The 72089-nt window shown below is 32.6% G+C and overlaps 3 protein-coding genes across 3 annotated transcripts; all 3 read right to left on the reverse strand.

Annotated features, from left to right (window-relative positions):
- Positions 1-1610: 1610 nt before the first annotated feature.
- On the reverse strand, positions 1611-5672 carry LOC106756454 (probable serine/threonine-protein kinase PBL5). Its single transcript, XM_014638892.2, has 5 exons — positions 5383-5672; positions 4513-4766; positions 4044-4233; positions 3553-3944; positions 1611-2196 (listed from the first exon to the last, which is right to left on the reverse strand). The coding sequence occupies exons 1-5, from the start codon at positions 5480-5482 to the stop codon at positions 1882-1884; spliced, it is 1251 nt and encodes a 416-aa protein (XP_014494378.1). The 5' UTR covers positions 5483-5672; the 3' UTR covers positions 1611-1881.
- Positions 5673-14139: 8467 nt separating this feature from the next.
- LOC106755706 (two-component response regulator-like APRR3) lies at positions 14140-50969 on the reverse strand. Its single transcript, XM_022778454.1, is given in 13 exon segments — positions 14140-14532; positions 14623-14696; positions 15108-15878; positions 21176-21203; positions 21292-21742; positions 21826-22006; positions 34384-34545; positions 47595-47728; positions 47836-47997; positions 49178-49474; positions 49477-49546; positions 50618-50672; positions 50839-50969. Coding segments are annotated over 11 exon segments (2373 nt in total). The 5' UTR covers positions 49514-49546; positions 50618-50672; positions 50839-50969; the 3' UTR covers positions 14140-14456.
- Positions 50970-62322: 11353 nt separating this feature from the next.
- Positions 62323-66452, reverse strand: LOC106756467 (mitogen-activated protein kinase homolog NTF6). The gene is made up of 6 exons (XM_014638907.2): positions 66002-66452; positions 65778-65907; positions 65537-65674; positions 63939-64271; positions 63612-63795; positions 62323-63244 (listed from the first exon to the last, which is right to left on the reverse strand). Exons 1-6 carry the CDS (start codon positions 66160-66162, stop codon positions 63069-63071), a joined length of 1122 nt encoding a protein of 373 aa, XP_014494393.1. The 5' UTR covers positions 66163-66452; the 3' UTR covers positions 62323-63068.
- Positions 66453-72089: the final 5637 nt, after the last annotated feature.

The raw sequence follows: 72089 nt of genomic DNA on the forward strand, positions 1-72089 counted from the left end.
ACTGTTTAGGCAAGGTGCAAGGTGTGTTGTTTGTCCTGTGATTCTTATTATATATACTTCTCGTCTTCTCAACACATACATACCATTAATTCTCTTTTCAACGTGTGGTGAAATATGTATGATAAAGAAAACATTCCTTCAACACCTGGCACTTCTGCTGCCACCTCAAGCACTCCTGTTGCATTTTGTTACCAATAAGGAGCATTGGTAAATCCTGAAGAATTGTTTTGATGATGCTGCAAGAAGTGGTATTTGAAGAGAAAGTAAGTTCTTTTTTAGAAATTTGTTGATTTTTTTCAATATATATATAAAAGTATTTTTGAATTAAAAAAACTCTACTAAAAAAATTACTCTAAGACACTGCGTGGACAAACTATTTTTTACTTATGTCATTTAAAGTAATTATAAAAGTCATCATTAAAAGTTAATGGTGAAGAAAAATGTATTAATATTAAGTAAAAAAAATATGGCAAGATAATTTTTCGCTAACCTCGATTAAATGGCATTATTTAATTATTAAATACTATTTAACATTAAAATAAGCATTTTTATACTGAAGTAATTGTAATAAATTATCTAGACAGTAAACATAAATTACCTTACTTAAATAAAATATATTTTTTTAAAAACAATTCAAATTTAAATTCTAGAACATTTTAATCCCCTCAAAGTTACGAAAATTTCCCTGGTTAAAGAAACCAGGAAGCTTACCCTCAACTCTCTCAGTGTAAATGCTATTAATTTTCATATCATAAAAAGCTATTAAATAAATGGTAAAGTAAGTTACATATTCTAAAGTCATGTTTATTTTTAGAAAGACCATGAAAATAACGTTTTGATTAAAATTGGACATTAAATTTTAATATTCTAGATCAAAGTTCGAATAATTAAAAATTATAACTATCTTAATTGCATGGTTTTAGATTTATAAAACTTCCCCTATTCATATGTATCTTATTATTTTTTAAATATAATAAACTTTCTTAATTATTTTATAAAATAGTTGAACAGTCCCTTTTACTCATTTCTCTCCCCCTCTATCCCAACAAATACATGTATAAACCATTTAAAAATTATTGCCAAAAATTATAATATAACAGGAAAATATTATAAATGTATCAAGAAACAATTTATTCTCTCTGTTGTAAAACTTTAAACAAAAATTAGTATTTCCGTATATCATTTTTTAATTTCAAAATACATTTTTTTCCAATTATAACCTTTTAATATAAAAAGAAAAAAAAGTGATGAAATAACAAAGAAAAAATAACATAGAAATAAGAAAACGAAAAGAAGTGTAACAAATTAAGCCTAGCTTTCAAACAAAATCAAAATCCAAGAGTAAACAAAACAATGGTTGTTTGTTTTTTCATGTTGTTTTACGTTAGAAGTCAAAATTAGTCGAGTAAAAATCAAGATATTTTCATCTTCATTTTCTGTTATATCCAACTTCACCTTAACTTTCAAATCAAAGTTCCATAACCCTTTCAATCATTGCAAGCCCCATAACATCACCAAGCACAAAACAAAAAAGGAACTGATGTGGTTCACTCGTGAAAAACATTCTGTGCAAACATTAAGGATGAACTCCCAAATGTTGGACAAAGAACTTGACATCATAGATCAAGTCATTTTGTTATATAATCGGAGGCTAAGTTCTATTCAAATGGGCAAGAAGAAAAACAATGAAATATTCTTTTCCTACAGAAAGGCATCATAAGTACATTAGAAGCAGCTGCTGGCATGTACAGTGAGAAAATTCCTTTGTGAGAGAGACATACATTTGATGAGGCATCTGCTATCTCCCCATGAAACAAAATTTGGCAACTATGAAGGACAATGCATATGAACAGACAAAAAAAAAGAATCTACTTTCCTAGTTTATGATCTGTCTGTCACATGCTCGGTGCTTAAAATAAGTCTACGTTGATCATCATCATCCCTTTGCATTACCTGAGAAGGTGGACTTCTTCTAGAGCTTTGTGCTGGATGATGTTGAGGATCATACTTCTGAGAAGCTAAGTAATTTAGAGCTGTAACAACATCAACTATGACAGGTCGCATATTAGGCTGCTCCTGAACACACATTGCAGCAATGGCAAGAGCTTGGTATAACCCTCTCACCGGATATCGACCTTCAAGTAAAGGATCAACCATCTGGGGAAACTTTTTCCTATCTCTGAACAAGGGTCTTGCCTGAAAAGAACATGCCATGTTATTAATATTATGAATTTTGCCAATTCAGGTCATTTATCAAGTAAACAAGACACTTATTCTCAATTTTAATATACTCAACAAAAATGTGATCTGTTCACCTTAAAGGAAAGATTCAGAGCTTTATGATTATGTTTCAGAGATTGACGAGATTAACTGAGATTTTTTTGTACAAGGCAATAACTATTCTGAATAAGGACATTAATGAAGAACAAAAATGGAAAATGTAATGGTAACTATGCACTACCAAAAGTGAGCTTTCTGGTTACTAATAGTTCCAGTCAAGTAAGAGCACAGAAATAAGCGACAACAATTCATTGTTTACAAAATTTGGCAGTACATTATCGTTGTAAAGACTGAAAATCAATAAATACAGTGGTTTAAAATAAGAAAACCATAACTGCTAGGATATGGAAACCACCAAATATGTTGAAAGTGAAACAAATTCCCTGTATCACAGATATGACTAACATGTCATTACAGTTAGTATGATAAAATCATTTGATTAAGCATCTCACACATTGAAACTTCCGATTCCTTAAATGAAAATTTAACTAGACTCGATAAAACCAAGAAGATAAAATAATGGAGGGATTGTTACCAAGATAAAACCAAAGTAAAGTTACACTCAAAAAAGAGCACGCCAGTACAGAGACAAAAGAATAAAGGTAGGGCTTTTGGGGCCTCACTCGTTGCTTGCTACCAGATTGACTTGCAGCTCATACTAGCTGCCCAGATATTGTTGAACAGAGAAAGGCAGAAAGAGATGATTGTAACAGAAGTTGAGGCCACAGAACACAGGACAAAACACAAAAGAAAAGGGATTCTTCAACACAGACAATGGCATCAAGAGAGAGACTGAATATAGTCAACAAAGAACACAATCACAAGTAGGGTGTCTGAAAACGGTTTTGTGAATTTAGGCTCTAATACTGCCCTATTGTGTTAAGTTCAGTTGTGCCTTGGAACAACCCAAACGATTATCGTTTGGGTCAGTTTTTTCAGCAACAAATAGAATCACCAACTCACCCATGCAATTGCGAGTCGAGACAATCTTGCTGGAGTATATACAAGCCCACCAAGAAATGAGTTGGAATGTGAGTTGAACATAGTGATGGCCACAAACTCATGAACTTGTCCACGTCTACAAGTGAACTCATGAATTTAACAACCATGAAAGTGCAACAGAAATATTAAAGTAATAAAAAACAAACTCATCAAGGCTTAAAAGTAGCACCACCTGTGCTATAACTAATTACACTGGTTTACAAAAGTAAATCAACAAACAATCATGGATTCCTCATTCAAGAATACAATAGGTAAAAAGTAGTGACATACCCATGCAACTAGATTTTGTTCTTTGGCAGGTTTCATATGATCAATAGCCTTTCGCCCTGTGATAAGCTCCAAGAGAACAACCCCAAAGCTATAAATATCTGACTTGAATGTCAACTGACCCGTCATTGCATAATCTGGGGCACAATACCCATATGTGCCCATAACCCTTGTTGAAACATGGGTCTTATCACCACTTGGACCTACTTTTGCCAGGCCAAAATCTGACAACTTAGGATGATATCCCTCTCCTAACAAAATGTTAGAGCATTTCAAGTCGCGATATATCACAGGAGGCTTCATTTTATCATGCAGATACTCCAAACCCCTAGCTGCCCCAGCTGCTATTTTCATTCTTGTGTTCCAATCTAGTGGTTTGCTACCAGGTCGAAGATCTACGATAATAAGGCGCAAAACAAATGAGAAGACCTAGCTGTAAGGAATGATGCTGAAAATATATGGAAAAATTGAGATGATAGAATGATAACACATACCAAGCAAGTGGTTCTCCAAAGACCCCAATGGCATGAATTCATAAACTAATAGCCTCTGCTCTCCCTCAGCACAAAATCCAATCAACTTCACAAGATTAGGGTGGTCTGCCAAACTCAATGTCAACACTTCAACCGCGAATTCTCGAATCCCTTGAAGTCCATTAGGGTCAAGTTGCTTTATAGCTACAACCTACACAACCACTATCAAATCTTATTTTCACCACAAATCAAAAGTAACAATTAACATTCAAACTAACTTGACGCCATACACTCATCAGTAGTGCATAAATGCACAATACATTGACCAGAGCGGGGTCAGGTTCAGCGTATCAGTAAGTTCAATTGTGGTTTTTAACAATCCTTACGAAACCCCATACAATCCATTAACACATAAATGCACAATACATCACAACCATTGCAGGATCACATCCAATGCATTGAAAGAGTTTTCTTCTTTTTTTCAACAAACCTGGTTTATTCTCTCCAAGTGTCCCTTGTAAACCTTGCCAAAGCCTCCTTCACCCAAAAAGCAATCTGCCGTAAAATTTCCCGTCGCAGCTTCGAGTTCATTAAAACTGAATGACTGCGCTCGATTGCCATTATCTCTTTCATCCTGAGAACCCTCTTCTTTCAAATTTAAACTCTTCACGTCCAGAGCAAGCTGATCACCTTTAGAACCATCTTCCTTTTTCCCATTCACTTTGAAATCAACTTTGACGCTTTCTACAGTGTACAAAAAATGCAGATAAGGTAAAGCGGAGCGATAACAAAGAAAATCACACCCAAGAAAAATATTTTAATCCGGGGAGATACTACATACAGAACCAAAACAGCTGTGCAAAATGACAAACACAATTTTGATGGTGGATCTAGTAATTCCCATCTCGCAGCCAAACAAAACAAAAAAAAATGATCACGGTTAATTTTAATTTTAAGCCATCCAAAATAAAGCTATTCAAAGACTTAGAGCATAAAAAATGGCCAGAAAAGACGTCACAAGCCAAATACCAAAATTAACTACAATATTGAAACCAAACAAACTAATCAAAATTCCTTTTTTGTTTCCTTTTGCATATGCCCGAACGATAATTCCTGAAAAGAAATGAAAAGAAAAACTCTTCCAAAACGTAAACAGAAGTACCCGATGACCCCACCCCCAAAAAAATACGAACTTTGATCAGCTTATGACACACCCACCACAGAATCTTCACATTAAAACGAAAACCACTGAAAAAACACAGCAATCGGCACGATCAGACAAAATGGGTCACAAAAAGAAGGAGTGTGCTCATATGAAATAGTGAAATGCATCATTAAAGTAAAAAGAATAAAAATTTACCTGCGGCAGTGAAGTTGGAGGGTTTCTGGTCGAAATTCTGGCCATACTCTTCAGTGTCCGAATTGGTGCATGATTTCCCTGCGCAACAAAAGCAACCCATGTTCTTTCTCTGCCCAAGCTCCACCAAGAAAACAGAGACCCCCCCTCAAGAAGAAGAAACACAATTTTTTTTTAAAAAAACTGAGAATAAAAGAGTGACACAAACTCTGTGTGTTTTAGAGAGAGAGAGAGAGAGAGAGAGAGAGAAGAGAGAGAAGAGAGAGAGTCCTTTCTGATGTTTTTGGGTATTGTGAGTGCTTTAATATATTCTTGGTCAATATGAGGTGGAAATTAATTGTGAACAAATGTTCCATAGTCACCAACAAGCCACAATGAGGACAAAGGAAGCCAGGGGTGTTTCAGTCATTTCACACGCACGGGGAAGAGAATGTTATCACCTGAGGCCAATTTGTCCCCGATCAGGGGCTCTTTCGGTATTTCCCCCTCTTCCATTTTTTTGGATTTGGAGTAAGATTTTGATGAGATTTATCTGAGAACATTGATTTGAAGCACTAAGAGTTGACTGAAAATATTATTTTAATTAACTAATAAAATAAGATAACATTTAATATTTTATCCATCACACAAAATATATTTATTTTCATACAACAAAAAAAGTAACTATAAACCTAAAAGGAACACCAACTCATTAATTTGTTTTAGAAAACACACCTGTGTGAAAAAACAATATATTTAAATTGTTAAAATTAATATAAATTATTAAACAAATAAAAACATTTAATGCAATTAAATATTTATACTTTTGCTTGTTTTACACATTGAATTCCGAATTTTAACCACGTTGTATTCTTTAACCAAAGAGTCACTACTTATCTTCAAAAGGGAAAAAAGAATATTGAAAGTTACTTAGAGACTTATTAATGTTAATTCTTACCTTTAAAGTTAATTTAGCATGTATTTGCTGAAAAAAGTATTATATATTTTTTGTTTTAATGTAAGAAATATCTCTTTTCATGTACCTAAGAGTTTAAAACTTATATTAAAACAATATGTTTGTTTATATATAACTCCGTTAACTGATTTCCATATTTTAATACATGTAAGAAACTTATTTTTTATACATATATGTAACTGCTATCTATTAAATTATGTAATTTTATAATATTATGTAGTCATTGTTTTAATTAAAAAAGACTTAAATTTTGTTTAGTTTATTGTAATTCATGATATAAAAAACATGCTTTTAACTTATTTAAAACGCTTTATTGTTAAGTACGTTTTCTGATGAAGTTTGAATATTAGGTGGCGATGGATTCAGTGTGTGGTGCGAGCTGGTTCGCAACATTAACAGCAATGTGTGTGTCGTTTGAATAGCCCTAAATCACATTCTTCTGTTTCAACGTTTGCAAAACGCTTTGACCAAAACCCTGTCCTGTTTCTCTCTAAAAATATTTATTTAATTGGAAAAATAAATTAATGAAAAAGTCAACCTCTCGAACATCGCAGTGGGCCACACGGTGACGTAATCAAGTGGGGCCCACTTGCCTACGCGTACCGCACTACTGATATCGTTTCGAACTTTCGTTCCAAAGTGTCGCAAAAATGAAATTGACGGTGATCACGCGTTCTGTATCCGCCGCCGTAACGGAACTGTAACTCGAGACCGTGACTGCGAGTCAACCAATCAGAGAAGGGTTGCACGTGGAAGTGGGTGCACTGGATGATTGCTTTTTTGGATGACTTTTACTGTTTTTTATTTAGTAAAAAAAAAAGGCAGTGAGGGAAATTGTTTATAGTATATATGTGATACGTGAAACAGGATAACGTTATTTAAACAATTTTTTTTTATAACATTTAAATATAATTTATAAGTTATTCTATTATTAATTTAAAATTATTCTATAATCAATAATAATTATAAACATTATCATACATCAATTACAAAATAACATATAGATAAAATTTAAATGTTATCTAAGTATCGTCATCCGGTGGAATATGACATGTTATATATTAGCATTTTTAATTTGACTTTGCTGGTTGGGTTAAATATGTTTTTAGTGCCTGTAATTTGGGGCGAATTTGGTTTTAGTCCCTCTTTCAAACTAAGGTACAATTTAGTTCTTCAATTTTAGACAACTCTGGTTTTAGTCCTTCTTACCAAATTTTTTTTAACTTTATTTGCTATTTCAAGCACATTTCATTATAACATTTGGATTGTTTATACTATTTGACACATTTTTGCTTCAATGTTAACTGAGAAACGTGTTTGAAGCAACAAATAAAGTTAAAAAAAATTGGTAAAAAGGATTAAAACCAGAGTTTTCTAAGGTTGAAGGACTAAATTGTACCTTAGTTTGAAATAGAGACTAAAACTAAAATCGTCCGAAAGTATAAGGATTAAAAATATATTTAACCCTTGCTAGTTTCTTCCATGTACTGTGATTTTGAAATTTTTTAATTTTTAATTTTTTTTATGTATAATATACAATTATAGGACGTGGATAACACATAAATCAAACCAAATACGGATAATATAGTGAAATTATAATATATATAATTAAATTGAATTTTTTTGTGTAAAGAAACGAAAGATAATAATAGAATAAAGAAAAATTGGTGTGTAAATTAAATAGTAAAATAAAGCAGGAGATAGAAAGAGAGAGTGAAACGACGTAGTACCTTGAGCCAATCAAAAGAAGAAACGAGCAATCACACTAACTTTCATCTTTGCCAAGTGTCAAAATTTGTAACATTAACGAGTACTTGGTCGGTGCACCAAAACAACACAATTTTAGTCATCTAGAAACTTCCACCATCCAAACATTAATAACTTTTCCTTAGGATAGGGATCAAAAATTAATAATTCTATTAAAAATAGTTTAATTGGTATAATATTTTAAATTAATCCAACTGAATTGTATAGGGTTTTTAGTAAATCAAATTCAACTCAATTACAGTTATTTAAAATATATTATACTAGTAGTAATACATTTTGAATTTTTGTAAGTCTTGTGAGTTATCATAACTTAAAATAATTTAAACTTTAGTATTTAAATTACTATAACGATTCAGTTCCAATTTATTTAATAAAACCGTATGATTTTTCTACTTCAAAATTGTTTATATAACTTGTGATAGTTTTACCTTTTGATGAACCCTTGTTTATTTTTAATTAATATTTTACTCACTTCTTCTCTTTTTCTCGAAAATAATAATAATAATAATACATTTGATAAAGAAAAGAGACGTTGTTTTAATAAAATTATTCAAGAAAACATATTAGTTATTACTTTTAATAAATATGAGAAAAAAATCTCAAAATTACAATTATAACGAAAAAAGAATAGCGTTGCGCAGTACCGAAACTAAATTATTTTGAAAAGTAACACCACAAATATAATTTCTTTTATCAACAATTATCTAATTAAATAGAATTTCATATTCGATCACAATGTTTAATAACAAAATACATACTATTCTTACCCACATCAATATTATCACATAGGTTAAAATTTAATGCTTAAAATAATTTAAATACTTTTCCATTTTTCCTTTTCTAATGTGTTTTTTAAGAATAAAACTTAAAAAAGTAAAATTTAAAATAAATAATATCTCAAATATAATTAAAATAATAACATATATAAATTTCAATATCATTTTTATTTCAATTTAAAATCTGTTGGGATAAAATCAATTTTAATGAAAACAATTAGTCTAAATAATAAAAGTTTTATTAAGTATTAAAAACTAAAATTTAACACAATGGATTACATTATAAGAATTCCACATTAGTGTATGAGCACTAAATGATATTGATAGCAACTTTTTGTTAATTAAGATAACAAATTGTTTTAAAAATGTTGATTTGATAAGAAGATGGGGTTTTTGAAAACGACAAGGAGAATAGATAGTTGATTAGGTACGTATTGAAGTGTTTCTTCTAAGATTGTAATATTATTTTCTTTTGTGTGATGATTAATGCTAAAAGACAGAACATGACAAAGATTCAAAACACGTGTAGCTAAATCCAAGGTAAACTTCATAAGCTTTGTTTCATGAATCACAAGATAATGTTCCAATCACTTTGAATAAAGAATAACATTTTTTTTTTTTTCATTTCATCGTCTCTTAAACATTCATATTTTTTAGAGGTAATGTGAAAACATCATTCACATCCACAAACACATGGTTTCTTCTAGAAAACCTCAAGAAAAAGACTTCCACTCATCATATAATCTAACTATTTTGTAAACTATTTCCAAATCATATAAACATTAATGGGTGTTTGTCTTTTCAGTGAATTTTCTATATAAAAAAAATTAATAAACATGTATTTTTGAGACAGGAGATAAATACTTTCTTTAAAGGCATTTCATTCTTTATATGAGATTTTTCATCATGAATTTGTGTTAAATTTTATAAATTAAATACAAATATTTAATAACCTCTACAAATAAATGCATTACTTGAAACGAAAAATATTTGAAATAGATAAGCAAATAGTAAAAAGAAATATATAAAATGTGTGAATTGGATTATACAGATAAATTATTGGAGAAAGGTAGAATAAAATAATAAAGTATTCCAATATAAATTACTCGAATGTAAAGATTAATAATAGGATTAAATATGTTTTTGGTCTTTTAACTTTCAGTAAAAATTGGAATTAGTCTCTCTTCAAAACTTTGGTCTAATTTAGTTCCCTAACTTTATAAGTGAATGAATTTAGTTTTTTTAATTAAATTTTGTTAATTTTATTTGATGATTCAAACGCGTTTCTCAATTAACATTAAAACAAAAATGTGTCAAACAATATAAACAACCCAAATACTATCGTAAAATGTGTTTGAAACATCAAATAAACCTAATAAAATTTAGTTAAAAAAACTAAATTCATACGTTGAAAGAAGACTAAATTAGACTAAAGTTTTGAAAAGGGACTAATTCCAATTCTCATTGAAAGTTAAGTAACCAAAAACATATTTAACCCGTATAATTTAAGATTTCCATGATTGTTTAAAAGTTTCGACCTTTATCATCTTATTACGAGATACACATAAATTTTGAGTAGTTATAAATTTTCAACAACTTCTATTTAATATTGACCATTAATAATTTTAACATTCAATCTCCATTCTTGATAATAATTTTGAATCATGTTTGGTTTATACATGTGATGACATCTACTTTTTTTTTAAAAAACTTTAATTTACAGGTTTAATATTAGATGACATTATTTGCATAGTCGAAATAAAGTTACAGAGTGCATGGTAAATTTTCTTTTAAATTTTTAAGGAAAATAGCTTTTTTACAAGTTTAAATTAACTTACACATAAATTAAGAAAAAAAAAACTAATATGAAAAACATCAAAAGAAAGTTAATATGAAAAGCTATTACAACTTAACTTATAAATAACTTAGTTTTAGTTGACAATATTTATTTTTTTATATTTTCTATAAATATTTTGCAAGAAATTTCTATAATCACATCCTATATAATAACATATTATGTGTTAAATAGTGTATAAATAAACGGAATCTTTAATTTTTTTATAGGCAACTAAAACTTGAATTTAAAATTTTGAAACGGAGTTTACAAAGGATTTTATGAACAGACAATAAGAGTGACGTGGTATGTTTCAGTAGAAAATAATTGGATTATTTGGTTGTTTGTACCAACGCTTTAGAAATTATACAATGATATTTTGATAACTCTTTTTTAACAATTTTTTACAATAAAACACGAGTTATTATTTTACTGATTTATTTAAATTTATTTTTAAAAAAATATTTAAAACAGACGAATCATAGACTACCATATATACGTTGTCAAAAAGTTGTCAGCAAAGAATTGTTAAAGAGAATTTTTCCTTATAAATTAAGGCCACGAATGTTCATATAAAAAATATATTTGATGAGATTTTGACAAGTATCAATTAAATAATATTTTTTCTTAAACAGTGAGATCTGAGAATCATTCTCGAAGATCAATAGTCAAATAGCATTTTTGAAGGGTGATTCTGGTATCAATTACAAGGAATTGTTTGAGTATTATAATTTATAATCTTTAGATTGATTTAAAATCTTATTGGCTATTATTTTGATTATAAATAAGCTAATTTATAATATAATAATGAAAACTGTCATTTTTTATAGTAATAAAATTATTATTATTATTATTATTATTATTATTAGTTATGAAATTAAATATAAATAATTTTTATAATTTTATTGTAAATAGTTTTTACTCATTGAAAATTTTACAATTAAAAAAATGCTCAAATGAAGAAAAATATTAAATTTAAAAAATAGTAAAATGATAAAATGATTATTTTAATTCTAAAAAAATGTAATTTAAAGAGTAAATTTTGAAAAGTAAATGTAAACATCAAAAATAGAAATCCTTTTTAACATAGGTATAGATAATAAAAATAACTTGTATTTTATTAGTCATTTTTATAAAAATCCGAGACCTTTTTACTAATTTTATTTACTTTAAAATTGAGAAAAGAATTTTAAACTGAGAATGATTATTCTTACATAGAACATACTTGACTATACTTATTCAATGTTCTGACCTACATATTTTTTTCAAAGCAACGGTAAAATAACATATTTTTTAAACTCAAACTTTAATTATACATGAAAATATTTTAGTGCCATTCACCATCATAAGAATTTCTCTTTATAATTCGCTACTAAATTTCATATTTTTTTTTTTTTCATTTTTGAATAAGATTGTTAAAACATTTATAACACTTTCGTATTGTTTTGACCAAAAATTCTAGTGCTATTTTAAACTATCATATTTTATATATATATTATAACCAATTTTTATCCCTAAAGTCAAGAAGTAATTTTTTAGTACCGTTCTTGTGTAATAACATATTTTTATTGCTGAAAATATATATTTTCGTAAAAAAAGAAGTATTGTTTGAATTCGAGGAACTTAAAAATATTTTTCATTTAATTTTAATTAATTACGATTCAAAAGTTAAATTCTATCATTTAGATGAAAGAGTATACCTTTTTAATTAAATAAAATTTATTTCTTAACCAGAAATTATTTCAAATTAGAATTCACATAAATCATTAACACGGTGTTTTAAGTAATGAGTTGTTAGGAGGAGAGAAAATACTTAGTTTCACATTAAGGTAATACAAAGCCGTGAAAACTATGTTTCACATATTTCGTTTATATTATATTATACATATACATAATTTGCTAATTTACGTCTTTTTTTTAGTTGATATATTTTATCAAATATATCAAATTTTAAAAGACAAAAAAATCTTCACTATAAAAATACTTTAAATTTAAGAATATTTTAATAACTTTAAAATTTAATTTAAAATAAAAAAATAAAAAAGTAATTATTTACAAGACTTAATAAATAAAAGAAAAAATTAATAACTATTAATACACATCTCAGCAATAATGAAAAAACTAATAACTTCAATTTACATAAATTAGTAAATCCTTATATATATATATATATATATATATAATTTCTACCAAAATCTAAGTTCACATGATTAAAAGTGTAAGATTAGGGTTATTACTTGATGATAGAAAATGCTTTTATGATTTGATGATAGCAAAATCCTTTAATCTAAAAAAGAAAATGTAAAGATTTAAAAAAGATATTTATGTTATTCCTGAAGGTACAAGAAGATGAAAAAGTTGTTCCAAGTGGGTCGTAGTAGATGGTTCAAGGAAACAATGGCGACAACTTTAATTTTTACTCGAGTGAGAACCCTAGATGTTTCACTCCGTACCAACAAACTCCAACTACTCACAGTTTAGGTATACAGACACAAGTTTAACCAATAAATGCACTTATTAAGAAAAAATATTGAACATGATTTTAATATATTCAATATGTAAAAAAATAGTTTTATTGAATCCATTAAATTTTAATCTTTTTGATTGAGAGCATTGTTTATTTTATATATCTTTATCAGGTATTTTGAAGAAAGTCGTTGGGTTATAATTTTTACTAAAACGAGGGGGCAATGTGAAGCAGACAGCTGAAACAATTATTGCTAACAACAGAACTATGATTACAATAATTGATTTATGATTCACAAGTTAGAACAGTGATATAATGACATATTTTTATGACATCTATCAACATTTTATAAAATAAAATAATTATAAAAATATAAATTTTTATATTTCTTTTAAGAAAGTAAAAAGTGAAAAAAATATATTAAATAAATATAAAAAATTTAAGTGAATCAAAAAAGTTAAAAAGACAGTTATTCGAGTTGAAAAAGATCGTTTAAAGTGGATGAATAAGATTGAAGTCCTAGTGAGGGAGAGGAGAATTGTTGAGAAAAAAGTGAGGTTATTTGACAACAATTCATATAAAAATAAAATAGTTATAAAAAAAAATAAAAGTTTGTACTTATAAAGAAAAAATGAAAATAAAAAATAATGAAAGATAACGTTATGTGAGTGTAAAAAAAAATTGGATGTGAAAATCCTAGCATATAGAACAGTGACATGAAGATAAGAGGCAGAGAAACTCTATTCTCTCTTCCTTTTCAGCCACGACAATGAATTTAGAAAAGAAAAAAAATTTTTAACAACACTTTTTTAATAATTTTTTGACAACACATACGTGACAGTTTGTGATTGATCTGTTTTAAATATTTTTTAAACATAAATTCAAATAGACCAATAAAATGATGACACGTGTCCCATTGTCAAGTGTTATCAAAATATCATTATCCTTCAGAAAAAGGAAGTAAAAGCTAACATGATAAATTTTATTCATCAGAGGTTAACCTATCCAAAGGTAACCACTTCCATGGGTCCATTTGGAGTTTTGAAGTTCATACAACCAATATCATCAGATCATAGAAAGTTGTCCTGAAGGTTCAAATTAAATATCTGTTCTTCAAAACAACAGAGGTAAAGGTAAACTACCTAATCACAGGTTCCCACTACACAAACTTCCGAGCTCCTTCCTAGGTGATTGTGTGAAGGACTAGTCTGACAGCAAGAAGCTGGAGGTCGCTACTGGAATATAATCAGTCAAATAATGGCCAGCATTTCGCTGGTGTCATTGAGGAATGTCGGTATTATCCCCAGGTACCAGGTTGTCACTTTGGTGATCTTTTTCTTCTTTGGCTTCAGACCAGAGAAAAATTTGGACACAGGTTAACCCAGTACTTCTATAATGCAACACAGATATATAAAGTGAATCCAAGTATGCAGCAACAACTTACACTGTTCGTCTAACAAATTGTCCCCTAATACGAGGTCGCTGTTCTGCTAATTTTTTCCTGCTATGATATCGAACCTGGAAAAGGAATGGAAATTCCAGAATATTCAAAGAAGTCAAATTCATGACGACAATATATAACATGTCGTGGTTATTGACGATGAGGATCAACTCATTGACGAAAACATGGACATACAAGTCTTACAAGGCAAGTACAAAGTACAATAAATCACATAATACTACTTGACTTGGGTAATTTGGGCAGTAAATATCTTACTTTTTAAATAAAGGGAAAATAATTTTGATAAAATTGCAGATATATAAAATACACAGAATGCAGAGAAGATCACCAGACCATTCATTTATAGAGATTATACGGATACGATGACAAGGGCATAACCACATCGCAATTCTCAAATTGACAAAATCCACATTTAATAAATATCTTCAGCGAACATATTATAACCACATAATTTAAAATAGAATTACCCTTTTCTCAAAGCATCTTTCTTTTCTCTTTTGACGAAACTTGGTTAAAGCAGCCTCTCTCAATGAAAGTCGTCCTTCATCTGCCCCATTCCCAATGTTTTTCCTATCAATGCCACCAATTCCAATGCTCCCAAGAGCCACATTGCCATTTTCCACATTTACTGTCCTCATTGTCATGGTTCCGTCCTGTCCATTGCTCCCATGTCCATTGCTCCCGTGATCACTCTCCCCAGCATTTCCATCTATTGTGTAGTTTGCAGCATTACTTTCTGCTGGCCCTCCAAACGCATTTGATGATACACATTGCTGAGCAGTGTTGGTTGGTCTTTTGAGTAAGAGATCATGATCTGATTGTAGATCTACAGCCGCTTTACGGGAAATGTGATTATAATGGTGAAGCTCATAATGAGTGTGCTCGGCTTTGAATTCATGTTCAGAGCTTCCCACTTGTCCTCTAACAATTTCCATATATTCTTCCCGGGCATAAGTTTTCTTCTGAGACGAAGAGATACTATTGTTCCGTAATGCTCGGAGTTCAGAGGAATTAAATGAGCCCAAACCTCCTACAGACTCTGGCATCTTGTCAAAATTACAAGGTTTGGTGCCAAGATATGTATTAATGGAGGCCATGTCATTGATGTTGTTGCTCCCATTAGATTGCTGGTTTGGAGGAGTGACATTTGAGTGAGATGGAAAATGTATTACCTCTGCATTAGGTGCAGCTGAGCCATTGGCCAGTGGAGAACAGCTTCCTACATTTCCTGTTTGAGCCTGATAAGAGGTAAAGAAAAACATAAGGCTTGCCCAAAGATTAAGCCTTTGCTTAGTTGAGGGAAGAGAAATGTGTGGAGAGAAATTCATGGAAAAGAAAAAAAATGGAAAGAGAGTGGACAAATAAAATTTTTACATATATACACGTTTGATTTGAAAAATGCAGAAAAGGAAAGATATTTTTTTACAATCAACCCGTTTACCTCAGATATTTTTTGTTTATATCTTTTCCATTTCAAATGATTTTTTAATCTATTTTATTTTCCACTTCAATTTACTTAATCCATTATTCTTTATAATATAACAAGCTCCAGCTGAACTGCTTGGGGTGGGTGCAAGCTGAAGCAGCTCTTAGAAAAAAAATAGGCAGTTGCTCCTGAAAAAAGTCACCGGTGGAAAGAAGTACTTGAGATTAAAAACAGAAAAATATAATTTTTGAGGGTACATGAATCCTTCTCATGTTCTACTATTTATATTGATAAAAAATTAATACACTAGAAAGATAGAAGGTCAAGAGACTGTCCTAGACTTAATGCCTTAGATAAAAACTATAACCCATATTCTCTGGCATATTTAGGTACGTTCAGTGAGTTTCTTTTTTCTTTTGAACTTTAATGCCCTAGATAAAAACTATAACCCATATTGGATACTGGATTCTGGGGCTACCAACCACATGACACCTTTACCTCAACATTTCTCTTCTTACACTCTTGCCCTAATAACAAGAAAATATTCACAGCTGATGTCTCTCTGATTACTACAATAAGCAAGATTGTCACACTCAAGAGTTTATATAAACTTACATGAATAACATTCTAATTCAAATTAGAGACCTCAAAATTAAATAACTTCAAATAAATAAGTTCACAAAAATATTGTAAAACATAATTGAAATGTCAAAGTCTCTATGTTTAATCCTCTAATAATGGCATCATCATCTTCATCCAACTCTTCACCTAATGAATGTTGTACATCCTCATAGTCCCTAAAAGTTATATTATCAAGATCAAGAACATCTAGAGTTTGATATGTTGTTCCTCCATCTAAGTGAACATTTTCACCATCATTTTCACCTTCAGTTTGCCCAATCTCTTGCCCAATCTCAACAACATCATTTGCCTCTTCAGTTATCCATTGAATTTGTCTACTTTTCAACTTCAAGTTATACATCACATAAACTAAATCATTCATCTTTTTCTGATGCATATGATTTATTCTCTTTGTATAAATATAAAATGAAATATAAATTTTTTAATAAAGATATAAACTTAATAAAGAAAATTATAAATTAAAAATAATTTAAATTACCATTTTATATGATCTCCGATTATGCTTCCATCCTAAAGAACTACAAATCAAGCTTAGAATTCGAATAACAAATCTCTTCAATTCTGGAGTTCCATCCCCGAACATCGCCCAACATTTTCCCACGATTTAATTCTTTCCTACATTCCTTTGCATCTTCCATTCCAAAAAGTCCTCTAACAAAATGAAATTCAACAATCTTCAAATTAATCTTTCCTCTTTCTACCATATCTGGTACCAATCTTCTCATGCACATATACAATCATTCTTTCACCTCTCCACCATCGTCACATCTAAAGTTAGGTTCATAGTAGAAATAGGGGTTCAGAAAATAGGCAACTGTATGCAAAGGCCTATAAAGTTGATTATCCCATTGAACATCAATTATTCTCCAAACCTCTTCATAAGTACATATAACTACCAAACCAATTATCCAATATTAGAAATACTTTCACACATAAATAATTAAACTTTGAATGACTATAAGTTTGAAATTTTACCTCTTGTTAATATTGTTAAAGTTGGATCTAATATTCTCTTTTGCACAATCCAACTCTTCACAAATGAAACTCATTGCGAGTTTTACATCTGAATCCACCAATCTCAAGACCACCATAAGAGGGGTAACAACTTTTAGGCATGTGGAGACATTCTTACAAACCCGACTGCCTAATACCACATGTTCTATTCTTTTCCCCTCTTGTGAAGTTTCAAAATTGCTTGTTTTCCATTCCTCTTGCTAAACATGGTCAACAATGTTACCTTCAATTCATGAAGACAAACAAGAGTTAAATAAGCCATGGCAAAATCTAGTCACACTTGGTCTTATAAAGTCTCTATCTTTAGTGAAATTTTTCAACAACGAAATCAACATTGATCTTCCATAAATTAAAGTGGAATCCTTCTTCCCTTCTTAATTGTCAATTCATGGACCATCAAATTCTTTTCAAAATCTTCAAAGATCAAATCAATTCAATGTGCTGCATATGGAATCCAATACAATTTTTTCCTTTTTTGCATCAATAACTCTCCAGCTGCCTTGAATTTGAAACATTAGCAGTGACAACTTGAACAACATTTTCTTCTCCAACAAACTCAACAGCGTCATCTAACATTTTGATTACTTTATCAATTGTTTTTGAAATGTTTGAGGTGTCAAGTGAATAAATAAAAACCGTCCCTTTAGGGCTATTCACCAAGAAGTTGTAAATAGAACGTCCTTTCTTATCCGTCCAACCATCAAACATAATGGTACAACCAGTTCTCTTCCACTCCTTATATTCCTCAAGGATTGTATTTGTTTTGTTCATAGTTTGTTTCAAGAGCTTCTCTCTAAAATCATGATAAGATGGTGCTTTGTAGCCAACTCCATACTTACTAATTATTTCACACATATTTGCAAATGTTGGATTTCTAGTTACATTGAAAGGAACCGAACGAGTGTAAAGAGTTCAGCCACTTGAGCATCAACTTCTTCTTTGTATCATTTTTTCATCATTTGATTTATAGTTGCTTGGACTATCCCCTAGCCAGTAGTAGCAACTTTTTGTTTATTAAAATTGAACACCCTATGTCCTCCTTCAACACTTTGACTTTCTTTAAGGTCTTCATCAACAACATTTAACTTTTTTCTCTTCAAAGAAGCATCCTTAGCTTCTAAAACTATTTTTATCAAAGAAGCAGCCTTAGCTTCTAAAACTATTTTTATCATAATTTCTTCCGAAATAATGAACACAAGGTTCATAATCCTCCCTTGTTCCAGCAAAATGATGTTTAAATCTAAAAATGCCTCAACTCACAATCTTTGAGCAATAGTTACATTTAACTTTTTCTTCCATTACCACTAATATCAAATCCATGTTTCCATCCAACATCAGACCGATTTCCCGAAACATTTTTGCTTCTACTTTTAGTGGATGAAGATGCACTTGGATTAGTATCCATTGAATTTGATGCATTTCCAAACATAGTGCTTTAAGCTTTTTCACTACAAAACATAAAAAGAAAAATTAGTGGCAAGGGCTTAGGCTTTACGGTTCAGAAACATTTACATTTTAAAAACAAAAACAATGGTAGAGGCTTAACTTAGGGGCTTTATTGTTCACAAAGAAATAACTTCACTCACCAGTGATGCAATGCTCGAAGGAGGCAAGACCAAGAGACGCGAGCCGACCGCGAAAGAACACGGCGACAAACTTAGAGGAGGCGAGGCATTGGTGGACAGGATGGTCATAGAGGGAGACACAAGGGCGCAAAAGACAATGGTGGAGTGTAGCACAACAAAACAAAGAAGAATCGTGGTGGAGGACAACAAAACATGCCCTAATAAGGTCATTAAACCCTAAACCCAAAACGACCTCGTTTTTCTTCATTCTTTCCACCTTTCAAGCTTCAAAATCACTACAAGCTTGCAATTCTACATGATCCTATTGATTTCACAGCTGATTCCATCGATTCTACTTGGAAAACGAGTTTGCTTCCAAGTTAACTTGGGAGGCAAGTCTAGAAACATAAACTCATTCGAGTTAATAAGTTAACTCGCAAGTTTAATAACCATGGCAGCAGGTCAAGGAGAAATTCAAACAATCCAATCCATAACCCTTAAAAATATCCTTCATACTCCTAAATTGTCTATCAGTTTGATTTCATAAAAACACTTATAAAAGACCTATCATGTAATGCTATTTTTTATGACAATGTTTGTATACTAAGGAACAAGTACTCAGGGAGGACGTTTGGACATGCTAGAGAATGGAATGACTTGGATTACTTGGACAATCTGAATCTGCCACCAGAACGGGAAAATAACAACTCTTTTTTCTCTGATTCAATAAAGACCAACAGGGAGAAGGTCTTCCTACATCACTGTTGCCCTGGACATCCTTCCTTTAGAGTCATAAAATAGTTATTCTCTCCCCTTTTTAACAAATTAGATGTGGAAAGTCTCCATTGTGAAGTGTGTGGAAAGCCCTATGGAGATTCTGTCCTCCTTTTATCCTAATGTGTCCACATCTAAGCACCTTGTTCCAAGAATATATGAGTGTGTATCTTTTGTCCATGTCCACGTGGCAATAGAAGTAAACTTGGTCTTAGAGCCTTAAAATGTATTTTCATAGGATACTCATCAACACAAAAGGGATATAAATGCTATTACCCTCCATCCCAAAAATTCTTTGTCCAAAGATGTCACTCTTTTTTAGCACAAAAGTTACTTCCACCACAATCATCTTCAGGGAGAGACTGCAAGAAAGGAAGATGATTTCCTTATGCTCCCTGACTTAAGTTTAAGACCAAAAATAAGCACTAAAAGTGTAACAACTGAGAAGGAACCCACTATATCCACTCATGATGGAGCTAGTGTAAGATTTGGGAAAAACAGGTTTATACAAGGAAGACAAAGGCTATTTCATAATCTGTCCATGTCCAACAATCCAACCCAACATTACATGAGGTAACTACCCCTGATCCTTCAATCTCCTCAAAAATGGATGAAACAATAGACCCAAGAAACAACAAATTTCGTGAGAATAGACTAAAACCTATGACTCTGATTCCATATCGAATATAATAAAACTAAATATGAGATTAATTTCTCGTGTCTAAAATACACATAGGGTAATATATTTATAATGAAAAATGATACAAGTATATATGACAACAAACATAAATATGGTAAATAGAAGATATTGTTAAAAAAAATATCAACAATATCAAACAATATCAAAAGTCTAATTTTTCCTAATTAAAATAAAACGCAATATATCTAACATCTCTTATCGTTTATTATAACTTTTGTGATGATTCACTCAATCCCTTTACCCCTGATTTGTTGGTTGAGAAGAAATTGAATATTCATTCAGAGATTATTCATACCGAGGAGTAGCCACTCAGACAAGTTGATGAGGTGAGTAGGATTTCGGATGGAAGTCAAATCATGCAACTCAAAAATCTTAATCTCAAAGCAAAAAAATAAAGTTGTCAAAGGACATCACCTGGTTAGCAGAAGAAGCAGTATTATATCTGCACAATGAAAATAAATGTTATGTATGTAATGGAAACAATATTTGCTTCCACTAGAACTTAATTATGCTGGAAAATTTTCTCTTACTTTGAGAATGCTGATTGGTCTGAATGTCTCAAAACATTGCATTCTTCACCCGTGACATTTTTAGGATCTCTTACTTCTCCCAGCCTTTTCAAAGTTAGTTCCAGGGATGGATGCTCTTTGGGGCAAGAGTTTTCTTTCGTTAGTGAGAAACCAGAGAACCCATTTGGAGTGTTCAAGTCTCTGCTTTCAGTCTGTGGACTGTTGCTATCAGTAACATCAATAACATTCATAGTATGATTTTCCTGTGTCCTGGTTTTACCACCATTGCATTCCATTTCTCCTTTTTCACAGGCATTATTACTCTGTCCTTTAACTATCTGCATATCATCATCATCAGACATTTTATTTGCCCCTTTACCCATTGGATGGCTAGACAGTCCCTCAAGTCGATGCTCTAGTTGCGTACTCAAAGATATTCCCACAGCCAAGTCCTTGCCCATTGCAACATCATCTGGAAAGAAAATAAGTGGTTTATTCGGGGATATATCCAAATCCATATAGTCAAGTCTAAAAATAGATACTATCAAGCCATACCAAGATGATCAATAAGTTCAAGGCACTCCTTTTCTGTTGCATGCACCCATCTACTACTAACTTTTTCAGTCTTCGTTTGCATCACTCGGGCACAAGTGCTATCAGGGGGATCAACCAATTGTTTACGTGGTGAAAGTGGATGAGGACTGCCAACTTGAGCCAGACATTTAGTCCACGAACTCTACAAAAAACGGGAGCTTTATGTAAGGGGCCAATCAGGCAGAGAAGTGCACAATTAAGTGAACAAGTGGTTAACAATCTGTTAACAAAAAGAATCAATGAGAATGGAGAAAAAGCATAGAAATGAAGTGACAAGACAACCAGAACAGAAAAGAGCACAGAAAAGATCACAAAAAAATAAAACTAATACAGAAAGCGACTGTTCTTTGTCCCAAGCCCTAGTTAGGCGTAACAACAAAAGGAAGCAATACATATTATCGTATTATACATAAAATGTAACATAAACAAAAGTGACGCATGTTTTCCAGTTCAACCAAAAGCAGCAAAGATTTTTCATAAACTACACCTGCCATAAAATTTGGGCCTCCTTGTTTTAACCAACACCTTTATTACAAACCGATCAAAAATTGGTTCAAAGTAGCACACATCAAATGGTCACAAGAGTCGAAATGGTTGTTTTGTAGGAAATTAGATAATTAGATAGTTTCTAATGTTCCAATGCAAAATATGTTATAATTAGAGGAAATATCTTCTTAATTAAAGAAGATATTACAATCTTCCTAATTAGAAAAAATAGATGTGTAAACTTCTAGATTATTTTGTTTCCCTAATTTCCTATTTTAAATCATTAGATTATTACAAATAGAGGAATTGAGAATGTAATTTATATGATTTTTCAGAATAATAAAATCATTCTTATTTTCAACTTGGTGTCAAAGCTTCCAATCTTGGTGGCTTCGTTTCCGCTGCATCAGTAGCCACCCGCCACCGCCAACTAAGGTTGTTGATAGGCCAGAAAGGTACGTCCAACTCCCACGAACACAACACCAGAAGTCGTTCCGCGAAAGAAGCCTCCACGCACCGCCACCGTCCCCAACAAGTGTAGCCCACACGCCTAGGTCCGGCAAGACCCACTTGCTGCTGCCGTCATAGACGGGGTCTACTCAAAGATGGGTAAACTCCATGGAAAAAATATTGTTCTCGAGTGCATGGGAAACAACAAAGGGTCTACTCAAAGATGGGTAAATCATACTAACTCAGAACAAGAAGCCACCAATCAATCTAGTCCTTCATCACCACCGGATCTTGATATAAAAGCTTATAAAAGGAACTCGAGCGCTTGAAAATAATGGTTGAATCAATGAGTAAGCCCTCTGGATCATGTACTCTGTCCATAAAAGGTATGATTTGTCTCAATATTGTTGTCGTGTGTCTCAAGGTATTTGGATCCTTGATTCGGGAGCAATTGATCATGACACCTTTCAGTGTGTCCTTCGACTCATGATAAAAGAAATAAAGAACAACTTATTACAGTTGCAAATGGTTAGGGTATACCTATATGTGGCTCTGGAAATATAATTTTGGACTCATCTATTGTATTGAAGGATGTTTTACATGTTCCTCAATTAGCTAATAGTCCAATCTCTACGCAAAAACTAACAGATTTAAATTGTTCCGTAACATTTTTCCCAACTTATTGTGTTTTTCAGGACCTTGCCACGAGGAAGACGATTTTAACTGCTAAGGAACAAAGTGATTTGTATCTTTTGGAGTCTGAAGACCAAAGCAACACAAAAAACATGAGTCAACAAGCTACATCTGAGACATGGGCAAATTTCCAAATATAGTTACATCATCAAAGGCTTGGGCATCCCTTATTTAATCTCATCAAGTCCTTATTTTCCCATTTGTTTACCAAGGAATCTGTTGAGTCTTTTAATTGTGATATTTGTCAGTTGTCAAAACACTGTCATGCATCTCATCGTATTAGTAATAAAACGAGTACTTCTCCATTTGATTTAATTCACTTTGATTTTGGGGTCTGTCATAGAATCTACTTCCGGAGCCAAATGGTTTGCTACCTTTATTGACGATTGTAGTTGTGTCACATGGACATACCTTATGAAAAATAAATCAGAAGTTTTTCAAATTTTTGTTAATTTTTCTCATCTTGTCCAAAATCAATTTGGAAAAAATATCAAAAGAATCAGGTCTGATAATGGTACTGAATATGTGAATCATAAATTTCTTAGATTTTTGTCTCATAATGGTAATTTTCAAGAATTAATATGGTATAAGAGTTATGGTTAAAACCTATCCTAGCGATATTTGCTGTTTGATGGGCATGTTGTTCTATCCGTTATCAGGCCGTTATCAGACCACCCATTAATATCTAGTCTTACATTTGAGATGTATATACCTCGGCATAAGGGGATGTGTTGGAAGTCCTATATTGACTAAAGATAAAGCCAATTTATAATATATAAGTGGGTGCAAACCTCACCTTACAAACCGGTTTTGTAGGATTGAGTTAGACTTAAAGTTCACTTCTTAACAATATATATCTAGACATTTTTTTTAACCTGACCTAGTATAGAAAATTAGGAAGAGTGGCGTGGGGCCTAGAGTTCTGCAATAATTCATGTCTATTGTCAGAATCCCTTGAAATATACTGGAGATATTTCCTTGTTCAAATTTATTTACATTCCACAAATTAAGTGATTTAATTACATTTCAAAATTAGGAGCATAGGCTCCCTTTATATTTTATATTTTATTTTGTTGGATAATTATAGGGATAGGTTGTGTCTATAGAAAGATAGGCCCACCCTTTCGGATTTTCATATTTATTAATGCATAACCCTATGCGCTCTACACAAATTAGGGATTCAGCCTACGTGTCTTTCTCTTTTATTTCCTCATGGTATCTAGAACTAGGTTTAGTCCTTGCCTCCATGGTGAATCGATGCTAAATTGCTTTTGGAATTTTCTTTTTGGTCTTTGTCTTCGCCATCCCAGTGCTATTGTCAGAATCCCTTGAAATATACTGGAGATATTTCCTTGTTCAAATTTATTTACATTCCACAAATTAAGTGATTTAATTACATTTCAAAATTAGGAGCATAGGCTCCCTTTATTTTTATATTTTATTTTGTTGGATAATTATAGGGATAGGTTGTGTCTACACAAATTAGGGATTCAGCCTACGTGTCTTTCTCTTTTATTTCCTCATGGTATCTAGAACTAGGTTTAGTCCTTGCCTCCATGGTGAATCGATGCTAAATTGCTTTTGGAATTTTCTTTTTGGTCTTTGTCTTCGCCATCCCAGTGCTACCACCACCCAATCTAGTCTCCAAGCCATGCTCTCCTCATCACCATCTACGTTGCTTACATTGCCATGGTCATCGCTGCCACAATTTGGACAGGCGACACAACGATTTTGCTTGCCTTAACTAGGCAACCATGACACCACAAAAATAATGGCAATCAGAGTTCCAATGCCTTGCCCCAGCCCTCACTAGTACAGCAGCCCTCACTGGCACCCCTGCTTCCCACCATGCATGGCGATGTATCAAACCTCTTTCCAAAATATTGTTGAATTTTCCCCCCTTTTTTAGGGTTGTTTCTCTCTCCTGGCAATCATTTTCTCTCTACAATTATCTATGGCCTCCTTTGCCACTCTTATGTTTGATCGGTCCATATATACAAATTATATTTGTTAAAAAATAGACTTTAAATCTAACTCAATCTCACAAAATAAGCTTTTAAAGTAATATTTACACTCACTTATATAATGTAAATTGATCTTGTCTCTAGTCGATGTGAGATATTAATGTGCATCCTTCATATGGAACTAATTATGATACTTGGGCATCAAACATCATACTTTGGCTTAAGAGTCCGGATTATGTTGATCATATGAATAAAAATGTGGCCACAATTGCTGACAATGGATTTTCCAGATGGATTTTCCAGATGGTAATGGGATGAGCTCCCAAGTTTTACCATTCTAACAAGAATTTCATTAAGCATGTCCTAGCACCAACTAGGATGGGCTAAGGCATCCCCGACAAATTTTGAGATTGAAGAGTAAAGATAAACGAAAGACAAGTATGAAAAGATGGGCATAATCTATGATAACTCAAAGCAGTGTAATTAGGAGAAGGATTATGGGTAGAATGTAGACCTTTACAGAGTGAAATTGGAAGTTCAAACTCAGTTGTCGAAACTGAAGGGGAAGGAGGATTGGACATTGGAAGAAGTGAGTCGTCTGGTGGATGATGAGAATGTTATGTCGACTATACACCTGAAGGATTGGTCAAGATGGAGAATCTGGAGGTGGACTAGACACGGAGAAGGAGACATAAAGTAAAGAGAAGACTCGTTGAATGTGACATAAGCTAAAATCGAATAATGATTAAGAGAAGAACAAAAACATTTATATCCATTCCCATCTAGTGAAGCCCTAAAAGACACATGTATATCCAGAAACTTTAAGAAATAATGGATGAAGAGGTTCATGAGAAATAGAATAAAACAAGAGATTTTGTTATCTAAACCCAAACATGACATGCGATTAATAAGATAATATCCCATTAGAATAAAACCACCCAAAAAATATTTAAGAACCTTACCATGAATTAAAATTGTGAGAGTGGTTTCAACAAGAAGTCTATGTTTGCGCTCATGCACCTCATTTTCTTTAAATGTACAAGGCCATGAAGTTTGATGAAAAATGTTATGAGAAGCCATAAAATTTTGAAAAAAAAAATGCAGAAATACTCACAGGCATTACAATTCGCAAAGTGTGAATCGATATACCAAATTGATTTTTAATTTCATTGTAAAATGTTTAAATTTAGAAAACAACTCAGAATGATTCTTCATCAAAGACAACCAAGTACTTCTTCAATAATCATGAATAAAAGTAACAAAATACTGAAAGCCAAAATTAGACTGAACAAGACTTGATCCTCAAATATCATAATGAACTAAAGCAAAATAGGACGAAATACGTTGTGAGACACTTTTAGAGAAAGAAGGATGACTGTGCTTTCCTAATTGACATGATTCACCAAGGAAACTTAATAACCTAGGCAATTTTGGAATAAGTTGTTGCATCTTGGCAAGGCTAGGATAAGCTAGATGAACATGAACAAGAGAGGGAGAATCCATTACTGAATCATCGTGTACAAATGTCTAGAGATGATAAAGACCATGAGGCTCATATCTAGTGCTAATTATCCAACCCATATTCTAGTCTCACAAACAAACAAAATCTTGGTAAACAAGATAACACAATCAAATGAACATATGAGACAACTAAGGGATAATAAGTTAAAAGGAGAATGAATTTTATTATTATCACTTGTATCTATTACATTCTTCTTACCTCTATTTGAAAGAATCAAATCTTCTAAATATCGGAAATAAGGAAATAATGTACCGAAAAATAAACTAAAAGATCCTTATGATATTTTCTCTAATTAGGAAGATTTTCCTCTACTTACAACACTCCCCCTCAATCATTCCCAACTTGTCTACAACATCTAGAAATCTACCCGAAGGGAGCCCTTTTGTAAAAATATTTGCTATCTGAGAACATGAGTTGTAATCACAAAGCTTCTATCTAGATTATCTTTGATGAAATGTTTGTCAATCTCAATGTGTTGGGTCTTGTCATATTGTACTGGATTATGGACAATGCTCATAGCAGATTTATTGTCCCAACATAGTTGTAAAGGGTTGTCCACCTTGACTTTAAGGTAAACCAAAATGGTTTTCATACAGATTCCTTCACACATTTCTTGAGCAAGAGCTTGGAATTCAACTTTTGTACTAGAACGAGATGCTCTATCTTGCTTTTTGCTCCTCCACATTATCATACTATCTCCAAGAAACACATAAGACCCAGAAGTAGATTTTCTATTAGTAATAGAACCAACATAGTCAACATCAGTATATATTTACATAGTCAATGTGTCTTCCCTTTTGCATTATAGCTCTTTTTCGGGACTTAACTTCAAGTATTGGAGAATTTTGTCAATTACTTGTATGTGTCTCTCTCTTGGACCATGCATAAATTGGCTCACTACACTAACTACATAAGCAATGTTTGCTTTTGTTTTTGATAGATAAATCAATTTTCCTACCAATCTTTGATATCGGGCCTTCTCTATAAGAGCACTTTCTTCACTTCCAATTCTGTGATTTTGTTTAATAGGAACGGTTGAGGTTCTACATCCCAACTTTCCTGTTTCTTTGAGGAGATCAAGTACAAATTTCCTCTGGGAGGTGAAAATTCCATTCTTGGAATAAGCGACCTCTATACCAAGAAAATATTTGAGTTTTCCTAGGTCTTTCATTTCAAATTGGGCTGTCAATTTTTCTTTTAACGCAATTTTTTCTATTTCATCATGTTCTGTAATAATCATATCTTCCACATAGACAAGCAATAGAGTGAGTTTACAACTAGAAGAGTGCTTTATGAATAGAGTATGATCTCCTTCGCTTTGTCTGTACCCCAAGGAAACCAGTGCATTTGTAAATCTTCTAAACCATGCTCTAGGGGACTGCTTAAGACCATACAATGCTTTCTTTAGAAGGCATACCTTATTTCTATTATTTTTCACTTCAAAACCTAGGGAATCTCCATGTACACTTCCTCTTCTAGATTTCTGTGAAGAAAGACATTCTTCATATCCAATTAGTGTAAGTCCCAATCAAAATAAACAATCAAAGCAAGAACAACTCGAACTGTATTCATCTTTGCTAATGGGGCAAACGTCTCCCCATAGTCAATTCCATAAGTTTGGGTATAGCCTTTTGCCACCAATCTAGGTTTATATCTTTCTATCATCCTATATGCCTTATGTTTTACTATGAATATCCATCTACACCCTATTGCCTTCGTGTCTCTTGGCTTATCAACAACAATCTCCCAAGTTGAATTTCTTTCTAATGAATTCATCTTTTCTTTCATGACTTGATTCCAATGTTCAAGTTTCATGGCCTCCTGGATTGAGATAGGAATTTTTGTGGCATCAATGGCTGCAATAAAGCTTTTGTGGTAATGGAAGGCAAATAACCCAAAGAAGAAAGAGAATACAAAAAAGATTGATTACAAGAAATTTAATATGTGGCTCCTAAGTCCAGCAGAACCCAAGGACCAAGAGAATTAGAACGAGTGAGGTCAACAAAAGATGTACCAGCATGTGCAACAGAAGAAGTGGAACCAGAGGTCTAACAATCATCATACCATATAAAAACACAGACTAATTAAACCTATTTAACGATTCAATAGAAGCCCAAAGAGATGAATTGAATAGGGTCCTAAATAATGTGAAAAAGAGGTTTGATTACGACTATTCCTAATCCTAAAAGAATAGACACAGAGATTTGCTCGAATGGACCCTTCTCATAATGAGGTATTTGCTCTCATTGTTGTTGGAAGTCCCGTCTTTTAAGTTAAGTGAAATCCCAAAAATGGGAGAAATTCGTTAAAGATAACAGTCTGCTATGAAGGCTCAAACGAAATAACAACTGTAGAAGAGCACATAGGTAGTTGTTGAGGATGAAAATAATTGTCGATAGAGCAAAAAAAACCTTAAAATAGTGGAACAATTTCAAGGACACTCAATTACGACGAAAGTTGTAGATCTGGGAAGATGGCACCAAGGCAAGTCTAGTGGTGATGATCGCCATTAGAGAGATCGTCGAACACTACGCCAAGTGTGGCAGGAATTGGCAATGGAGGGGCGGAATGAATGGTTAAATGATGCATAGAGGCGCATCAAAGCTATAATCTTCATGATTCTTGTGGTGTAGACATTGCCTACCCGGGGTGAGCAGAATCGTTTCATCAGTGCAAACCCTGAAGCTGGTGAGAGTGGTGGTGCTAGTGATGGTGGCGACGCCAGTGATGGTGACAATGGTTGCAGCAGGGAGGGAGACTAGACTGGGCAATGGGAGAAACGATGGTTAAAAAAAAACTAAACAATGCCGAAAAACGAAAACAATTGCCAAAAAAAAGTTTAACACTAGTAAACAGTGCGTTCACCAGAGAGGTAAAGAGTAAACTTGGCTCTAGATAACATGCTGAAATAAAAGAAAGAGAAACATAGGATGAATCCCTAATGTGTATTGAGCACATAGGGTTATACATTTATAAATACAAAAATATAAAGAGATGGGCCAAGCCCATTACATCTAACACAAATAATATTGTAGTCCGGTACAAAACTTTGGACCTCCAACCTGTCTTTGGCCTTTTGATGCCATGGTGTTTTTTTGGTTTCTGCCAATGCTTTGTTATAACAGCTCACTGAGAGTTGTTCTTTAAGACCGCCCGCTGAATTGACTCTTTCGAAGTTATGGGATTCAGTTTTGTCCCTCGTATGGATTGGTTCTCACCAGTTTTTCCATCTTCACGTTTTGTTCTTCAGTCGTGAGGAGGGAGAAAGTTCCAGCCGCTGCAGGGTAGTGTAGTCCCTGCAGGTTTGTTGTTGTTTGCCTCTGCAGGACAAATGTTTCCTGAAGGCTTGTTGTTTAGGGCAGTTAACTTGAAGTTTTGTTTCTGATCGCCACTATTGATGGCAATTCAGTCCCAGCAGTTTGCTGCTATTCGCCACTGCAGGCCCTTCATCTGTTCTTGCAGTTTGTTGTTGTTGGCTGCTGCAAGTCACCATCCCGAAGTTGAAGTTTGCCCTCGTCCATTGTTGTCCAAGTTGAAGTTTGTCCAAGTTGGTTTATTGGGTTTATTGACTTTATCTCTTATTGAGTTTGTCTATTCCAAGTTTGGTTCACACAATCTTGTATGATCCAGCTTGAGGGAGATTGTTGTAATTTGAGATAATATCTTTAGAATCTTCCTAATTAGAAGAAATAGATACATAATCTTTTATTTTATTTTATTTTTTCAAGATTTTCTAGTTTCCCTATTTCCCTTTTTAAGAGAATTAGATTATCAGAATGTATTTTTCATGATTTGAATAATAAATCAGTATTATTTTCCACTCATACCACAACTCCTGTGATGATGATTCAAGCTGACCCATTGCTCTCAGAAAAAGTAATCATTCCACTCGAAACCTACATCCCATTTATAATTTTCATAGCTATCACATATTGTTGCCTGCCTCTCATTCTCTTCTATCCCTAGTGTCCTCTGTGGTTATACCAAAAATGTGAATGAAACACTTGATCATCCTGGATAGCAACAAGCCATGATTGCAGAAATGCATGTTGTTAACCACAATAATACATGAGAGCTCATGCCCCTTCAACCAGGCAAAAAGGCATTTGGATGGGTGTATGCAATTAAAGTCGGTCCTGATGGTGAAATTGATCAGCTCAAAGCCTGATTAGTTGCAAAAAGGGTACACTTGGGTTTATAGTCTTGATTATTGTGACACTTTCTCTCCTATGGCCAAGATGACTACTATTCGTTTCTTCTTTACAATGGCAGCAATTCGTCACTGGCCACTTCATCGATTGGATATCAAAAATGTTTTCCTGCATGGTGATTTTGAGGAAGAAGTTTATATGAAACAACCTCCTGGATTTGTTGCTCAAGGGGAGTCTGGTAAGGTATGCAAATTACATCTCTATATATGGCCTCAAGCAATCACCACATGCTTGGTTTGAAAAATTCAGCTCCATTGTTCAAAAATTTAGGTTAAAACTCAGTGAAGCAGATCAATCGACCTTCTATTGTCATACATCTCGTGGGAAATATGTTTACTTAAAAGTATATGTTGATGATATAGTCATTACAGGAAATGATATTATTGTAATATCTCAATCGAAGGAGTACTTGTGTAGATAGTTTCAATCCAAGGATCTTGGGAGTCTCAAATACTTCTTGGGCATTAAAGTAGCTCAGTCAAAAGATGAAGTTGTAATCTCCCAAAAGATGTATGCTCTTGACATATTACAAGAAACAGGTATGACTGATTGTAGACCGATAGACAGTCATATGGACCCAAATCAAAAATTAACGATAAAAGAAGGTGAATAATTCTTCGATCCAAAGAGATATAGAGGCCGTTTGGGAAACTAATTTATCTCGCTATTACAAGGCCGGATCTATCTTTTGCAGTTGGAGTGGTTAGTCAGTTCATGCAAGCTCCATGTGTTGGGCATTGGAATGCTATCATTCGCATTCTAAGGTATGTCAAAAAGGCTTCGGGCAAGGGTTATTATATGAAAATAAAGGGAGCATTCAGGTCTTTGGGTATTGTAATGTAGATTGGGTAGATTCGCCTATTGAGAGACGGTCTACTATTGGATATTGTGTTTTCTTTGGAGGAAACCTTATTTCATAGAAAATCAACAACTAAAGTTGAATATAGGGCAATAGCGTCACTAACATGTGAACTTACATGGATGAGGCAGTTCCTTCAAGAGCTTAACTTCTGCGACATCCAGACTATGAAGATGTATTGCGATAATCTAGTTGTTTTCCACATTGCACCAAATCTAGTATTTCATGAGAGAACTAAACATATAGAAATTGATTGTCATTTTGTTCATGAGAAGTTGTTGACAAATGAATGTACTGAGTTTGTTGGATCAACGACCAACTCACAGATGTGTTGACCAAGTCTTTAAGGAGACCTCGGATTGAGTTTTTATTTGTTCAAAGCTTCGTACATACAATTTGTATGCTCCAACTTAAGGGGAAGTGTTGAAATAGCTTGAAAATCCATGTAATCACTAAGTCTAAGACAAGAGGTTGAGTGTTAGATAACCTTTGCCCCTAGTTCTCAATCCAAGTAGCCTAGGACAGGGCTTTTCGCCTTTTAACCTTCCTATTGTATCAACCTTCATATATATAAGTATAGATGTATTAGAAGGGTTCTTTAAGCCCTCTAGAAATGTATTTCTCTATTTTAATCTCAAGTGTTTCAAACAATACCCTATCTTAGCCAGGTGTGACTACAGTCTAAATAACATTTAATGTTAGACAAAAGTGGTTAGGTCCCAAAGAATATTCACCTTGTATTTTGCAACGACAGTCTATCTAGTGGAACTTAATCTAGATCAGGACATAGTTTGGTTTTATACATGAACCAATATAAAAACACCAAGCTTAAATATTTTCTCCACTCCAATCTCCTTACGTTATATTTTGTTAAACAAAAACTGACCAAAGGAGAGTTCCTTTTAAACAATCAGATGCTGACATCACGAAAATGTTCAAAAGTTTTCAATATTAACCATTTCCTTGTATTGTACTTGTTTTCACAAGGTGAATTAGAAACTCTGGTTTATAATTCCTAGAAAACACATCTAGAGAGAACAAATAACCTCTCGCATAGTTCACTAGATTCTTTAGTGCTCAAGTTTTATAATTCACTAGATTCTTTAATGTTCAAGTTTTTTCAAGTGAAACTCCGAATTTAAGTGATAACCCTATAAATATATTTTTTAATGGGGGTAATTGATACATTAACCACCCACCTAACAACTTTAACAATTCTACGCTAAATTGTTCCTGAACAGAAAATAACTGCTAATAATTCCAAAGTTGTGATTCTCCCTAAATTAATAGCTAATTTCTATAATATGTGATTCAAAATTGGGTGCAATAATAATTTTAAAAAAATAGCATGCTTCATACTGTTGCCAACTCCACGAACAACGAGAACATCAATGGTTGCATATGGGACAATGGAATGAAAAAAGAACTATGGATGACACCTGTTGACTTATTGCACTAGGTAGTTGTTATGAGAAGTAACTGCCACATACTAAGTGAACCCTGTGTAGGTTAAAATTGAACAACTAAAGACATCCATTACCTTCTCATCTTTATTGATCACTCAAGTTAACTAATAATTACCCTAATGCTCTGTTTTAGAGATCTTTATTGATCACTCAAGTTAACTAATAATTACCCAAACGCTCAGTTTAAAAGGACAAAAATAGGTTAGATAGAAATAAGTTGGTAGAGTGAAAATAAATGGGAAATGAAATAGAACTTAAAGATGTTTGGTTTAAGAGAAATAGAGAACAGGTGAGGATAGGGATGAGTAGAAATAGTGAGAACCCAATGGGTCCCACCATTTTTAAAAATTATTTCTCCTCTTTTTCTGTCCCACCAAACACATTACATTATCTACATCATGTTCCGTCTTTCGCCTTCCAACCAAACAAGGCATAAACGACAATTCAGACTCAAACAGTTCTTATGTTGTTTATTTATCTATTGCAGTACTAGCCGTGCTTTGTAGACCCATATGGCTTGTACAGAATTTCTAAACCCTTATTTTCTGGCTGCTTAGAATTACCATATCAAATTGCACATGTGAAGCAAGTCAGTATGAAACACTACACACTATTACTAAGACATTAGAAAATCATTGATCTATCCATAAAAAATGATGAATGTGTTCTTAAAAGCAGAACCGCATCTGTTGTGCTCTAAAATAAACAGCAAAAAGTAACAACACAAGAATTTAGAAACTGATTTTCATGAGCAGAAAATGATATCAACACAGAAAATTGTGGTAATCTTGCCCCCATACAGGAAAATGTTACATAAGGGTTATCCAGTTAAGAGAATCTAATCTATACTATAAGATATGTATAATACCTGAGTGCCACTTCCATTGTCACTTCCATCTCGAATGCTCAAGCCTTTGCTTCCATAGTCATTCTCCTCATTGCTGTCACTATTGTTTTCAGAAGCATCATTACTTCTTGACTTTGTAGATTTTCTGAAGTTGGTCGCACTTTCACTCCCACTGCCGCTAGACTGAAGAAGTGTGTTAGTTCAAGTTGAGGAATGAATTGGTTCTTAAATAATGAATTTAATGTTCAAGTTGATTAACGATGAGGTCCATAGGATAGAATACACAGAAACCATATGAAATACATTAGTTCATTATTGATTCTTTAAGGCATAGGTTTCTACATAAAAAAAGAAACTTCAATTTGATTGAAAGGAGGTGAACAGTATCTATCTTTTGCAAAATTTCTTGGTCAATCCTTATATCAGTTAAGGAGAGGTATTGAACATTAACGAACTAGAAAATTGGATATTTAAGTTTATCAAATATAAGATCAAAAAGATAAACGATGTTGTACAAACTAGATGGGTTGTGGTTAAGTATTATAATGAACAGTACTGTCTAGATGGGTTGTCATATAGCTATATTCTAGTCGACTAATAATTCATACAGGCTAATATATATTGTGGAAGCGGTCCCTAACTAGTGTACTGTAATTAAGATTGATATGTACCATATTTTCAGTCTTATTTTAGAAAGTAACTATGCTGTTTAGTCTATATACTTAATTGCCTAGTATGGTTTCAAATCATCGAAGTAACATGTTCAGCATAATCTATTCCAAAGTCATTCTGTTGTAACATGTTCAGGATGTGCTTAATGTGTTTATTTCTTCTTTCCATTTTTTAACAAATTTAATATGATTTAATCCTAATTAGGATTGTTTGTCTCAAAAGTGGATTTAAACTTAATCCAAACCTAAAAAACCAGTTTGTAAAACAAGATTTGCATTCACTTATATTATAATTAGATGTGAGATTTCCATCATTTTTATTGAGCTTGACTTGTGCCCAAAATTCAAGCATAGGATTATATGAATAGGGTTGTACTTGTAGTCCTTTGTCGCACACCAAAACTCAAAAGTTAATATTAGTGATTTCCTCATATTCGAAGTTATTTCTTTATGAAATTACGGTAGTACAAATGTAATTCATGAAACAATATGTTCATGATCAGATCTTGGGGTCCCTGATGTCCCTACTTTTTCTTTTACTTGTTCCACCATTTTTCATGAACCAAGTAAAGTGATTGTTGATATACCTTCTTCCGTTGATGATGACTCCTCTGTTTTAGTTTCTCAATAGGTGAGCGTAATTGCTCTTGCAAGCTAAACAAAGGGCATCACAATTATTTTTCCCTCTAAAGCCAACCAACTGAAGAGAGATAGCCCCATTGCTTAAAAACCTCATGTAACCCCAAAAAAACTACCCCTCTCCCTTTACCGAAAAGAAAAGACCTTCATTCTCCCTTTGTGCACTTCATAAGTTTTATAGAATCTTACAATTGGTTAAGAAGTGGACTTTAAGCTTAACTCAATCCTACAAAACCAGCTTGTAAGGTGAGGCTTACACTCATATATATACTCTAAATTAGCCTTATCTCTAGTCGATGTAAGACTTTCAACACATCCTGTCACACTGAGCTATATTCATGTCGTGCGTGAAATTAAACATTAATGAACGGTCTAATAATGACCCGATAGTGGGTGGAATGGCCATATAGCATGTGGAATGATATGTCCAACAAACACAAATCTCGCTATGACTTTGATACCATATTTAAAAGTGGACTTTAAGTCTAACTCAACTCTATAAAACCGGCTTGTAAAGTGAGGTTTACACTCACATATATACTCTAAATTAGCCTTATCTATCTCTAATAGATATAGGACTTCAAACACAATCCATGTTACGATTTTCCGATTTACTATCCAAACTTCCCTCTCCATTCTGCAGGAAAATATTGATTTTGATAACCTTGATTTTTTAGGCTATAAAATAGAGATTATTGCTTGACTTTAACTATGTAAAAAATAAAGAATTATTTTATGGATAAAAATCACAAATTATAGGTTCATCACCTCTATTTCAAGCCATCAAACCCTTTAAAATAAAGAAACAAAAAGAATGTTGACATTAATAGGAAAGATGTTTTTATCCTAATTACTATGGAGATATTGAGGACATGTTCATCCTAATAATCCTTTATTTACAACAACTTCATTGAAGTTGGTAAATGAATATTAATCATTGTTATTAATATCGAATAATATTGGATACCAAAAATCCTTTATGAGAATGTATCGAAAGTCGTCACGGGTTATGGCAGAAACATCACAAACTTCAAGTTAAAAACTTAAAATACAGTAAAACATAACGTAGGAGTTGCCGGTTCAATGTGGGTAGGGTGGATTTGCAATTTTCTGCAATTTGTGGCAACAGCTGTTACAATGGCAGCAGCATCAGTGCAAGCAACGACGGCCGCTGCAATAGCAGTGACAGCAAAACAGCACAATAATGGAGATTTTTTATTCAACGTGGGTAGGGTGGCCTAGGTATATATATGTTGTTCTAATGTGATGTTTGGATCGAGTTGGGTAGGAGAGATAGTGTTAATAGATGCATATCAAAATGGGCCAAAGTGCTTCTTCAAGACAGGAATAAGTTAATGGCTCGTGTTATGGATGCTTGGATGGGTTTTGAATGGCAAGATATTACTGCTTTTTCTGGTTTATGTGACTTTTTTTCCCTGGAGATCCCTGAGGAAAGGGATATACCGAATTGGAAATTGGACAACTCTGGTATTTTGAATCAAAAAGCTGCTAGGAATTACTTTTCGGTGTGACGGGACGGGGGGCTGATTTTATTTGGTGTTATTCCTCCTGCCAAATCTCGTGTTATGGAAACTTTTGCACAGTAGGTTGCCTACGAATGATACTGCCCAAAGAAGAGGGATCTTTCTATGTTCCTTGTGTTCCCTATGTGGCTAGAAAGAGGAGTCTCTATCTCAATCTCTGTTTTTACTGTGATGTTGGCCATCAAGTTCTGATTGTGGATGAAACAAATTTATTTGGTGTTATTCCTCCTGCCAAATCTCGTGTTATGGAATCTTTTGCATAGTAAGTTGCCTACGAATGATACTGCCCAAAGAAGAGGGATCTTTCTATGTTCCTTGTGTTCCCTATGTGGCAAGAAAGAGGAGTCTCTATCTCATCTCTTTTTTTACTGTGATGTTGGCCATCAAGTTCTGGTTGTGGGTGAAACAATTTTTTGTAAATTTGACGGTTGCTTCTACTGATTTAATTATTGATTCTCTCAAAAGGCAAGTCAGTCTCTTATCAGGTTGATTTGATAGGCAGTGGTTATTGGGATTGGCTGGAGGATTTGGCATGAGAACATCAGGTTAGAACTCAAAGCTACCTATACACAACACGGTGCTGATTTGAGGATTTTGAAAGTTCTTGGTATTAGCAAAAGATCGAGCAAAGCTACTGAGTACAAATAGATTATATGGCAGTCTCCTCAGGTTTCTTGGGTTAAAGTTAACATGGATGGAGTTGCTAGGGGAAGTCCTGGTTTATCAGCTTGTGGAGGTATTTTCAGGGGAAGTAGGGGGAAATATATTGGGAGTTTCTGCGTTTCAGGGACTTCAGAATGCACTTTTTGCTGAGTTTATGGGAGCTATTCACGCCATTGAGTATGCTAGAAGTGTCAGATTTAGAAGACTGGTTGGAATGTGATTCAACTTTGGTTTGTAAAGCCTTCCCTCATCAAGAGTTGGTACTGTGGTGTATTAAAGTTCGTTGGAGGAAATGTGTAAAGTTTTGTAGTGGTAAAGAAGGAAATTATTGTGTAGATAAGTTGGCAAGTTTAGGCCTGTCTTCTAACGAGTTTAAATGGTACACGGCTATGCTAGCTTTTATAAGCTTAGACTTTTATCATAATAGGTTTCTTTTTCCTATGTATAAGGCCAGTTAGGTTGTGAATAGCTTTATAGTTGGATTGTATTTTGTTCTTGGGTTTTGGTTGGTACCAACATGAGCTTTGTTTATTTTTATTGTTTTTTTAACAATATTTTCATGTGATGACAAATGACAAATGTACCTAGGGTGTCAGCATAGCAGAGATGTTAAGTAGCATAGTGAAGCCTAGCATAAGTTTTACAAAAATAAAAAATAAAAAATAAAAAAATACAACACAACACAACACATCCAAGGACCTTGCAAGGTATACTTTACAGTAAGGGAGAAGAGAAAACAAAAAACAATAGACTCAATTGCACTGAGTCTTTTAAGACGAGTGAATAACCTACCGATGAGGTATGTGATAGTACATGTTAGAATCATTACATATAGCTATCATCATTAGACTAGTCTGCAGAGTTATTAATTAGCTGTACCTAGTTCTGTACCTAGTAGCTTAGTGCAGACTCTTGGTATTACATGTAATCTTGTGTTTTTCATTATAAATAGAAGATAATGAGAGGGATCTTCTAAGCCCTCTAAAATATTTCTTATCACTCTTAAATCTTAAGTTGGTATCAGAGCAAGTTCATCCTGCTCTGGTTTCCGTCCTGGTTGTCCACCAGCGCGACTGTTCGCATCTGTCCGGTGCCATTTGCCGTTGCCCGCGGTTGTCCCACCACTATCTGCAGCTGTCAACTGCAGTTTGAAGTTCTTAACTTGGTTGTCCGCCATCTCACATCTGTCCGCTGCTGTGCGCTGCTGTTCGCCGCCGTCCACCGCCGGCCGCCGCCGGCCGCCGTCACAGTTCCGACCGGCACCCACTGGATCTGGAGCGCCTCCTCGAGCGACAACCAACCCCACCAGTGGGTTCGTCGGATTCTCCTCCACGCTCCGTCACGCGCAGCTTCTTTGTGCGCTGCAAACAGGCGCGTGCCGTCCACGCGCCACCCTCTGGTCACCGGAACGTCACTGCGACACCTCCATAGCTGTCGCCTAGGTCTTCTCTCTCTGTTCTGACCCTCAAAAGAGGGTTTCCGTGAAGTCTCAAAGCTCCCCTTGAAGAAAACCGAGGGTGATTTGGTTTGTCACAGTCGCATTTTCAAGTTCTTCACTGTCGCGCCCTCCGTTTCCTATTTTTTATCCAGAATGGCATCTGGAAGTGTCCTTTCCCTCTCAGGAAGTCCTTCGATCACTTCGATGTGGAAATGTGGTTTCTCGGTCAAGGCCATTATGACCACCTTGAACAGGATGGAAGCCAAGTACCTTCTGAAAAAGCTGAACAATGGAAACAAGCAGATTGTGGCCTATTGTGGCAATCTGTGGAGCCACGACTTTTGATATCTCTTAGAGCCTTCAAAACATGTCACTCGTTTTGGAAGAAGGCTCAAAGCATTTATGCTAATGATATTCAACGTCTATATGATACGGCAAATAAGCTTGCAAGTCTCAAAATGCAAGACCATGATATGGTCTCCTTTATGACCGAAGCCCAAGCAGCTGTAGAAGAGTTGAGAATGTTCTTGGAAGTGGAGTCTCCAGAAGAAATCAAGAAGAAGCTTGACAAGTATTATATGGTGATGATCCTCTGTGCATTGCATCCAGATTTGAATCACATCAGAGATCAACTCCTAACAAGCCATGAAGTCCCTTCCTTGGAAGCCTTGACCACACGTCTTCTTCGCGTTCCAGTGCCTCAATCTCAGGAAGCTCATGAAACACTGGAACCATCTGCCATGGTTGCCACACGAGGAAGAGGAGGACGTGGCACTAGAGGAGGAGGACGTGGAGGTCGGGCACGTCCACAGTGCACTTATTGTAAGCGGGTGGGTCACACCCAAGAAAACTGCTACTCCTTGCATGGCTTCCCTTCAAAAACAGCTAATATCTCTAAGGCTGACACTCCCACTTCCAACTCCAAGTTCACTGAGGAAGAGTATCAAGAGTATCTGCGATTAAAGTCTAACAGCTTGGCGCAATCATCTCAGTCCCCAAGTACGTCCACCGCCTGCATTTCTCAATCCATGGGAAGTCCCAATTCATGGGTAATTGACTCGGGTGCTTCTGATCACATCTCTGGTAATACCTCATTGTTCTCAATCCTTTCCCTCCAAGAAAAACCCCATTTTATTACCCTTGCAAATGGCTCCAAAACTTGTTCCAAGGGAATCGGTCAAGTCTCCCTGTCTCCCTCTCTCACTCTAAAATCTGTTCTCTTTGTCCCTAACTGTCCATTCAATTTAATTTCCTTAAGTCAGTTAACCAAAATGTTACATTGTTCAATAACCTTTGATTCGAAATCTTTTGTTATACAGGAGCGTGGCTCGGGGAGACAGATTGGAGAAGGATATGAAGCTGGAGGTTTATACCATTTTGGATCTCGTCCACGNGTATCCTGTGTTNCAGCTCTTTCCCCTAAAGTGTTACATGATCGGTTTGGCCATCCTCACTTGTCAAAGTTAAAAAAGATGTGTCCTGAGCTTAGTGGTCTTCAGACTTTAGAATGTGAGTCTTGTCAACTAGGAAAACATGTTAGGTCTGTCTTTCCTAAAAGGTCTCAAGCAATGTGTACTTCTAGTTTTTCTATCATTCACTCTGATGTCTGGGGACCTAGTCGTGTCTCTTCTTTTGGTTTTAGGTATTTTGTTACATTTATTGATGAGTATTCTCGATGTACTTGGGTTTATCTAATGAAAGATCGCTCTGAATTGTTACCCATCTTCACCTCCTTTTTGAATGAAATCAAGAACTAATTTGGTCAAGTGATTAAAATCTTACGAAGTGATAATGTTAAAGAGTATTTCTCATCCTCTTTTTCTGCAGTCCTTAGCTCCCATGGTATTTTGCATCAGTCCACTTGTCCTCATACACCCCAGCAAAATGGTATAGCCGAAAGAAAAAATAGACACTTGGTTGAAACTGCTCGTACCCTTTTGCTTGGTGCCCATATTCCTGTTCATCACTGGGGGGATGCCATCTTAACTGCATGTTTTCTTATTAATAGGATGNCATCCTCCTCTCTCAATAATAAAGTCNCTTTCTCCATTCTTTTTCCCAATGGTCCTCTCTTTCACACCCCTCCTCGCGTTTTTGGTTGTGTGTGTTTTGTTCACGACATGTCTCCAGGGTTAGACAAACTCTCTGCTNGTGCAATCAAGTGTGTCTTTTTGGGCTATTCTCGGCTTCAAAAAGGGTATCGGTGTTACTCCCCTGAAACCCGGAAGTACTACATGTCTGCCAATGTCACATTCTTTGAACAGACACCTTTCTTCTCTCCATCTGTTCAAGATGTTCATATCCTCCAACAGGTCCTTCCTCTTCCAGTGGTTGAGTCCAATGTCTCCAATGTCCCAGTCGATTCAAGTCACGCTCAAAGTCCTCCCGAACCTTCCTCTCCACATATTGATATCTCCCTACATAGTGCTCCCGTGGACAGTCCTCTCTCAGACAATGGTGGATCTCCTCCTTCAGATTCCTCTCCGTCTCCATCTCCTGTCACGCCTCCTGGTGAAGCTGATTCTGGTTGGCCCATTGCTCTCAGAAAAGGTACTTGTTCCACTTGAAACCCTCATCCCATTTATAATTTTCTTAGCTATCACAGAGTGTCGCCCTCCTTTTATTCCCTTTTATCCTCAGTATCCCCTGTGGTTATACCTAAAAATGTGAAAGAAGCACTTGATCATCCTGGATGGCGACAAGCCATGATTGACGAAATGCAGGCTCTTGACCACAGTAATACTTGGGAGCTTGTGCCACTTCCCCCAGGCAAAAAGGCTGTTGGTTGTCGATGGGTATATGCAATTAAAGTCGGCCCTAATGGTGACATTGATAGGCTCAAAGCCCAGCTGGTTGCAAAAGGGTACACTCAGGTTTATGGTCTTGATTATTGTGATACCTTTTCTCCCGTGGCCAAGATGACTACCATTCGCTTGTTCTTCGCCATGGCAGTCATTCGTCATTGGCCACTTCATCAGTTGGATATCAAAAATGCCTTTCTCCATGGTGATCTTGAGGAAGACGTTTATATGGAGCAACCTCCTGGGTTTGTTGCTCAGGGGGAGTCTGGTATGGTTTGTAAATTGAACCGATCTCTATATGGGCTCAAGCAATCTCCACGTGCTTGGTTTGGAAAGTTCAGCTCCATTGTTCAAAAATTTGGGTTAAAACGCAATGAAGCAGATCATTCAGTCTTTTATTATCATTCATCCCTCGGGAAATGTGTTTACTTGATAGTATATGTTGATGATATAGTTATTACAGGAAATGATACTGCTGGAATATCTCAATTGAAGGAGTACTTGTGTAGACATTTCCAAACCAAGGATCTTGGAAGCCTCAGATACTTCCTAGGTATTGAAGTAGCTCAGTCAAAAGATGGAGTCATAATCTCCCAAAGGAAGTATGCTCTGGATATTTTACAAGAAACAGGCATGATTGATTGTAGACCGATTGATAGTCCTATGGATCCAAATCAAAAATTAACAGCAGAAGAAGGTGAGTTATTCTCTGACCCGGAGAGATATAGGAGACTAGTGGGAAAACTAATCTATCTCACTATTACAAGGCCGGATCTATCTTTTGCAGTTGGAGTGGTTAGTCAATTCATGCAAGCTTCGTGTGTTGGTCATTGGAATGCTATCATTCGCATTCTAAGGTATGTGAAAAAGGCTCCCAGGCAAGGGCTGTTATATGAAGACAAAGGAAACCTTCAGGTATCAGGATATTGTAATGCTGATTGGGCAGGTTCTCCTATTGATAGACGGTCTACTACAGGATATTGTGTTTTTCTTGGAGGAAACATTATCTCATGGAAAAGTAAGAAACAAAATGTAGTGGCTCGATCAACAGCTGAAGCTGAATATAGGGCAATGGCTTCATTAACATGTGAGCTTATATGGGTGAAGCAGTTCCTTCAAGAGCTTAGCTTCTGTGACATCCAAAGTATGAAAATGTATTGTGATAACCAAGCTGCTCTTCACATTGCATCAAATCCAGTGTTTCACGAGAGAACCAAACATATAGAAATTGATTATCATTTTGTTCGGGAAAAATTATTGTCAAAAGAAATATGTACTAAGTTTGTTGGATCAAATGACCAACTCGCAGATGTATTGACTAAGTCATTGAGGGGACCTCAAATTGAGTTTATTTGTTCCAAGCTTGGAACATACAATCTGTATGCTCCAGCTTGAGGGGGAATGTTAGAATCATTACATATAGCTATCATCATTAGACTAGTATGCAGAGTTATTAATTAGCTGTACCTAGTTCTGTACCTAGTAGCTTAGTGCAGACTCTTGGTATTACATATAATCTTGTGTTTTTCATTATAAATAGAAGATAATGAGAGGGATCTTCTAATCCCTCTAAAATATTTCTTATCACTCTTAAATCTTAAGTGTACACAATCACGCCGCAATTGGTTTTGATAAAAACCATTTGGAATAAAGGGCTGTCTTTACCTACTTCTTGAAGACAATTCTTCATTTCTATGACATACATTATCGGGAGTATTAACACATTAGTTCATGAACAATATCATTAAAATTGTGAATTCATGATTCATATATTCTTTACCATTATTAGACATAATTCTTTTGATGTTTTTTCAAATTGATTTTGGACAAGATGTAAAAGTTTTTAAAAGCTTTGAATTACCTCATACTTATTGTTCATAACTGTTATAATTAGAGGAAAAACTTCTTAATTAGAGAAAATATATGTAAAATCTTCTAGTTTATTTTTCAGTATGTTTTTTCCTTATTTTTGGAAGATTAGATTGTTACAATTAGGTGTAAGAAAAATGTAATGAGTATGAATAATAATAATAAAAAAAAAAATCATTCTCCTTTTCAAGTTGGTATCAGAGCTCCCGATCTTGGGAGCTCCATTTCCACTGCAATAGTGGTCACCGCCACCGCTACCTGGCCGTTTCGGCTGCTACTATAGGTGTTGGGGTCGTTGATGGGGTAGACAGGTGTGCCCAACTCTAGCACACAAAACATTAAAAATTGCTTCGGGAAAGACGTTGGCACATGCCACCACTGTTGTTAGCGTGTATAGCCCACATGCCTAGTTCTAGAGAGACCCATTCGTCGCTGCCGTCAAATAAAGAGTCATCGGAGCCTCTGAGTTCGTTCCACGGGATGGCGATGTCCCGTTTGGCCCATGAGTAGATCTGAGTTTTGAGTTCTGCTCCTTTTTTCCGATGTAGCCCACATGTCATCATCGTCTCGGATAGGGTCACCGAATACACCTGACCAATCAATCTAGTACTTCACCACCAGATCTTGATATGAAAGCTTATAAGGGGGAACTCGAGTGTTTGAAAACAATGGTTGAATTAATGAGTAAGACCTTTGGATCATGTACTCTGTCCATGAAAGGTAAGATTTGTCTCAATACTATCCGTCCTGTGTCTCGAGGTATTTTGATTCTTGATTCAAGAGCAACTGATCATATGACACCTTTGTATGTCCTTCAACTCATATAGTAAAGAAATAGAGAACAACTTATTACAATTGCGAATGGTCAGGATATGCTCAACCAACACATCTTATTAGGATAGGCTCTAACCCATAGCTCTGATAACATGTAAGAATGCATTTTTAATATCTAGCTAATGAAAAGACCAATGATGAATAGTAGTCATAGTAAAAAAGACACGAACAGAAGTTATTTTGGCCACAAGGTAAAAGGTGTCCCCATAATCGAGACCAAAAATCTATGAATATCCTTTGGCGACCAAGCGAGCTTTTAACTGATCAATTAGACCATCAGGTCCAATTTCCACTGTATAAACCCAACAACAGCCAACAGTTTGCTTACTAGGAGGTAAAGGAACAAGTTCCCAAGTGCCATTGGAATGTAAGGTTGATCGTTCTATCTTCTCTAGTCATTCCTCATCTGGCAAGTGCATTTACCTTGTTTATGTTATGACATTGTCATCACGGGTGACGATGAGATTGAGATTCGACAACTCAAAGGGCACCTTTCACAGCAATTTCACATTAAAGATTTGGGCTCTTTAAAATATTTCTAAGGCATTAAAGTTGCTCAATCTGCTTCTGAATTTGTCATTAATCCACGTAAGTATGGCTTATACATTCTTACTAAAACTTCTATGCTTGACTGTCATCCTTGTGATACTCCTATAAATCACAATATCAAGCTTCTTCTAGGTCAGGGAGAGCCATTAAAAGACCAAAAAAGATATTGTCGCCTAGTAGGCAAACTCAACTATCTCACTATTATCAAACCTGATATTACTTTTGCAGATAGTGTGATAAGCCAATTTCTAAATGCTCCTTGTGATAGCCATTGGGATGTTGTGACACATACCATAAACAATGCTTCAAGACAAGGATTATTGTATGAAGACAAATACAATACTAAAATCACTTGTTACTCTGATGCGTATTAGGCATGATCATCGTCAAATGGAAACTTCACTTTTGGGTATTGTGTTCTTATCAAAGTAAACCTTATCTCATGGAGAAGCAAGAAGCAAAATATAGTTGCTAGATCCAATGCAAATGCAGAATATCGTGCTATGGCAATAGCTACTTGTGAACTTATGTGGCTTAGGCAACTACTATGGCCAAAAATAGGGACCCCCAATGAAACAAAGCTTATTTGTGACAATCAAGTTACTCTTCACATTGCATCAAACTCAGTTTTCCATGAAAGAACCAAACACACCGAAATTGATTGACATTTTGTTAGAAAAAAAGGTGCTCTCTAAGAAATCACTACTGATTTTGTCAGCTCTAGCAATCAGTTAGCTACATATTCACCAGGTCCCTTGGAAGCCCTCGAATTAAGTACATTTGTAACAAGCTTAGTACATATGACATATATGCTTCAACTTGAGGAGAAGCATAGAAATGTAATCAACTGTTACATATATTTGTAAGAAATTAACTGTTACATAATCTAGGAAACTAGGATGATTGATTCTTAACTATTAGGTGTTTTTATTATAATTGATTCTACGTTATGGTATAAATACATAATGTATGTGGTCTGCATTAGACACACAATACATTCAAAACATATACAAATCTATAAAGCATAACATCCCTCCCAGTTTTTTCTCCCTTTACAATAAAAAATATTTTTGATACAAGAGGCAAATTTTCTTTCCCTAATATTTGTACCCTAAATACATCATATTCATGGTTCAAGCCATGTAAGAATTTTAAAGATTTTTCCTCTTCCATGACTTCACATGTGTGGTTGCATCTATTTTGCAAATTTTCAAATTGTGTTGCTAATCTAGTTCAATCCACAATCCATTCAAAATTTTGTGATATTCTACCACAAAGAGAGAACTAAACACCCTGCTCTCAATGTCATAGTAGGTACCAAAATCCATCTTCAAAGAAAGTGTTATTTAAGTCATCCCATATCTCTTAAGCATAAAAATATAACATATGGTTTTGACTTATCTTAGGAACCACGAAATGCTACATCCAAGTCATGATCGGTGAATTTTCATTATCCCAAATCACAAAGTTAAGTCATTTGACCCCGGTCCTCCAGCATAAACACAGTCTAATCTTCACCGTCTCTTCAAAATCCTTTAAATATACTAGCTTCATTGCAAATAATTCAAGTCATCAAACCGATAGGGACCCACCACATATGGAAGATCATTTGGACCCAAAGGGATGAATTTCTCCTCAAACATTCGGTCTTATGAGCCTATGAGGGCAAGTTTGATCCTTGCAGGAGCTAGGATAGGCGAGTAGGCTACATGTGCTGATATTGGTGGTGGTGTATGACAGTGCTCAGTGAAGCGGTTGTTCGCATAGCGATCACCAGTGTGGGTACACCTTTCTTGACCACCCCTACCTCAAAGGGCAAGGACAGCAACAGCTGTTTACGTGGCAGCGGAAATAGAGCTCCCAACATCAGGAGCTTTGATACCAACTTAAATTATGCAAGGAAATAGAATGATTTTATTGATAACAATCACACAAATTACATTTTCACCACCTTTATTTGCAACAATCAAACATTCTAAAGTAAAGAAATAAAAATATGCTGAAATGAATAGGAAGATTATAAAGATATTTTTCTTCTAATTACTATGAAGATATTGAGGATAGTTTTATCCCAATAATCCTCTATTTACAACAGCTTATATTCAAAACACAGAAATATAAAAGATCATTTAATATTCAAGTGGAAGAATGAAGTAATTCTCTATGATAAAACAACGTTGAAATTAGTTACAATAATGCCTGAGACAAATGTAAATCAACTCACACTGTGGCATCTTCTCCAGACATGCTGCCAAAGATTTTTAAGTTCATTCCTCCGAATAGGTTTCACTAAAAAGTCAACAGCACCTTTTGACAAACACTTAAAGACGATACCCATAGAATCATGAGACGACATCACTGCATGCATTTGAACATGTGCAATTAAAGAAACAACACATGAGCAATAGTCATTGAAAATATGTTATTAAATTTGTGACAAAGTATAACTTTGGTACACCACTTACTAATCACAGGGATATTCTTCAGTGTTTTGTGGTTCATGATCTTGCACAAAAGACCTATTCCAGACAAAATTGGCATAGCTACCTCTGTTAAGACAAGACCAATGCAATTTTCTGGATTTTCTAGGACTTTCCAGGCTTGAAGACCATTGGAAACAGCAGTAACTGTAATAGATGAAGAACATGGATTTTATGAATTTTGGTGTTTGTTGTTTGAGCTCCTACATCTAGAGAAACAATTTGGTTCGTATTAAAATAAAATAAATATAAAGACACATTAAAGTCACCCCAGGCCCAAAATCTGATTATTAACAGTTTTGAACGCAAAAAGATTGTAATTATCATCAGCGCTGGAAACTAGGAAGCGTCATCCTCACCTTTCAGCTTAACATTTAACCTCAACACAGGATCATTCCCTTCATATATAAGCTATCTATCACGATAAAATACGCAAGAATATATATCTCAAAATAACCACAGAACAGATTAAAATACATTAACTGAAAGGTTGTATACCAATGTCGGGACCCCTTGAGTGGATAAGTGGCCAAGAATCATTCAACGGTAAGAATAAAGCAAGACTGTATAATAAATGCATATAAGATAAAACCCATAAGAAAGTTTAAACTTACTGACTTTGGATATATCAAAAACCATACTTTGTATGTGTACGTGTATATACACGTTGATACAAATACATTCAAGATACAATCATAAATACAAAAATCTTACAGTTCATGATTTGAAATGTACAATATGATTCAACAAGCTATCAATTCATAGCATAAGATGAATCTAGAATGACTTTAAATCTTACAATACATGAATAAATTGGTCAATTTCATATCATTGATACAAATCACATGATTAAAAAAAAAATCCTTTTTCAACTTGTTTTACACTAGTTCTCAAGAAATAAACCGGAACTTCATATATGCTAAAATTGTTAAATAAAAAGGAATCTCGAAGAAGCAAACCTGAACTTATTTGATTTGATTACTGAATTACTTTATTTTTCACTCACTCATGCAATGTGTGGACTCTATTTGGATTTCATTGCTTTGTTTCCATTCTTCCAAAATAGAGAATTCACAAACACAAATGTAGCTATAATTTCATTTAGTAAATCCTATGGTTAAGTTGTTTTGTCCGTTTTTACTTTAAAAGTATCGTATTGAACACTATATATCATCTATGTGGTGCTTAAAAGGTTAGTTTTTCTTGCTCGTGAATCTTACAATTCAATCCATATTATGACAAAATATTAGCTTAGCAAAAAATATTTGAATCTTAAGTTATAATCTTGTTACTAAGGCATAACTGACCACAGAGATAGCATAAATACCTTCGTAACTACAATTGCATAAAAGAGCACGCACAACATGGCGTGTGGAATCATCATCTTCCACCAGCAAAACTTTTATTGATCTCACAGGGAGAAATCTATCCCAGCAAATGACTGGCCCTTGAGGTGGTTGCTGTGAAACCTGCAAGATCCCATTGATTTGAATCAGACCCCTCAATCCATTGTTTCCATCTTGACACAGCGTATTAAATCTTGGGTCACCTTCTGTTAATGATCCAGAACTTACCCCTCCATTGGCTACTCCACAATTGAGGCTCTTTTTGTCAAAAATCATATGATTATGTTCTGCCAAACCTCTTTTCCCTTTCCCAACATTATTGTTCATTGGACCAGCCTATATCAACCACACTGAAAAAACATTGTGAGGAATTAACACACAAATGCAACACCCTCGTCAGGTGAGTCATGGATTCCCCACATCTCAAGCACTTCAACTATCAATTTCTGCAAATAACAACCCTATCCATCAGTCAAGTCAGTACTTTTATAATACTTTTATAACAACTCTGAAAGAAACAAAAAAATACCCTATACCTGAGCATACTCCACAGGCCAAAACAAATTTATACCCACAAATATCATGGGAGTAAATCAGAATTTGCATACGGTAATTGTTAACAGACTTTACATGACAAAAACCTACACTTCGTAATAAAAGCAAAGTTGTGATTCAAAAAGTTAAGATAGAAAAATATAGATCCATACCTCCAAACTCCAGCCCCAGACAGAAATCAAAAGCTCAAAAACAATAATTCATATCAAGTTTAATGAAAAGGAACGACAACCTGTTCCTGAATCAAAGAACTCTTAAAGCTTTTGTCTCAGCACAAGGTAAACTTCCCATTCATACCGATATCCTGTTAAATTAATATAATAAGTAAACTTACTTAACAGCCCTATTCCTTACATAAATAGAGACAGTTTACAGATTATTTTACATGGAGATTCCAGCAGACTTCAGAAACTCGAATAGTTAGTGGCTTATTTAATACGACAAGATAAAACAAACAAAGTCCAAAACAACAACCTAAATATCCTCTTTGTTTACTTTCTTTTTTAAAAAGTGACTTCCATCCAATTTGCATATCAGCGGATAGATGCACTGTTTTTATTTACTATAAATTTGATGCAAAAATTATAATTACACTGAAACGCACCGTAGATTCTTTTACACGAATATATTAGCTCGGACCTCATAAATTAGGGAAGGAAACCAAATTCAAACTTAAAAGGGTTAACGTCTCTTACAAATATAGCAATGAAGCTTTTACTTATCCAAACAAAACACAGAAAAAAAAAATCCATAAAGCACAGTCTAAAACCGCGTTTTCATGCGCTTATTTTATGTTCAGTAAACCCGAAAACGCAAGAGAGGCGCAAAAATCAAAAACACCAAATTCACAGGACCAACGAACCAACCTTCAGAGCTTCACTGACAAGAACCAGACCTCCATTTGCAAGCTCGATGCAGCAACTTGGAAAAAACAATCCAACACCAAAAATAATCAAAAATCGTAACAGTCAGAACTCCAATCTCGTTTCGAAAATAGAGCAAAACAAAAATCACAACAGCAAAATATTAAATAAATAAGTCAGAATCAAAGAAAGAAATTCAGCAACTCAGATAACAAGGTTCTAACATTTCTCCCAAAGCTTTTCTTTTCTTTTCGTTTCGAATTCGGCGAAAAACGATTTTCTATGGAAAACACTTGACTGGCAGAGAAATAGCGAAGCCAAAAGGTTAAGAGAGAGAGTGGGGGAGAAGATATTATTCTGAGCATGCTGACGTGTACAAAATGAAGGCGTGAATGGCTCGGAACTCCACGTAGGACGCTGGGCCCGGGTGACGTGGCGCGTTGTTGACGCGTTGATTGCGTGACGTGGACAAAATCAAAAGCCGCGAGGTTATGTACACCCTTCCGAATCTAATACGATCTTCTAGATCTGGATCCCACCACGTGGCTCACTCGCCTCGCGTATAAAGGTTCTCCCCTCAAACCCACAAGCCCCGAAACGCCGTCGTTTACTTCACACACTTCACTCTGGTAAGTGCCTTCCTTCACATGCCTCTACTTTTTTTCAAAATCTCTTCTTTTTTATATTTCAAATTATCCATTCAGCACATGATTAGGTCATTATCCATTCAACACATGATTAGTTCACTCTTGTAAAATTATTTTATTTTTAACAAAATATTAAAAATATTAAAATTAAACATATTTCTAGTCTTTATATATAATTTCATCTTTATTTTAAACTTTTACACTATAATAAAAAAAAATTAACTTCTTTGGATTGAAAAACTCTGTCAATCTCTTTTTAAAAGTTTGAAGACATTTTAAAATTTTAAAAATAAATTTTACATTATCAAGTCGAGGTTTAGAACTAAAAAAAATAATTTTATTATTAAATATTATCTACATGCTTTTCTTGGAGAATTTTTGTCCATTCTGTCTTATTAGTTTATTAAAGTGGATTTCTTTTTATTGAATATTTGAATTGTTGGATTGAAACATAATTATGTTTGTATAATATACATGATTTATAAAAGAAAAAACCAATAATTGTAGGAGATGAGAAAAATGAAAGAGGCAGTGATGTTACATTACTTTTACATTAGAGGAGGAGAATGAGAAGTACATATCTTTATTTATTCATATGGTCCTGAGGAATTTATCCCAGTTTGAAAGGAAGGTGTTGCGTAGTTGAAATTCTTTTTTGAGGGAGTGAATGTTACTGTTTTATGTTGTTGGAAGTCTCATGTCGACTAGAGATAATGTCAACTTATAATATATAAGTGGGGTGCAAACCTCATCTTACAAGTCGGTTTTGTGGGGTTGAGCTCGACCCTACAATCCTACAAAACCAGGTCTGTACCCTACTTATATATTATAAGTTGGCCTTATCTCTAGTCGATATGGACTTCCAACACACCTCCTTCACGAGGTATAGACATCTCGTGCGTAAAAATTGGATGATCCAATACTAGCTCCACAACGAGTGAAATAGAAAGAGAAATACCACTTAAAATACGTGTCAATTGCTACTGTCTGTGTGTATGTTTTATCCTTACTTTTATTGAATCTACATCGGTTTTTAAGGTTGCCATATATGTTGGACTTGGACGAGAATGTATGGCTGAATTCTTCTGCTAATTTTGGTGATACAAAATCGGGTTCAGTTTTTACAAGAAATAATGGAAAACTATTTTGAGAAAAAAAAAAAGAATATAAATATATATATATATATATATATATATATATATATATATATATATATATATATATATATATATATATATATATATATAGTGTGTCAGTCATGTCTGAAAATTGTATGGTCCTAACGAGACAAGTAATGATAAGGAAATATATACACATTTATGTTTATTATATTTATGTATGTCTTTCAACCAATCATAAATTATGTTGTTTTTGTGATTAAATTTACATGGTTGATAATAATTTTTCTGATATAGCAGAGTAGATCGGATGAATGCAGCGGCTGTATATTTTACATCTCTGAAAGTTCTTCATATGTGTAAGCAAAAAGGAAGAGAGTGATAATAAAAGATAAAGCAGACATGGTTATGTCGTGTTTTGTGCGTGTGAAGTCAGACAAATGCATCCGATATTTCTAGTACAGCAATGCCAGTGGCTGAGAAAGAGGGAATCTTTTTCACAAACAGACATGAATTGTCACTAGTTGAAAATGCTTGAAATTAAGGAAGAAAAAACATGACAACACTGGACAGACAACCTTAATGTTGTTTTTGGTGAGTAGTTTTGGAATCTGGAAAAGCTAATGCTGAAAAAGAAAAAGAGTGGGAAAAATAACAAGACTAGAGAAAAATCCTGTTGGATCATATTTTTACTAGAATAGAATATACTGTTGTTCATAGGATGTAACAAAACATGAGAACCACATATTTGCAGCAACTTTCCATAAGGGGAATCTAACTGTACTGGTGCATGACCACATCAAGGATAAAGTTTGAAGCAACAAATAGTGAACAAACTTTAGATCTCACGCACGGGAAGTATGTCCCATGGAATTTTTCGATTGTATCATATCATGGTATAAACCATATGATTCAGTTTCATAGAGTAGTGATTTTCAAAAAAAAAAAAAAAACATTGGATAAGGTCTAACTTGTGAACCTCTCTCTGAGAAAGTCATCAAATTATGAACACTTGCGTGGATTTAACTCTTGGAGCGTGTAACAAGTGAACTTCAAATAAAATAAAGGTTATAATTATTAATAGGATTCGATTTAGTTTCAATTTTAAAAATGTGCAAAATTTAATTATTTTAATCAAATTGTTAACTTTATTTCATGTTTTAAACATATTTTACTATAACATTTGAATTTGAATTATTTATATTGTTTGATATATTTTTTTCTTCAATAAACTTCAAATAAATTTAATAAATTTTGGTTAAAATAATTAAATTTATGCAACCCCTTAATTTTTAGTGAAAATTGAAATTAGTTCCTTTTTAAAACTTTTGTCTAATTTAGTCCCGCAATTTTAGAAATATATGAATTTATTCCTTTTATTCAAATTTTTTTAAGTTTATTTGATGTTTCGAACGCGTTTCTGAATTAACATTGAAGTAAAAATGTGTGTGTAAACAACCCAAATGTTATCATGAAACATGCTTGAAACATCAAATAAATCTAACAAAATTTTATTAAAAGGACTAAATTCACACATTTCTAAAGTTGGGGAACTAAATTAAACCAAAGTTTTAAAGAGGGACTAATTCCAATTTTCGCTGAATGTTAAGGGACAAAAACATATTTAACCCATTTTTTAATATAAACTAATTTCAAGTTTAACTCAAAATTAAGATAAAAAACATATTTAAGTTTTAATTTTTAACACACTTTTTAAAGATTCTTAAGTAGAGCTCCTTAAATAAGAAGTAGGATAAAATAACATAATTTAAAAAGAAAAATAGTAAGTCAAAAACGTATTTGATAAAGTGGTGTTATAATGTTAAGGTATACATATCAACCATACTGGAAAATAATGTTATTTTAATATTCAAATGCCGTGTGCAAAAATAAAATGAATTAGGAAATAAAGGTTGAATTTAAGTTAAAAAAAAAGTTCTTTATAAAGGATAATTTTACTAAATATAACGGTGAATTAGATTTCTGATGAAAAAAAAGATAATATTAACAGAACTAGTAACACTTCGCAATAATATAATGATGATAAAAAAATTAAATAAAATAAAATATTAAACCAAGTTGATTGACTTATTTTCTGATTTTGATTATATTTTATTATTTTATTATTCGTTAAAATTGAATAAAAAATATTAAAAACTCATTTAAAATTGTTCAAACTATTAAAAATTAAGTTTCAATTTAACTTATCTTTCAATTTTTGCAAGGATTACTCTTACTTAAAAATTATAAATGGTTCTAAATACTATCCATTTATGCACAATAGATTATTCTTATTTGTAATTAATTATTCTAAAAACTATTTATTTATAAACTGTAAATTATTCTTATTGTTGGTCAATTCACATAATGAAATAAGATGAATTGGGTTTTATTTTATTTCACCCGGCATTTATCATTTTCTTCTGCTTTGATTTAAGATTATGACATGGAACTAATTTCATGAATTGTAAGTTTATTTTAATTATGTTACTTTCGTTTTAATTTATATAATTTCACTTACTATTGTGTAAATAGATTCTCACTTTCTGTGAAAAATTGAACAAAAATTATTATTAGAAAATATTTATTATGTCAATTATAAATTATTTTTGTAAATTATAATAAATATAAAATATTTTTACTCAAAATTCAAGTAAAAGAAATCGTACACGTGTTTTTATCTCTATGTTTCATTTATTTCAGGGGAAGATGGGAGGATCGTGCAAAAGGGTAAGGAAAATTCAAAAAGGTTAATTGTTCTTTCGTTTGGTGCATGATGCAAGGAAAGAATAAAGAGACCCCGAGTTCAATTAAAATTTACTTTGTTTAACTGAAAAATAAACCTCTCATAACTATATTATTTCTTTATTTAAAATGTGTTTGTTATTTTACATCTTTTTCCTGACTTGTTACTTTTTCATATTCAAAGTGGAAAAAATCATATCAATAAATTTAACATCTAGTATAAAATTACTAAAATAAAATATTACATATATGATGATAAAACTACTACTAGATCAAAACAAACCTACAAAAATATTATTTACACATTTAGAATCATCTGACTTCCCATCTGCTTCACCCTCAACCCTCGCGGAACTACTGAAAAGACTTTCTCTCTAAGTTCACACCATTCAAGTGATCATCGCAAAAGAGAAAACAACACATAGACAAACAACACACAAGCAAGGGTAAGCTAGAATGTAAACAATTAATGATATATTGGAACATGTTAAACATTATACACATGATACACGTATCACACCAACCAACCAAACTGAGTAACATGACAATACTTTGACTGGACTGTCTGAACTTAACATGAATGTCAAGTTATGGTGGGTTGTACACTTGTGGTGGCCACTACTACTTTGCAAAGCCCTTGCCAATTGGGTTTCACCCTACCACACATCACAAGGTTAGTCCTCAAACGCCTTTTTGCCAAATGAATAAAGGTCCCTCATGCTCGGACCTCCTACTACTCTCACCACATGCATCAAACCTCTCTATTTAAGAATGTACGACCATTAGAGTGTCAGGATAATCCCCAATACTGAGCTCTCTACATTCATGCTAACACACTTGAAACCACCACTAAGAAGTTCCTCCCTGGAACTCTCTTCCATACCTTTGAAACCATTGATATCACTTAACATTTATATGGTACACCAATACATGAGACTATTGATCATACATTAAAGAAATATAAACAACCATGCAAGTGATCAGAAATCACTTAACACAATTTATTCATGGCATCTTAATACTCATATTTAGCTGAGGAAAACAACTCTGAAACCCTCATCAACAGCTTCGAAAGGGTCCAAAACCCCCCAAAACGACCTAAAGAACATCCAAAACCGACACCCAGAACCCCGAAAACCATCCAAAATTATTGCAGCGTCGCCTAGTAGCGCCCGAGCGCCCAAGATAGCATCCAACGCTGGAACAGCAGCTCCCAGCGCCGATTCTCAGCTTCATGAGCGCAACTTTCGCATTTTTCAGCGCTCAACACCCAATTTGGGCGCTCAGCGCTATCAGTAAAATTAAGACTCAATTTTCTCACTTTGAATACTTTACCCCCAACTTCTAAAGACCCCTAGGACCCTCCAGGCCTTGAGAAAACTCTGAAAATACTGCTGCAACACAGTATGACCCATTAAAATCCAATTTCACTCTCATAAGCTACCCAAACTCAATTATATCAGTATATTAACTGCATAACCAAGTCCAAATATACCTGTTAGAAGATTCCAACACCTCAGATTGCTCATATATCTGTTGTTACAAAATCTCACCATGCAAAACCTCAACTTTAACCAAAAACACTTAAGAACTCATCCTAAAGGCATTATTAATCATTATACATTGTACTTTTCTCATTTGACAGCTTAAGCAAGTCCTAAATAGTCTCCTAATACAATCCCAACTGTTAAACACAATCCCCACTGTTTACCTCAAAATTTCACTACTTAAAACCTTATTTTTACACTAAATATACCTCCAACTTCAACATTGATCCCCTTACTTGTTTCATGCCAGATTTTCTTCAATCTAACACTTTTAATAAGTTTGAAATGATCTCATAACAGCACTCAACCAATTACTTCATCACTTTAACCTCTATCTTTACACCCATCTAAACCCCTATTTTTTACCTTAGAACCTAAGCAAAAGATACTTCTTTAATTCAACCACTTTGCATTCAATTTTCAAACATTAGGACAACTTCATTACAATAATCAATACAGTTTCACACATCACAAACATACAATTCCAACATGTCAACAAAACATGACCAAATCCTCAATTTCATAAAATCCTCATATAACCAAACATACGCATTTCTAAAAGTTTAACTCCAATACCTAAAAATACAAATTCTTTTAAAAAAATCACAAAGTAAAACAAAGGTCCTAGCTTCCCTTACTTCAAAGTAAACAACCTTACTCAAAGAACGTTTCGTCGATTGCTTGAAACGCAAGGAATCTCTAAACGAACCTACGAAACACAAAATTGGAAGCGGACAGAGTCCTTAGAACTCTAGATGAACCAAGAATGACTAGAAGAAGCACGATTACACATGAAACCGTACAAGATTATTCTATAACAGATTTGGGAAAAAAATTAGAAAATGAGTCGAAACTTACTTGCTTTATTCTTGAAATTAATCGGCTAGATTTGTAGACCCTAACACCGTGATCGTAAAGACAACTCCTGATCGTCAAACATGTGACTTAGGAGCAAGATTACCTAAAGAGAAGGTAGAGAACTCTAGAAAAGTAGTTTCTAGAGAGATGATACGTTTTAAAATAATAAAGCTCGTTTATAACAATTCCTTTTATATTAAAACTTTTTAATATTAAAATAATGGAGTCTCATTATTTTTAACTCACTACCACTTCTAAAATATCATTTTCTAGGTCTTCACAATTTTTAATTTTATCTTTTAATAAATAAGTAGTTTTAAACCCATACACACGTGATGATTTTGATTTGTGATGATGTTGATTTGTGTGTTTATTAAAAGAAAATTAAAATTTGAGAAAAATAATAATAAAAGATAAGTTTAAATTTGTAATTAAATTTTAAATATAATCAATTTTAAAAATGATTTATAAATTTATAAAGCTAATATGTTTGTAAAAATATAAATACTAAACTTTCTAAAGATGTTAAATATGTTTTTGGTCTCTTAACACTTTTGAGTGAAAATTGAAATTAGTAACATTAGACTAATTTAGTTTTTCATCTTTAGAACTGCATGAATCTAGTTGTTTTAATCAAATTTTGTTAATTTTATTTGATGTTTCATGATAACATTTGAGTTATTTACCTCATTTGACACATTTTCACTTCAACGTTAATTGAGAAACGCAATTGAAACGTCAAATAAAGCTAAAAAATATTAGTTAAAAAGACTAAATTAATACATTTCTAAAGTTGGGAGACTAAACTAGGCTAAAGTTTTGAAGAGATACTAATTTCAATTTTCACTAAAAGTCAAGAGACCAAAAACATATTTAACCCAGATATAAAGAATAAAACATGTGCAAAAATAGAATATACGCTATAAAAGTATATATGATATGTAAAAATATATGTACAGTTAATTTGCTAAAAATATAGATTAGTGTATGAATAAACTAATGTAATGTGAATTGCTAGACTCGTTTAATAAATGCATTGATAAACTCGCTCGATATGTCTTGTTAGACTTATTTATTCCGTATATGGACACATTTGTCTAATGTGTATTGTTAGATTTATCTAATTAGTATGTGGACAAACTTGTGTAATGTATATTCCAAGACTCATCTGATCATATAATGGATAGAGTTATCTAATGTATATAAATATATTCATCTAATATGTGTATGAACATACTTGTCTAACGTATATTGTTGAATTGGTGTAATCAATGTATGAACAAACTCGTCTAATGTCTGTTACAAGACTCATATAATTAATGTATAGACATATTCTTCTAATGTGTATTCTTATACTCATATAACCAATGAATGGAATGACTCGTGTAATTTTTTTTGTTATACTCATCAAATTAGTATATGGATAGATTTGTATTACAAGAACATACTGGTTTAATGTTTAGTAATAGACTCGTCTAATTTATGTGTTGAAAGACTTATCTAATATATATTGTTGGAGTCGTCTAGTAAATATATGAATGACTCACATATGTGTATTGTTATACTCGTTTAATCAATATATCAACAATCCTGTCTAATGTTTTTTTTTTTGCTTTGTTCATCTAGTCAATGTATTCCTATACTTGTCTAATAATTTTTTGTTATACTCATCTAATCAATATATGAAATTATTTATCTAATATTTTTTGTTATACTCATCTGATTTTTGTATGGACAATCTCATATACTTTTCTTTTGCTATATTCTTTTAATCAGTGTATGAAAAGACTATCTAATATGTATTGTTAGACTCATCTAATCAATGCATCGATAAAGTCACCTAATATATATTGCTAAACTTGTTTAATCAATATACAAATGCACTTATATAATGTGTATTGTTAGACTCGTCTATTAAATGCATATTCAGACTTATGTAATGTGTATTGTAAGACAAATTTAATTAATGAATGGTCAAACTCACCTAATGTATAATAATAAACTCGTTTAATTTGTGTATATACAAACTTGGATCTTCTTCAAACTTCAAATGTTATGGTTGCGGAGAAAATGATCATGTTAAGGATAGATTGTCCAAACGCCAAAAAGAGTGAAGAGAAGAAAATAAGGAAGTTCTTCAAGAATAAGAAATATTATATTGCTTAGGAGGATAATATATCAAACTCCTCCAACTTAAGTGATTCTGATGAGTAAGCAAATTTTTGTTTGATGGCCAAGAATGAATCTTGTGAAAGCTAAGTGTATCTAGTTATAATAATGATTATGAAGAACTTCATGATGTTTTTCAACAATTATTTCATGAATAAGATAAGAAATTAAAAAAAGGAGTTCAAAGAGCTAGAATTGAAATTTGAAAAATCTCTTGAAGAAGAGATTTTGAAAAAAAAATTCAAATCTAGAAAAAAAAAATATTACAAATGTTGAAAGTGAATACTGTAAAAGTTACATGTTTGATATTGATATTTTTGAGAAATTGCTTGAAGAAGCAACAAAAGATAGAAATATTGAATGTTTAGTTGTTACCATTTATCAAAATGACTGAGTTAATTTTGTGATGAAAGTTTCAAAGTAATCTTTGAATGTGATTATGGTTGGGAATCCAAGTGTGAGTTAAAGTCTCACATTGGATAGAAATGAGAAAGTAGAGCACTATATAAAGATAAAAGACTCATTAGTCCATTGTCTTAAGGTTTTGGGTAGAAAGTGGTGTCAATCTCTTATATGGTTGGATTCATATCTTATTGGTGTTTATTTCTTTCATGTGAACCTCCTCCTTGATAAACCCAACAGTATATAAGATTCTTAATTTTTAAAAAAGATAAAGTTTATAATATAAAAGAAGGGGACCATTAAAAAGAACAGGATGAACCAACCAACCTTTTGAGTCCACTTATATATTTTTTGTGGATCTCAATTTTCAATAACTTCCACAAGTGAAATGAATGCAATCCTCAAAAGTTTTTGTTTTCTATTTTTTTTATTTTATACTTAGAAATGTTATATTTTTAATTTATTGTTTACTTTAAATATTTCTACAAAATAATAAAAAGGGTCGTTTTTAATATTTCTGTATAAATATTTTTAAAATATATAAGATTTTTATAATTAAAAATGGAACATGAGTAAATGTCTTTTAAACTCTTTTATGTTAGATTTTGATAATGGTAATATCCTAAAAGAATTCCAAAAATCTAGAGTCTGGACATTCGAGTGCCCTGTGTCGTAAACGTAACCCATATTCGTTATAATAGGTACTCTTTGTGGGTCTAACTTCATGCACTACCATCATTCACCGTCCATTTCCTTCTCCTTGGAAAGAAAAGGTATGAAATGTGTAAAAATAGTTGATATATGGGATAAAACTTTAATTATGTGGAATTTTATTTATTTATTATGACTATTTGATATTTATTTAAATGATAGTGAGCATTTTATTTTGATGTTTATAAAATTATGATTTTTTTTTCATATGGAAGAAAAAATATTTATTTGTTTGCACTAAAATTTGATAATATTATCATATTTCTATAATTTTATTTGTTGTGATGTAAATTTCATATTTATTGTTGATAAGGATAAAAATAACTATCAATTTTTACTTTGAAGACATGAATAATATTGTGAACACATATTGATCACGTTCTAATATCATCATGATTTTAAAAAACCAACTTCAAAAAGTTAAAATTCATGAAGTTAAAAAAAAAAAATCAAAGATTTTTATTTTTTAAATATTAAACGTATATAACATAATAAGTGTTAGAACTTATGGATATCTCCTGACATATTAAGTATTAGAAATAGTTAGAGAATATAATATTTTTAATCAATTTATTTTCTTTAATTTTTGGTATTTTATCATTTTTATTATTATCTTTCTCTATTTGTTTTTATATTTTACATAATATTCTTTGTTCATTATCTATTTAAATAAAATATCTTTTGATTGGTATTTTATTTTTAAAAATAACAATAAACATTCAACTTATAAATTTTAACCATAAATCCATAAAAAAATCTATAAAAATAATGATTTTTTTAAAAAGAAGTGTACCTTTCTTTCTCGAATATTTATAAAATTATATTTGTCGGTTTAATTTATCCTTAATAAACAGTATAACCATCACCAATTTTCAATAACTTTTAATAGGGTTGTATTTTAACTACATTTAATAAAATAAAACAAAAATGCCACATTTATTATAGACTACTCAGTCAAAATCAACGATTAAATTTAGTTAAACATCAATTAATATATAGTATATACGCTCATTTTAAAAAATCGCATTAAAATCAAGCTGTTGGTCAACTTCCAACTAAAACCTATACACTTTATTGATAATCAACCATTATTACCACAAACAAACTGAAATACTTGATGATTATTTCAATTAAAATTTAAAAAAATAAAAGTCAAAAAATACAAACTAGAATAATAAAAAAAATATTTTTGGTTTAAGATTTTTATTTTTTAATGCTATTAAGTCTTTTAGTGGTACATTTTAAAATTAACTATAAACTATAAACTATTGCTTCTATTACAATATAACAATAATAACTACACTATTTAATTTGCATGTTTCTTTAACATGAACGTTTATGTACGTAGTGAACACATAAATATAACATGCATATGTATATTTATATGTACCATGTCAAATAAGAAATTAAAAGTAAGGTTCCAGTCATTCAATCATTCAATAATTATTAACCATAATTCTTCTAATAGATGAATTAACACAAATTCGATTGCCAATTTAAATTGCAACACATTATGAATTCAACTCTTCCAAAGTTGAGCTTTTACAAAATAAAGGGTAAAACAATAATCATCAAGCACAAAAGAAGTCATTAATATAATAAAATTCCCTGTATGCAAATATCAAAGTTTTCCAAACAAGTATCCCTCTCAACTTTATCTTCCAAAGTGAATCTCACAATTTAGTGGAGCCAAATTCCGCAAGTGGAACTAGCAAGCTGTGATTGCCATAACTCTGTAATTTGAAGGAAAAGATAGTTTACGAGCACCAAAACAGAATCCAAAGTTCAGAAAACGCATCAGAAGTGTGTCTAAAATTCAAAAGTGAAAGACAGATAACGAAACAAAACCTCTGTTATAGCCACCCAAAAATAAAAACCACTATATTGTGGCTTATCTTCAATAACTTCTGTGTAACTACTATATTTGGATATTTATACAATGCAAAGCCAAAACGACAACGGCTTAGGCCTTGGAAGCATATGCCCCTCTTATGCATAACAAGCACCAACGCTTTGTGGGTACCATAATCCTCTCCAAGAAATAAAAAAGGTAAAAGAAAGTTGCCCTCTCAAGGCAACTGGAATGGGAGAACCTATCTCCCTCACCATTTCCATTACAGAATCACATGCTGCACTTGCAGCTCCAAACCTACTAAAGCAATTTATAACATGTTTGATAGAAATAGAACCTTTACCACCCAACTCCAAACCTGAATAACGAAATTCCATATAAAAATTATTTTGCCAATTCCCGAGGCTATTCCAACATCTGGTCCTGGCTGAAGTTTAGAGACTCTTTCCATATGAGCTCCTTTATGTCTTCTTCGTTAAGAGTTGTCTGTTCGAAATCAAAGATGAAAGGAGTTGGGCAAACGGGCTCCTCGTTGATCTCATGAAGACTTGCCATATATGGGTGATTTAGTGCTTCTTCGACTATGAAACCATAGAAAAGAAGTAAAACTTATGAACAAATGAAAGAACGTGATAAAAACGATCAAAGGGTAAAACGTGATTTAGCCTTTTAGGTCTTCCGAGATTTGCTCTAAATTGATTTTAGTTCCTACCATTTTAACACCGTAGTTTTGGTTCTTGTACATCTGAAATGTGGTGGATTTGTCTATAGTGAAGTAAAAATGAAGTACAGAATTGAGAAAAAAAAATGTACCACATTACGAAATACAAGGTCTAAAACTATCGTTTTGAAGACATACTAAAACAAATTTTGACTACATACTGAGGGATTTAAACATATTTTACACAAAACTTAATAAATTATTAAAAAAAAAAAAAAGAGGTATACCAGTTATTCGCTTGGAGGGATCAAAGACCAACATTTTCTCAGCAAGATCAATTGCTAACGGGGACGTATCAGGAAACCGCTCAGCAAAAGACCTCTTCTCTACATGTGGAAGCTGCTTAACATATTTCTTTGCATTATCACTTCGGAGGAACCCAAGATCCGAGTCATTTGGAGAACCTAATAACTGTTTTGAAAGACGATTATCAGGACTTTGTTCATCAAGATTTCATCACTTGTAAGCTTGCATTAACCATCAATAGTAATTAAAAGATAAACTTTTGTACCAATTCAACACGCAATCAGGTACTGAAGAGAGAAGACAAATACCTCAGTTATAAGGGCCAACTGCTGAACATAATCTTTACCAGGAAATAAAGGCTCCCTTCTAATTATCTCCATTAAAATACAACCAACCGACCAAATATCAATAGCAGCAGTATATTCTGAACAATTCAATAACAATTCAGGGGCCCTGTACCAACGAGTGACAACATATTCTGTCATAAAGTCCGTCTCTGAGGTTGTTCTGGCAAGCCCAAAGTCACATATTTTGAGATCACAGTTTGCGTTGAGAAGTAAATTGCTTGGTTTTAAATCTCGGTGCAAAACATTTGCAGAATGTATGTACTTCAATCCTCGCAAGAGTTGATATAAAAAGTACTGCAGTGACATCGAAAACACAGTTTAAGTTTAATGAACTACAAATTTCATTGATACAAATCAAATGAAAAGACGAAATTTAGATTTGTAGGGCAGTGATTCATAATCTGTTTCAAGGAAAAAGCATCAGAAGATCTGATGCTGGTTTCTGAGTTATTCAAGGTTCTCGGACAACAATAGATGGCATCGTAAACAGATGCAGCACTAAATAACCAATTTAACAGTTCCATTTTCTAATTAGCATTCTTGATAATTTTTGTATTAATAACAACTTTCTAATATCATTCGAGTAGTTAGATTTCTTTTTCATTTGTCTTAGATCCTTCATGTCGAGAAGTCAACTTAGTTTCCAACTAATCCAGGTTGAGCCAGTGGACTCACAAGTTATACTAGCGCTTACTCTCTTTACAACACTCAGTCACCCCCAAAACTTCATTTAAAAAAAACAAACTTCTTATCTCACCACTTGGATTAAATTCTTGGTGGTAGTTAGATTAATTGACAATCTAACTACTGAACCATTCGATTAAATTAGATTCTCCTCCCATACCATCAAACACGGTCACTAACAAGTAACAACTACTGAACCAAACAGTCAAAATGCCACATAACATCTATGCCGAAAAATACGGGGATAGGAGATAAATTAAACTCATCTTCATCACTATAAAAATGCATATGGTACTTTATATAGTCGCTTTTCGTGTATCCTTTACACATGATACCTTTTTCCTACGTTAAAAACCAGTAAGCACCAAAGATGCCCATTGAGTGGCGGTCATTACAACACAATCAAGACAACAAATATCTCCACATATTTTGGCCTTGATTATATGGATATCCTCCCCAACAGACAATACCACTCGAATTGGATAAGACAACTGTCATAACAAACTCTAGCTAGCTCCTAGTATTTACTATATCTATATACTCAAACTCGAAATTACTGGTTAAACTAAAACATTATCATGTCAATTTATTCAAATGGTCAGAGATACAAGCATGTCCACATATCCACCAAAGAAGAGAACAAATACACTATAAATATGAACTCCCACTGTCTTGTATTATTCATATAAATATCTCACCATTATCCCTGAAGCTGGGTCTTAGACACCCACTTAAATGTAACAACACTCTTTTCTCATACTAACTCTCAATCACTCCTCTGACGAGTGCACACTTACATTTCTTTCAAGCCAAACATTCCAAACAATTAGTCACCACCACCATTCAGCAATAACCACAACCACGCAACTCCTCACCTGGCAGTGCTCATCAGTGAGAGCCTGATTAGACTGTATAATCTGATGCAAATCGGTGTCCATCAACTCATACACAATATACACATCATTGAAATTCTCCCTCTCCGCTGGCCGAATTATGTCCTTAATTTTAATTATCTGCAGAATAACAAAGCAAAACGAACCAAACAAAACATCATTACAAAAATGCACAAATCATCATTATTTAAATTTCTAAAAATCACCGAAAAAAAAAACACACGTTATCATGTTCCATGTGGCAGAGAAGCTTGATTTCTCTGAGCGTCCTCTTCGCGTCGATCCTGTTGTCAAACGCATTCCCAATCTTCTTAATCGCAACTCCTTCTTCGGTCTCCGAATTCGTCGCGCAGCTGGTAAATTCATTCAAAAACCAGTTAAATTAATTAATAACTAATTAACTAACTAAATTAATTGAATAAAACAGCGAAAAAGAGAAGAACGAACCAAACGATGCCGTATGCGCCTCTACCAACGGGTTGCAGAGGCGGTGCGTACTTCGCATAGACTTCGAAAACGTTGCCTAAGATGTTGTAGCGCACGTACTTGCCACCGTGAATTGGAATCCCTTTCCCTTTCGGTTTCTCAGATTCGGCGTTGTTTTCCATTTCCTTCCGTTTCTCTGCACACAAACCGAAGCGAGCAAGGAAAGTGAGTGAGAATTGGGATTCAGGATTTCAGAATGTGATTATTATTAGGTCCACTTTGCCACAGTGACTTCAATGGCTTTTGCTTTTTGGCGTTCGGACTTTTCAAATTTAATTTCAAATGTTCGAATCTGCTTCGTCGTTCTTGTTGTAAACCTTCCCGTTGGTGATTACTTGTGGACAACCCAAAACAACACTGTCCATCAAAATTATCTTTCGAAATTGAATCGTGTCAGTGAAATCCCGCTCCTTTTCTTGCAGTTTTTTTCTCCTTTTTGTAAAGGACGAGAAGGCCTAGAGAAAAAGCCTCCATAAAACAATATGTTACGGCCCTTTCTTTATGCACCCCCATAATTTCCTTGTGCACCCCAAGGGGTGTTTAAAAGACAAAACTGCCTCCTTTTTTGTTTTCACCCCTTATTATCACCTCACCCCACCACACCTTTGTTTGGATGGACTCAATAAATAGTCATTTTTTTTTCATAAAAAAAATAGTTTTCACGATTCTATATTTCAAAAGGTAAAAAAATATTTATGAATTTATATAATGAGAAAGACACTTTTGAATACTAGTTCGAAAGATATTTTTGAATTACATAGTTCGAAAGACAGTCTTAGATTACATAATTTGAAAGACGCTTTTGGATTATATAGTTCAAGAAAAACTGACACAATCTAAAGTTTATTTTATGCAAAAGGGACTTCCGAATTGTGTTTACATAAAATTATTGTTCGATTGTTCAAACTGAAACTAAAAAAACTTCCAAATTGCAACAGAAAATATTAATATTTTAGATTGCATAAACCTAAGTCATTTTTCAAAGACATAATAAGAATTTTCATGTTTATGAATGTGCATGAGAAAATATGGGGTGTAAAAAGAAACTATACAAAGGAATGCCCAAAGCATTTAATGAAATATGTTCTAAAATTATTTTCTAGAACATATTAACATGTAAAAAAATAAATGTCTAAAACGTGTTATTGATGTTTTAAAGATGAGTTAAATATATTTTAGTTTGTTAATTTTTATTAAAAATTAGAATTAGTCTATCTTTTAATTTTAAAATTGTATGAATTTAATTATTTTAATCAAATTTTATTAAATTTATTTAACATTTTTATCACAATATTTGAGTTATTTACACTATTTAATATATTTAGATTTAAAGTTAATTATTAAATACATTTCAAATCTCAAATAAATTTAATAAAATTTTATTAAAATGATTAAAAGATAAAACATCAAATTGATTTAAACTTTTAATATGACACTAGTTCTAATTTTCCTTAAAAATTAAAGAAAAAAACTATATTTAATCTTTAAAGTAGTTTTTCCATTATAATTATATATTTTTAATCAATATCAGCACTATTAATCTATTTTACATAAGGGTTGCAATTTGGGTTCCATCAAATGAGGCATCATCAGTGATGTAACGTTATCTGACGCAAAGTAAATTCTTAGTAGGAAAGGAAAGTCTAGAAATCACTCGTTTGTAGATAATTGCAATAAATAATTTGGCATTATTTGTTATATAAATAATAAACACAGTGGACCATATATAACGATACGTTCACGATAATTGAAAGTTACAAAATCACCCCTTTATTAACTCAACAGTTCTAATAATAATTTATCTTCAATTATCAAATTAAAAAAATAAATATGATTTTTTTTATATTTCCGTTCACATTAATTTATAATATTTTGTATATCTTCAACCATGTATTATAGAACTTTTTCCCTTGCCAGCAGCTTTATTAGAATGCTGATACAAAAATGTGTAAATAATTTATGATCAACCTTTTCCATATAGGGTATGATTGAGAAAAAACTATTTGGTAAGTGAATTCATAGTTGATAAAACAAAGAGAAAGTTTTTCCATTCTATGCAACTATTAGATGAACCAAACAGGGCATATCATTGCACTCCATTTCATATCTGCACAACTAAATTTTATTATTTTTTATGTTTTAGTTTTCTTTCTAATTGTTTGATGTTTGTGTTTTGTTATTGGAATAAAAATGAGTTTCATAATGATTAATGTGATTTGATGTATGGGTTTTTTACTATTTCATTATACTATTTTTCATTTTAGATAACACCAAACTTAGTAACACATAAAAGTGTGTTACCTAAACACAAAATGCAACAATTTTATAAGTGTTGATTTAGATATTACCTAAACACAAGTGTGTTTGTTTAGTTGGAAATCTAAGTATGAGTGTAAGTTCTACATTGGATAGAAAATGAAAAAGTTGAGCATTATATAAAGGTAAAAGACTCAACTCATTACTGTCTTAGGATTTTTTTGGTAAATAGTAGTGTCAATCTTTTATGTAATTAGACTCGGATTTTATTGATGTTGTATCTCTCCAATGAATTTCCTTCTCAGTAGACCTAACATGTTCATTTTGTCTTTTCACGTTGATGAATCTAATTTATGGTTCTAATGATGAAATTGAGATACAATTCGCTTTAGGATGAAGTTGATTTTGATATATGATTATGTATTTTTTTTCAATGTATTGCAAAGATTGTGTTTACTTTGATTATTCATCCTCCCTGTTAAAGGGAAGGGACAGTGAAATGAATGTTGGTTATGTAATAAAAAATAATTGATATTGTTGATAACTAAATGATCTATGTTGATAATTTGATTGGATAGTAAACCCTAAATAGTGATTAAAAAAATGAAGGAAATAAATTGTTAATGTTTTTTTTTTAAATTTGGGTGAGTGATAAGTACATAGTTTAAGTGAATTTTAGGAAAATTTTGACCCTTATCTTATTTTTATTTTGGTAAATTTAGGTTACACTTTATTATATTTTGGTTTGTTTTATAGTTTTAAGTATCAAATCAAAGTGGAAAAAACTAAAAAATTAGAGAAAAATCATACAATTTTGATACGCTAAATAATAGAAAACTAAGCCGTAAACTTTTTCAAATAGGAAACTTTAAACACTAAACTTATACTTAATGTCATATTTTTTTAAAAGATGTTAGAAGTTTCACATCGACTAGAAATAAGATCAATTTATAATATATAAGTGAGGTGCAAACCTCACCTTACAAGTCGATTTTGTGGGATTAAGTTAGGTTTTAAAACCCACTTTCTAATAAAATAAGTTATTTCAAAACAAAATTTTAAATTGATGAATCTCAAAGTGAAAAATTTCAAATTGTTAGATCTACAAGTGAAAAAAAGTATATTTTGTATTTGACAATCCAAAAGTACCTCATTGTTTCCACAATAAATAAATTCAAAAACATTCCATGTTAAACAATTTAAAATATTTCATTGGAAACTTATATCTTTTTAATTACAATTTGTATGATTTAAAAGACTTTTATTCATCTAAAACATATAGTCCATAAAAAAACTGAATATTAAATTATTATTGTAAATTGCATTATCTAGAAGAAACTTGAAAATAAAATGATTTGAAATAAAATGTAGACCTACCCATCACAACTAGTTTCAACACGTAGATGACTTTCATATCAAACAACAATACTAGAATTTCATGACGTCCTAAGCAAGAGCTCATGAAAATTGAACATAATTACAAAAGGAAGAAATGAACATTTAAAAAAAAATATGAGTGGAGAGTCATTTTCTCAATTTATTATAAAAGTATAGGATAATAATGTTTCCATAAAAAATATTTTTTTCAAATAATCCAAACAAATCATTCAAATTAGGAAACAATCTATGGATAACTATCGGATTCAACTAATCATCTAATTAAGTTAAACAAATCAGTAATCAAATTTAATAAAATTAAGATGTGAAAGGTTGATCCTAATTGAAAGGCTATTAAAAAACTCAAATAAAAATATGTTTGTTGAGACTGCGTATTTAATATTAATTATTAAACCGATTCAATATCAAATTAACTTAAATACAGTAGTATTTTAACCCATACACTCCTTCAATAAAAATATTCAAACATCAAAGGAAAGAAGAAAAAAGAGAGAAAAATTGCTTGAAATCAACTCTTAATCCCATACGTAAAAAAACATTACATTTAACATTTTAAATTAAAGATAAATTTATATATATACTAAAATATCATATATAAATTTACATCTCATACATATATAATAAATATAAATTTAAATGTGTTGTCGATCATTATAAATTTAGTTTATTTTTTATTTATTTTAAGTCAAAATTTACCTCTTATGAAGTATGAAAAATTTCTTACAAGGAAATACCACAAAAGTTTGTAGAATTTTTAAAACGATAAGATTATCTTAAATAAATCTCTAAAGTATTAAAAGATGGAAAAAATATATATTAAGAAAATACATGTAATAAATTATAGAAAGTTATTACATGTATGATAGGAGACATAAATAAATGAAGTGATACAATAAACATGTTTTGTGTTACTACATAATGTGTGAATTTTCTTTCCATTCACACTATTAAATTAATGCTATAAATTTGAGTTTTTGAGATGAAAAAATTATTAATTAAACTATTGGTGAGTGCTACTTAATTCTTAGCTTAACATTTGACTCATTAAACTGTCTTTATGAACACTCAATCAAGAATGTAGACACTACTATAATACGCGTAAATGATGATAATAAATTAAGCACCATACTCTATAACATGAGTTAGTTTTTAATTCTTTTGTCCATTATGTTTTAGTGAATAAATACTTTTGTGCTTCATAATGTTATGGAAACAACTGTTTTTTTTTTGGGGTGTGAAATAAAATTTCGTATCACAATAAATTAAGATTTGAAAAAAAAATGAGAATCATTACTTGATTTTAGCGTAAAAATTAAAAATAATTTATATTTTTTTAAATTACGAGGAAGTTATAAAATTTAAAAGTTTTACTTATTTTATGTTATATTGATTTTTTTTTTTTTTTACAAATTTCATACTGTTAAAAATCAGTTATTTTTTATTTCATCATCTCAAACATGCCAATATTAACACTGACAGTACGTAAATGTAACTCGTTGTTCAAGCCACTATTTAGAGTTCCTAGAGTTCCCTGTAAGACTTGTTGTAAAACCCGCTGTCGAACTTGATTAATAANTCTTTGTTGTTCAAAATCAATGACTTCTTTTTGTAATTTTCTAATTGTTCCAAAGTCGTATAAATTGAATTAATTAAATTCAATTTTTCTCGTTTGATCTCAGAATAGCCATTCACCCTAAATAAGACTAATTCATATTATATAAGTCGATACAAACCTCATTTTACAAATCTAATAAAATTGATTAAATTAGGTTTAAAATATACGTCTAATCCACGTGTTTAATAAAAAATGTGATTTTTCTACATATTTTTATTGGTTTGATAAACATACTCGTAAGAATTCGTACACTTTGATCATCATTTTAATGATTCGTATAATAAATATATTAATGCCAAGATTATAGTAAGTTATATATTTTATGTCAAACTTTACTAAAATGAACTGATGTACAGTGCCGATTTCATTATCTAATTATTAAATTATGACTATTTTTATTATTATTTATATTCAAGTTTGTTATAATTAAATAATTAAAATTATAAAGTGAAAAATCGGTCATATAGTATGAATATAAAATGTATTTTTTTATTACATAATATAATTGATTATATGATAACTCTTTTAACCATTAATCACTCAGTTAAAATAGTTCAAAAGAACGTATCAATTAGAACACAAATTTGTGTTGTTCAGTTTAATTTTGGTTAAAATTAGTTCTATTTTTTATTTTTTTTTGAAAACGATAATTTTGATTCTTTATAATAAGTTATACTTGTTTTCTATCTTTAGTATTTTAAACTTCATTCACTGAGATAGATAAATTATTATTTAAGGAGGTCATCAGTATCTTACTGTGATGACTAAATTAATCATGTT

Source organism: Vigna radiata, chromosome 2 (genome assembly GCF_000741045.1).
Source record: "Vigna radiata var. radiata cultivar VC1973A chromosome 2, Vradiata_ver6, whole genome shotgun sequence".
Taxonomy (NCBI): Eukaryota; Viridiplantae; Streptophyta; class Magnoliopsida; order Fabales; family Fabaceae; genus Vigna; species Vigna radiata.

Excerpts from the sequence above, each read along its gene's own strand:
- LOC106756467 (XM_014638907.2), bottom strand. The coding sequence starts at position 66,162 with ATGGAAAACAACGCCGAATCTGAGAAACCGAAAGGGAAAGGGATTCCA. Across the intron at positions 64,272-65,536 it reads TCACTGATGAGCACTGCCAG|TACTTTTTATATCAACTCTT; the intron begins GTGAGGAGTTGC and ends ATGTCACTGCAG. Across the intron at positions 63,796-63,938 it reads AGTTGGCCCTTATAACTGAG|TTATTAGGTTCTCCAAATGA; the intron begins GTATTTGTCTTC and ends CTTTCAAAACAG.
- LOC106756454 (XM_014638892.2), bottom strand. The coding sequence starts at position 5,482 with ATGGGTTGCTTTTGTTGCGCAGGGAAATCATGCACCAATTCGGACACT. Across the intron at positions 4,234-4,512 it reads ACTTGGAGAGAATAAACCAG|GTTGTAGCTATAAAGCAACT; the intron begins GTTTGTTGAAAA and ends GTGGTTGTGTAG. Across the intron at positions 3,945-4,043 it reads TTTGGAGAACCACTTGCTTG|ATCTTCGACCTGGTAGCAAA; the intron begins GTATGTGTTATC and ends TTATTATCGTAG.